General features: G+C 43.0%; 1 protein-coding gene across 1 annotated transcript; it reads right to left on the reverse strand.

The window, feature by feature from the left end:
- Window positions 1-4,578: 4,578 nt before the first annotated feature.
- Window positions 4,579-53,868, reverse strand: runx3 (RUNX family transcription factor 3). The gene is made up of 8 exons (XM_069661258.1): window positions 53,702-53,868; window positions 53,256-53,366; window positions 32,984-33,225; window positions 32,240-32,396; window positions 30,705-30,809; window positions 18,394-18,540; window positions 12,454-12,528; window positions 4,579-7,746 (listed from the first exon to the last, which is right to left on the reverse strand). Exons 2-8 carry the CDS (start codon window positions 53,311-53,313, stop codon window positions 7,265-7,267), a joined length of 1,266 nt encoding a protein of 421 aa, XP_069517359.1. The 5' UTR covers window positions 53,314-53,366; window positions 53,702-53,868; the 3' UTR covers window positions 4,579-7,264.
- Between the last annotated feature and the right edge of the window lie 18,221 nt (window positions 53,869-72,089).

Here is a 72,089-nt window from a genome sequence, read left to right on the forward strand (position 1 = left end):
TTTATTGGATGTCAGTCGAAGCTTGATTTATACAGAATCGTCTTTGATGTCTCGATGGCAATCAAAGTGCCGAAATAGCAACAACAATAAAAGCGACTGTTTGGGAAAGAGTGATGATATAAGAAAGATGACAATAGAGATCTTTGAAGCTCGTTTTAATCTGTGACACTTCAGAGGGGGAGAAAAGCTTCTAATGTTGCTGCTTTATATAACAGTTCATGTAAGTCTGTGGTAGGTCAGAGGTTTATACTGATTTAGCCATATGTGCACTAACACGTGAAAAGTTATTAGTCACCTACATTGGTGATCAGTCCTAGAAAGACATTACTTTTAGATGGACAGAAGCATAACAAAAAACAACTAACTAACATCATTTTTCTGACTTTGCAGCTTCCAAAGTAGATAGTGGGAACAAGAACGGAAGGGACGACAAGCTTTTAATGACCATTCATGTTCCCACATGATCCAAAACAGACTTGAGCAATCTTCCTGATTCTCCCCACAACTTGTGTACATGGATGAAAAAGAAAGGATTAGAGAAAGATAGAAAGTGTGTATGTGAACCGCCAATTTAGCGTTTTCCCCTGCCTGAGCAGGAAGTGAACAGAGACCTGGTCCACAGGGATCCCTGTTTCCCCCCCTCGCCTTCTTGCCCACCCCACTAAGGACCCCACAATGATGGGGGGAGCCTGGCAGAGAGCTATAGTGTGTGGTGTTTGAGCTCTGTGTGTTAGTGTGTGTGTGTATGTTAATTTCCTGTTTTATAGAGGAAGCAGTCTTTGCATGCACAGATCATTATTCAGATTTTCTCTGTGAGAAAAAAAAGGAGAGAAAAAAAAAGATTTTGTCAATTCTCATGAATCTGTATGGGAACGTAGCATTGTTTTTGGGAAGCTGCCCTGCTATCTTAGTAAAAACATGTTTTGCTTCCCTCATAAAATGTACGAACATGTCTTAATCAAACCTTGAAAATGTCATTTCATTTCTCCTGTCAACCAAAATAGCTTAAAAAATTCAAGCTATTGTCCTCTCAGATCAAACACATCCACTTTCTTTCACTGACTAACTAGTCAAATTAAGGCCAGATTGGTTAAAAACAGATCGCTGTGGTCATTACACAATGACAAGAATCTAAATCCAAGCCATTGGGGCGTCTACATGAAAGTTAGCTGCTGTGGTCTAAGCCAGAATAACCTCTAACCAGTGTCGTAGCCACAGGTCTGCCATGCAGTGGTCTGTTGGGTTCCTACTTATAAATGTATCAAGGGCTTCTTGTGACTCACACGTCCTGGTGCAGGATGAGACAGCCTAACATAAGCAGAATATTCTTCATCGCATTACCCTCTTCTCGTCAGGACTATCAGAAAGTTTCTTCACCCTGTGAGTTTTGGTGTGTTCCTATATTCTTGCATCCTCAACTAAACTTGAAATGTAACCTTAATATTCATTTTAGAAACTAATGTGTAATATATTGTTATTTTAATTATTTAGTGTGCAGACATTTTTGTTGATTATTTGATTGTTTTTTTGAGGCGTAAAAAAATGTTACATCTTAAAATTGGTCATCTTTTCCAATCAACAGCCCAAAACTCAGATATACAGAGAATTTACACATTAAACAGCAACGCCTAACAGTTGAAAAGCTGGCACCAGAGAACAAGGTCTTAAAAATTATTAAGAAAACATTTGTTTATTGTCTAATTCAGCGGTTGGACAATGAGACCAATGAGCCTGTTTCTGGCATAGATTTTCACTGTCAGGCGTGAGTGCCGTTTTGTTTGGAATCACTGGACTAATCATTTCATTGAGCAATCCTTTTAGCTTTATTAATCTAGGTCTAGTGTTTACAGATAACCTGACACTTCACAGCAATCCTGTGCACACACAATTTTGAAAATATGTATGGTAGCAGATTTTTTGATCGACCCGATAGTGAGACTGATTCTGCAGAAGCCTCTTGTAAGCTTTCAGTGATCCTCTGGGCCCACTGTGGGAACTGAGATCTGCCTGGTGTATCGCAACACAGAGCAGTCTCTGAAGACCCAACATGGATGAGAAACTACCTTCACTGAGATCCCTCTGTACTGAGAGAGTCCTCTTTCTCTCTCAGAATCCTGCTCCCTGTCAGCAAGGCAGCACTAGTCATCAGTGTGAGAACAGTTGCATCACAGCTCCCGCGGTTTCTTAGCCCCTGGCCCCTGTGTTTCTCGGTCAATCTGTGGGAACCCTGATTTTGGACGGCAGCCTCTGTTCCCACCACCAGTCTGGTTAGAAAATAGACCTCTGGTCATGTACCAGGCACCCAAACTGAGCCGGTTCTAACCCGCTCCTTCTCACGGGTTCGGGGGAGGAGAGGTCAGCGACTGCAGAAGAGGCCCTAATGCGTTTCGTATGCAGGTACCGCAGAGGCGACACGGGATACTGCGCTCATGAGAAATGAGAGGATTTTAACGATTCTGAGCTCTTTCCAAAACACTCCCTCTCTCCACTCTCTCCTTCTGTTTCTCTCTGTCTCCTTCATCTCTCTCTTCGTCTGCCTCTCATTTGAATTTATAAATAGTGCTTTAATCTTAAGATCTTAAGATAAAGCTTTGAGAAGGACAAGGCTTGAGTTTGTTACAGGAAAAGAACAAAAGATTGCTGTTCATCAGAAGAAATGATTTACCAGACAAAAGTATTTTTTCTTCAATGATTTTCATTGTTTTTAGTTTTTCTTTCCCTGTGGCAATCACAGTCGTTCTCACAGTTCTCTTTATATTTCATCCACTTAAAAAGCAATTTTCTATGTTGTCTTATAAACTAATTCATCATGCCTTTGACTACAATTAGATCCAGACAAGCAGCCTCATCCAGGAAAAAGCTTCCCCTCTTTCCTGGAGAGTTACAATTTTCGGAAGAAGAACGGCAAAGCGGGAACAGAGAGAAGATGAAAAAAGCAGCACCGCTCATGTACGCCCATGACAAAGATGGAGCCAGATGAGAGCTCCTCTGCTCCCCACATGTGGCTAAGAGAGTCGGGTCTCACAGAGTGTGTGAAGACAGCTGGAAAATTCCCCTGAGCACAGACTAATTGAAAGCTTATCATCTTTTCTTTGTGCTTCCTGAGCGGTGGGGGATCAATGAGGAGCGACTCAGAGAGCAGCCTTGTGATGAGACCTGGAGGAGATAGTTGGGACTGTTCAAGACGGTGCTGATCTGTCATACGCTCACACTGTGAGGTGGAGCTCAGGGCGTCTGGGTGAAGGGGGTGTGAGATCTGTCAGCAGGGGATTGTGTGTGTGAGAGTTTCTTGTGCGTGTGTGGAAATGCTTTGAGTGTGCCGAGTTAATTGAATACAGTGTGTATCAAGGCTGCGTGTGCGACCTGGGGCTTTGTTGTTCTGCCAAAACTGCCCCCATAGAAGGCCTGACGCAGACACAGCAGCAGCCATGCTGACGGAAAGAAAGGATGGGATTGAAAGACAAGAAAGGATAAAGGAGACAAGGAATGAGTAAAGATGCAGGAGAGTATAAACATGGAAAATAAAGGAGTGAATACTTGAAGTGAAAACAAAGGGTTAGAGAAGTGAAAGCCCTTTCATGGTACATCAGCAGGTGGCATTAGTATAGGAGAGAGGAATTGTGGGTATTGTATTTCAGGTTAACCACATGAGACATCTGAAATCAGACCACCCCACAAGGTAGCATCTCAAGTGTTTAATTTTGTTCTTGGCTTCAAATGAGCCAAACAGATGCCATTAGTGACACATAAATTAACAACCACATAGCTGGTAAAAAGACGGCCGACATTCCAAACTTCTCCTGTATTGTTTCTAACAAGTGACAACTTGCCGACGTGCACTAACATGGAGGCTGCCAGGGCGGTGTTGGATTCCTGAGCTGTGCTTTATTTGCGCTTTGGGTACCACCGTGTTGACAGCTGAGGCATTTTTAAACCCATGAGAAGTGTGGGTAATTGCCAGCAAGAGTCTCGCTAATGGAAGAGAAAAGGATAGTTATTAAAGGAGGTTATTGGGAACAAACTACCAATAAACTGCCTCGAGTATGTGATGGTGATAGTGGCATGTGAGGCATCTACTGAATGAGGCTAAAAAAGAAGGTAGGAGAAGAGAAATTGCTGGATCAGAATGTGATGGCAGAAAATGAGGTCCCATGAACGTTTATGGCTTTTTCCGTCTTTCTCATTTGTCAGCTGATGTGATGGTGTCTGGCTTGCTGGTGGTGAATTTATACCCTTCACTTCCATGTTTAACGTTTTCACTCCCTCCACCTCCCCCCTGTTTAACTATAAAATACCTCACAATCCAGACTTTGGAGTATTGAGTTTCAAAATTAGAGAACTCTCATGTAATGCAATTGTTTTTATAGTAAAGTGAATAATATAGAAAAATGTGTCCCATAAATGTTGAGCCTTAATCTAACGTGGGTGTGATTTTCTCAAGAGGGCAGGTGGTACATTTTAAGCCTAAAGAAAAATGATGTGTTATTATAACTCTCTCCTCGAGTTATTTCATTAAAATGTGTTTAAAAAAGCTGCTATGAAGACAGAAGTGAGACATGTTTTTTTTTAATTAAAATGATTAAAAACTACATCATCTGCAAACTTTACAAGCACTCAATATGGAAGCATTGACGATATCATTACATACATAGATGAGAGTCTTAAATTAACATATCAGTTTCAGGTGTACATGCTTTGAGCATAAGAGAAATAAAAGGAACAAAATGAATTAAAGTTTCTGTATATGAAAAGAAAACAAGGCATCTTGCATGGAGAAAAATGATGGAAAAGTAACATTGTGCTTATTAATCCAACACACAATAAAATACAACCCACTTGTACTTTTTGGCTTTCTAGTTTTGCATAAAGAATGATACTAGAGATCAGTCAAGACAGGATCCATGTGCCACACCTCGTTCCCATCATTGACATCCTGACAGTATTACAGGCAGTGTGAAGATCTTTGGTTTTCTTTGGAAGGAACCACACAAACATAAGTACACATGTGGTTTCTCTAGCTGCATGATTTGCCCATAATAAAGTGAGGTCCTCTCTTATAAAGAGCTACAGAGGAGAGAGCAGGGAAACATGCTTTTCCTCTACGTACATCGAAGGCAAAGAGGAATGAAACGTTGTTTCTGATTTTTTACAAAGTGAGATAAGGCAGAGGATGTGTATGTGAGATCTACAAAACATGTTGTATAACCTATTTACCTGAGCTGCAATGCAGGCCTTTTAGATCACTATTCAAAAATATTAATAACCCGTTTTTCAGGGTCACAAATGCCTCTTGTGGAAGACACTTGATCTCTGCTGTAAATGCCTTCACACAGCTCATACCCAGGTGATCAGTGCAGGTGTGTGAATTATTGGCAGAGCCGTGGCCCCTGGCATGGATGATCAGTATATTAAAGCAGAAAAGACAGAATCAGAGCCATAAAGACTTCAAAGCATTTGCTGATTATCTAGAACAAAGGAACCTGCGCACAACAAGGGCAGTTTTCTTGCATAATTGCCCTTGGTGTTGGTAAGAAGATACCACTCTGATCCCACCTCCTCTTTCTATCCCTTCATCCTCACAGTTTTTCTCCTCCAGGGATAGAGGGCTCACATGTGTAAGTGCAGGCGAAAGGCCCTCCAGACAGGGGGTTTGTACACACACCTCTGATGCAGGAATATGTGTGTGTGTGTGTGCCCCTAATCTCTATAAAAAGATTGTGCATATGGATTCAGACCATAGCCGATGGCTTCGGAGATTGCTGCGTGCCTTATCATGAAATGATTAACTACTTGGATGAGGATTTGTTAAAAGGACACTTTGAGTGTGTTCAGGACATCTATGTGAAGGAATATTTAACATTTGTACGGCAGGGTTTCAGATTATTTTAAATACAAACCAAACAAGAGAAAATGTTCAAACATAGTGCAAAAATTAAGCAAATGGCTTTTTAGCGAAAGAAGACAATTTGGAAACAGTTTAAAAAATGACAGCTCCATCTATTGAACAGAATCTGTTGGGCGTGGTTCATATGGAATAAAAGTTTTTAGTGCATCAAAGCTACATCAGAAGACAAAATAATTACATTAAAGGTTTTTTTTTTATAATTTAGAAGCAATATATTACACAAAAATCCAAATTTATACTTAACAACAAAATATGGTATATATACTGTATATAGAAAAGGAAAGGTAGAGAGAAATGCTAAAGGATTTTGGGTATATGCGCACATTTCCCCACAATTTGGCTCAAATAAATATCAAAAGTAAACTGTGTCATCCAGTTACCAAATACCAGAGCAGGACCTTTTTTCAGAAACGGGCTTAAATAGGAAATTTGAGGAAAAAGTGAAGAGCTGACAGGACTAAAATATTCCTGCAGGAAATAAAACAACAAACACCCCTCTTTGTTAGGCTTCTACATTCCTCCAAACATCAGCCATTGTCCTTTTGAAACTCGATACACTGATGACACAGCAGTGGGGAATTCATTTCTTAAACATGTAAGTCCTGACAGATAAAATGGTTTTCTCTCAAACATGCAACACTGAAACATCCACTGCTAACCATAGCACCAAAGGCTGATGTGTCTCTGCGGATAATAAATTAGGCCCTATGGTATTGCATAAGCACTGTGAGCTCATAAAACTGCCTTCGATGTAACCGACACACTATTTTTTCAATATTTAATTTTTTTAACAGAAATTAAAGCTTAAAACGACAAATCGCCGCAGCAGTGCAGCAATGCTTTCGAGGATTATCGGTGTCACTCAGTGAGCAAACATCCAGCTAAACGGCTCCTCTCCACCGACCACATGAGTTGGATCAGTCTGAAAAGTTTGTTTGATGAATGTCTGCTGTGTTTTTCAGTTCATCTGCCTTCCTGATTGATCATACTGACATTGTCTTTTGTCTTTAATGAGTACCTGTTTACACCCGACGAGTGATCCTGAAACATAACTGTGGCTTCACGTCTATTTACAGTTTCAGCTGAACATCATCGAAACTTCTATGGCTTTTATAGTCATTTAAGAGTACATGTTTGAGCACAGTGCAGGAGCTTACTTAATATTTACAAAATACACGGAAGTCTTGAGAGAGTTGGTAAAACGCAGAAAGTCTTTAAAGCGAGTGCCGGAGAAATAAAAGACAAACATGCAGCCTTTCTTTTTTTTTTTCTTTCAGTGTTCGTGTTTTTTGTTCTGATCCTCTTTACTTTTCCTCCCTCACTTTTCCGGCATCCCCTGATTGTCTAGCTGTCTGTCAGTCAGTAAGGCCTCCAGACGGACTCATCCAAACGGCCCGAGGCGCTCATGGCAGTGGGGGAGTTGCTGTGGCTGCCGTCGGCCTCCACCCCTTCGTTCTGGGTGTTCAGGCCAGGGTTCATCAGGCTGTTGGTCCCCCCGGTGCCCCCGGCCCCTGAGCAGGACAGCAGACGGGTGGGGGAGCGCTCGCCCCCGGTGTTCCCTGGCGCCACCATGGAGAACTGGTAGGATCCCGAGCCTGTGCCGTAATACAGGTAGGAGTTGGATTGGAAGTTTTGACTTTGGTTGTTTGAGTAGGGGGGCGGCAGGTAGGTGTGGTATCTAGAAGAGGCTGACATGCTGAGGCCGCTGATGCCAGTGCTGGAGGTGTTGGCAGAGTAGGGAAAGGCCCCAGGATAGTGCATGCGGGGGTCTGAGAAGCGGGGGTCGGTCAGCGGAGACAGAGATGGGAAGGTGGTCCTCTGTTGAAAGAGATCTGTAGTCCCTGTTGGCAGAATCGAAGAAACAAAGTTGTAAAGAGTTAACAAACTATCAGCTATGAACGAAAGAATTGTGAGCTCAAAGATTTCTCATTTTCTATAATTCTGAAAAATGACTTCCAGGACAGAAAACTTCCCCAAACTCCCAATTCTGAGCTCAGATTTCCTGCGATATGCCTGTGCATGGAAATGTTTGCTCAGAATAATGAACTGAGAGATTTTCTTGCTCATAACAGTCATCAAACACTGACAGCACATCAGCCCACAGCCCCGTGCACAAGACTGAAGTTATGAAGAGGCCCCCTTGCCACGGCCCTCTTACCACTTCTTCAAAAGGAGAGCAACGTACAGTATTCTGTCTTTCGCAGAGCAATGAAAAGAGGCATTGTCAGTGCTGAGGGGTGCTTTGTATAAACACCGACGGCTTGTTGTGCTGTTGTGCAACTGATCATAAATCATACTCATGCGACCAAGGCAGACGGTCACAATCAGAGGCAGACAGAGAAGGAGAATGAAAGGAAAGGGAGGCAGGGGAGGAAAACAAAGAAAATGTGTGAATATACGTTAAACTAATGTGAATCACAGTCCAGGACCTGTCAGAGTGTAATCTCACAGGGAACAGAGCTCTGTGAACGCAGCTGTAAGGACTCCACACTTTCTAATTTCATCAGCTGACAAAGGGGAAGTAGAAGTATTGCTTGAGGGTTTGACTTGGCAGTTTGCTTCTTTAAGATTTGGGGCCACTACTGTCACCAAGCTGATCCCTTAAGTCAAACACCATATTGGCTCTCACACTTAAATGAGGAGTATTATTGGCTGCTCTTATATACTGAGTTTCAGATATCAACTCATTGACATTTCTGCAACCGTGCATGATGTCTGAACACTGCCTGCTGCCACCTACTGAAGTATTTTAGCAAAATTATTTTGTATAATGTTGCTGTATTATGTAAGCTATAAGGTTTATATTTTAGTTTTATTAGTATAATTGTAAAAAGTCAAGTGGGGCAATGCTTATGATTTCGTATGTACCCCTCCTACTGATGTGCAGATCAGTTTTTAGGTTTCTCACCAAAGAGCTGGTAAGTAGGTACGTAGCTGTTTTGACTCCACAAACACTGCGTTATAATTCTCATTTAGAGGTGTGAAAATTTGACTCTTGCCGGGCAGGTTTAGCATGTCAAGTCTTTGCACTCGTGACACATATTTGGAAGACAGTAAGGTGGCCAGCAGCCAGACCCAAACACTCCAGAGCTATAAACGCCCTTAATCTGGTTGTACACCACAATGTCTGGGAAGAGTTCCTCATACCTAATGTCAATATACTGTATGCTCCATGCACACCTGCTGCCTGTACACACATTCATACACTCTCACACCCCTCAGTCCATGGCTATTTGTTTGTCCGCATGTGGCTGTCATGGATCCAACGTGCCCACATGACTGCAAGTGTAAAATGTGGATTTGGATGGCAGAGAAAAGAGAGCTTGTATTTGTGAAAAAGCATGCGTTTGCACGCCACAGCCCTGAGGGGGGAGAATGCCAAACTTGCGTGCCACGGTCTTGTTCAAATGTCTTTTCCCTATGTCTGGAGAAGTGGGTCCATTTTCACTTTCAAAAAAGTCTGTTCCTTTCCTATTTCCATGGCCTCTGCTATACTTTTTTTCTTCAACAACACATTTCTGCAGTTGAATTTCCTCTCTTCTTTTGGGGATGAGGGTGTTTGGTTGTGGTGGGGGGGCGGTTTCTTTTTCCAGAGTCTACCAGGCACCGGAGTCAAGCTGCATATCTGATTTCACGCGAGGAAAATCCAAGCCCTCAGCTGCTGTTGATTCGGGTGAAGTGGAGTCGGCCCACTAATTCCTACCGGACTCCCAAAAAGCCTTTGCTCTCTCTCTCTCTCTCTCTCTCTCTCTCTCTCTCTCTCTCTTTCTCTGTCTGTCCCTTCCCCTCTGTGCTAAATTTAGGCTTCAGGGTGAAGCCAGGGAGGGGATGTGTGGCGTGGGGACTTGATGGCTCTGGCTGCTGTGGCCCACCCCGCACATGATCTCCATTTAATTTGAGTCGGTGGAAATGTGTCGGCTAAACTGCGGTGGGGATCGACTCCTGTGTTCTGTCAAGGGAAACTGGACAGGACACTTATCACAACACCTTAATGGGCTTGTGCAGTATCAGGCTCTTGGCCCTGAGCCAGGAGGAGCCTGCTACCACCTTAAACTCTGTGCAGCACAGTAGCTCCCTCTGGAGGAGAGGGCTGAACAAACTGTTTTGTAATTGAGAAGAAAAGTTTTGCAGTCTGCTTTTTCTCCTTCTTAACCATGTTGCATACCTCACTGCATCCCCACCCTCCCCCACCCAGTATAAGTATAGGCTTCGCTGTTGTGGCTGTGGTAACTGTGGTGTATCTTTGGCAGAGAGGGTCTTCCTAACTGAGCCTTGTAGTAGCTGCCTGTAACCTCTGCGGCCCAAAACCACACATGATCTCCATTAGACTCATCTGAAATGTGTTGACTAAATTGCAGGGACAGGAGAGGGGATGGACCCCAGAGGGCTAGCTGGCAAAGTCTGCTGTCTGTGATGTTCCTAGTCTATGAAGCGGGTAGCTGGGAATCAGGCTTTTATAGAGAACATAGTGTTCCAGCCTTCTCTTTCCTCTTCTAGCTTTGAAGCATAGCACCGCGCACTTCTTTAATTCTGCAACACCAAGGGTGGAGTCCTCCTCCTCCTCCTCTCTGCTTAGCACAAGAAGTCCACTAGTCCACAGTCAAGCGTGTAACCCAGATATGACAGGAGGTTTGCTATATTTGCATATGGGAGAAACTGATTTTGGTTGTTAACATGAGGCCAAGTTTGAGGCGGTCATGTCTGTGTGTGTAATTGTGCGCAGAGTTATGTGTGTGTATGTGCTTTTGTCCGCATGTGGTGGGTGGCGATGGAGAGATGCAAATCCAGGCGCTCACCTGTGAAATGTTTACTCAGGCTTGATGCAAACCGTGACTGCCAGCGCCCGGGGAATGGTGTCTCAGGCAAATAAGTGGAGGGAAGGAAAAGGGAGAGAGAAACCCTCATGCCCCGTCAGCTACGTAAACACATACACTGCTTGGCAGTGAGATGGTTTCTGATCTTTTACCTTATATTGTCCCTAAAGAAAGATTGCAGTCCTTGTAGAGAGCTTGTCTTTGATTTTCTGACTGGTTTTGGTGGTTTGACCACTGGATGCCATGAGGACGAGCAGTCATTGATGATGACAAAGCAACCCATAATGCCAGGGCAGAGCTGCTGCTACGCAGGCCAAAGAACTAGAGACCCAAATGAACACAAATGATCTGCAGGTGTTTTTTTAAGCAGCAAGGCTTTGAGTCCTGAGCATCATGTCAAATGCAAATAATAATCACCTCTGTACTGTGGCATGATGGTCAACAGCCCCAAAGCCTCATCCATGTTAGGCACTTTATCAGTGAGCACAGAGGATTTTGCATGTCTCCAACTTGTGACATGCAATACAAGCAAGGGTAAAAGAAGTTTGTGATTACAAAAAACCTGAGATTTTCCCTAATGCATTAACAAACAAGGTGACATGATTAATATATTTGCTAAGTAAATCCTTTCCTATGAGAGATATGATGCTTTCTTATGTAGCCAGTGATGTGATTTGTGTTTTGCTGACCCTAGACCATGTGTACTGTTGTTATAAGGGTAAATGTATGAATACAAGTAACATCATTATTTATTACACATGCTCTGTCACATGTTCTTCATGCTCTGGGTGTCCATGAATTTCAAGTTTAGACTGTAGAGTCTCCATCATCATCACAGATTTCTAGCTCTGCAATGAATCTCTGCAAAATCAGTATTGAATCAGCTGAATTGTTCAAGATGGAGCAAGATCGTTTAACCAAATTTTAAAGTATTTTATTCTTTCTGTATGTGTGTGTCTGAATGTGCGTCCTCATCACAGAATGAGTGGATGACTCAGCATGTCTGATGTTGTGTGGTGTGGTGTGGTGTGGTGTGGTGTGGTGTGGTGTGGTAGTTTCTGGGTCGAGGATGGATAAGAGACTGAGGGGGCTGTGAGACAGTAGCAAAGATCCAAATCGCCAAGAAAGAAATGAAAGGAAGAGCGAGTGGGAGGGAAGGAAGGAGAAGAAGGCAGGCAGGGTGGTGGCGCTAGGAATGTTCTGGGGTGTAGTGAGGCCCTACGGGCAAAACGAAACAGACTCCAAAATTGTCACAACAAATGGCACACCCTCTGCTTTGCCCACATTTCCCGGCTCTCCTCTTTAGTATTCAGTATTGTTAGTTTCAATTTGTAAGGCTGTCAGAGAGTGTCTAAATAAAATACATTTGTTTGTAAATCTTCAGTTTGTTCTACAATTTTCTGAAAGATAAACCATTTGAGAGGTGTGATCTGTCTTTGGCAGTCCTAAGTGCCTATTATCTCTTCTGTGTTTCCTGAGAATGTTGCTAACACTTAGTAATTAAGGCTAATGCTTACGAATGATCTCACCGGTGCTTGGATTGGACACACATTATAATTATGTCTCTTGACAAAATGTTTCTCATTAATACACTCAAAAGCACAGATATGTACTTTCCTCAAATTCACATGAACTTTAGGGACAACTTGACGTCTACAACCTACATCAAAAAGACCTAAGTATGGAAAGGGTAACCAAAAACATAGTTACACAAAAGTGTAAGCAATGTCTCACCTGGCCATGGTCTCAGGTCCTCCTCCACCTTGCACGTCTTTAGAGCGGGGGTGTCCATTTGCTCCTGCCACAGGGCTGGTGTAACACACAGCACAAACAAAAAGTTAATAGGGCCTGTAGAATGTGGTCACTTGAACTAAGTCAATGGAAGAATTGTTTGTGTAGGAATGCAAAATGTAAGTCTTTCGTCTAGTGCACAGTAATGTGTGGGTTGTATATCAATAGGGAAGTCCCTGTCTGCCATAGAAATCTAAAGTCGGTCCAAAAAATTCTTCATGAACGCCTTGTCAAAACTGTCTTGACATCTGGCAGTTTGAAGATATGTCTTCCTGTCACAGGTTGGCCTCTGCTGACTGAGCAGTGAAGACTGGGAAGAGGAGGGGTGGTTTTCTCACCAGGGTGAGACCAGGATTGGAAAAACATGCTTGATGGGTGCATGGGAGATATTTTTGGATCTTTCAGGCGAGACACTGGAGGGGCAGCAGAGACCTGTGAAGTGCAGGACACTCACCAGCCTGTCCAGCCAAGCTGTCAGAAAGAGAAGGAGGGTCAAGCACCTACTGGCGCAACGCGTGGGACCCTGCTTCACACTCAGCGGCCACACCGCAGGAGGGCCGATACAAACAGGAGCTGTTTGCTCTGGGTCTGAGACAGTGCAGTTGTAACAAGACAACTTGCACAGAGCTCTGTTGACATTAAGTCTCAGCACATTGTGCAACAATCTCTTAAAAATTTAAGTATTTTTATCTCTTTTAAAGACAGAAACATGAATATACAGTACATTATACTACCCAATTCTCATGGTGCTCTGCTCTTAATGACAGCATCAGTCAACCATGTGGTATTACTGCTCCTCGCCATTTGGGTACCGCAATATAGTAAACTCCAAACCTCCTGTAGTGGCAATTAGGACTTAGAAGGATGCCAGAAGCAGAAGGGGAGGTGGGGGCGTGGGCTGTTCACCTATAGCCGCAGTGGGCTCAGCATGTGTAAGATCTGTGCTTCCCCTGGAGCTCCTCCACTTCCTTTGCAAAGGCCCAAATCAGCACTCAGTCACCAAGAGGTCCTGCACTATGCCTCACAATGGCAAATTCTTACACATAAATGGCCTTATTCAGACAGGCTTCCAAGCAGCTGGTGCGATTCGCTCAAGAAAATAAACATTTCCGTCAAATATTTTGATTGGCCTGCAGACAACGTCAATACCAGGGGCACAGATTACCCCTGTTAATAAGAGGACCAGCCCCCTGGGGCGGAGCTAAGGAATAGGGAAGGCAGGGGCTGAAACAAGAAGAAGCGGCGACTGCGTCACTTGTAAGAGCTTTGGGGTGGTGCCAGTGTAGTTTTGGGGACGATGCAAATAAACACATGCACTGCTTTTGAAGTGCATGTGTAGATGAAAGGGGTAGCTAAAGAGATGTTTGAGCCAAAATGGCATCCATCCTCGTGACTCCGGATCCAGCAACGCCTCTGAGACATGTAATGTGCCTGCCGTAATGAAGCGTGTCATTGAGACACAGTGAATGCTGGTCCTTGTGCTGGCTTCCTGTTTCGCTTAGGCCTTAGGCGTCGCAACGGGGAGAGAATGTGAGAGAGCAAGCAAGAGAGAAAGAAAGACGCCAGAGAGGGAAGGAGAGAGAAAGAGAGCGTGTTAGAGTGGGGAGGAACACGGCCTTGGCTCAGCTATGTGGGACATTTGATATGTCTTTTGAGCCCTCACTTATAACATGAGCAAAAACAAACACATGGGTTGAAAAATCCTATGTTCTCTTTTAGAGCTCGTCGTCCCCCCACCCTCGCCCTCTCCCCACATTCAATAGAGACCGTTCATGGCACACATGTAGTTTCTGTAATTGCTGAAATGTAAAACTCCGCCAGACTCTGATGTGAAATTATAACTTACACAAACAGTTGGGTCTGGTAAAAAAAAACGTGCTCTCACTTCTCTTTTTCTTTCTTTTTTTCACTTAGGAGGTGGCTTCAAAAGATTCTTTTTTTTGTTGAAGAACAAAAACATTTTCAGTTTGAATTATTCATCTCAGGGTCACAAGAAGAGAGTAACCACAAGTGAAGCTTTCAGGCACCATAACAAATAAACTCCGTGGCGGCCATTGACATATTATGTAAATAGTGCAGTGCAGAAGTAAAACAGAGTGTCTAAAGAACTGGTCCAGATTCCTGCTCGTTTTGGTTGTATTGGCCTCAGAGGGCCAGCTTCCTGCTTGGGTTTGGCAGAATCAGCATGAAACCCAACTAGCGTGACGGCTATACTTAAAAGTCCACACCACAGCTACCTGACGGTGCTAATTTCCTGTCTCACTCTTGCTTCTAATTGGCTGATCATGTCATTCTGGATGTGTGAATTTGTACGCCGCAGCAGTAGCTATGTGCCGCCTCAAACCTGGGGGGCCGGCTAGCTTGTTTATGTGGAGTAAACAGTGTGGTCACTGTGGACGAGGCGGGAGGGGCACCACTGCATTAGGTTGGTCCTCCATCAAACAGGAATTTCTAAAGCTAAGTCCAGTCCAGCGGCCACAGCCTAAACATACTGAGCTAAAAGGCCAAAGCACCGCTGTAGCAGATGTGTGCCAGTTGTGCAGGAGGAAGCCTGAGGTACCAACATATGTAAAAGTGTCATTAATAGAAAATGTTTGCTTTCCTTAAATAGAATTTGCCGGACGAATGCCGAGTATATTTATTAAATTAAGTGTGTAGGATATTATTTCTGCAAAATCCTCCTGACATTTTTAATAGCATCACCACATTGGTAAAACATTCACACAGGCTCACTCACATTTACAAAAACTCTCTACACACACACACACACACACACACACACACACACACACACTTTTGGGCCCTCATCAAAGCGTTGAACACTTGACTTGATGGCGGAACGTTATGCTACTATCTGATATTCATCTTCAGAGAGGAACACACAGGTGCTGGAACAAATAACATGTTAAACGATACCACCTCAAAAGTGCCTGGACCTTTTTTCGGATGATTGAATTGCTCCTGTATTTCTTTTTTCCCCCATCTCTTGCTGTTTAAACACATTTAAGTTAAAAGAGCCGCTTTCGTCTGGGCTGTCTGTTAGAGGCTGTGCCAGGGGCTTGTTGAGTTTTGTCTACATATAAAATGGAACAAAGGTAGAACGTGAATCTGTTTCCACGAAGCACTTTGAGGAAATCAAATTTTCTTTCACCTCTTTTCTTTCCTTAAAATTGGTAAGAACTGCACATATATTATTAATGCAATGTCACGATTACATTTTAGAGTATTAACTACATTCTGTATCAGAAGAAGAAAAAAAATGCCACCCAGAGACACATATTGAATACACATGTACCTCACTTGAGGTTTTGAAAACCAGAATAACAATTTAGTACTTGATTGTCTGAGTGTCAAATTCGCTTGACTGCACTAGTTGAACAACGCGTTTTCAACCACACACACACACACATATACACACAAACTCCCTCCGCCCTTGCTGAGAATCATTCCACATGTCTAGCAGGCTTACCTGTGGCCACAGAAGAACAAAAACAAGCAGTGAATGCAGCGTCTGCCAGCGTGCAGGAATCCTGTCACTGCATGCACTGTAATGAGCTCTTAATTACCCTGTCTGTCTGGGCCACTAGCGGAGAACTTGCAACACTAGCACTGAATTGTGTATGTGTGTCTGTGTGTGTTTTGTATTTTCAGTGTGCCTATGGTGCAATCGTCTGCGTGTGTTTGTGTGTGTGTGAATTAAGAATCGAGAGGAGCATTGAGCAGATGTCTGGAGACGTGTCCTGTTGACAGGAAAACTGAGACAGTATTTCATAGCTCAGACAACAAAATGAAGCAAGGAGGCTTTAGGAGGAGATGACACTGTATTTTCTTATTTAGTCGTCATCAAGGGGGAAAATGCAAGGTTCCAGGCGCGGATAATGGAAAACATCTTTTGTAACAGCGAGACGGGAATCCATTTAATTATAACGTGTTGATGGGCAATCCATCACCCCGTAATTCTCAAACAAACAGGCCCTGGGATTTAAAGTATCTACAAAATACAACAGCGTCTGGCATGGCTGCCAAAGCAGAGCGAGTGTGCTGTTGATATGTAAACACCTCTCTGTGTCTCTGAATGGGATTTATTACAACAAGTCTATTTTTGTTTGAGCTTTACTTGTAAATCTGTAGTGTTGCTGTCTGTGTTTGATTTCTACACATACGGGAGCGCTGTGTGTGATGTCTGCCGCCACGTACATTTCCAGTCTGCTGCTCAGACGCTCTAACAGATAGACGAGGTGGGAGGGAGAAAGGCCTTCTGCTCTGTTATTTAATTATTTTACCACTCTTGCCCTGCGGTATGCCGTCATGATGGTAATACCACAGATTAAGGTGTGTGGTTTTTACAGCCCTTCCCCTCGTCTGCCTCACTCACACACACTTCTTATAGACGGCCTCCAGACACTGGCGGCTGTAACGTGAAGCTCCAGGCCTTCATCGTCTCTGACAGTTCAAACTGATGTTAATGTGTTGTGTCTGCTCACACTGCACGTACTGTACATGTGTGTGCGTTGCAACATCACAGCTCTTTGAAGCCTGACAAGTCTATGACGTTCTAATTCCTGCCCTAATCCCATGCAAGGCAGACAAGGGCAGAGCAAAGAGCTGCTCCTCTGCTGTCTGGACGAAGTCTCTCCCTGCCGACAGGAGCACTTCCCTCGTAGTCAGTCCGCCTGCAGAAACTTCAAGAAGAAACTTAGCCTCAGGGGGCTTTTTTATCCGCAGACAACCTACAAAACGCACATTAACCTCCAAACAATCAGACACTTATTATCACAGTGACTGTATTGTTTTGAAGCTCGACAGTGTTTATTTTCAGTGGACCCGGTCTGTGGTGTTTCTAAAATGGCTGACTTGTTCTCTCCTCGGTACAAGATGTGCAAGGGAAAATCAATATCAACAGTAATTAAGGACATGGGGAATCAGGGTAGAAGACCCTGTGTTCTCCACAGTCAGCTGTTAGATAGGCCCATACTGGTGACTCAGTGCTGGCTAAGCTAAGCACAAGGCCAAACACCAGAGACTGGCTGTGATACACAGATAGTGTTCCACCCACACACAGCCCAGAGCTCGAAACAAGCTCTCCTGTACACAGCAACATGCTGATACAAAGGTAATGAGATTCATTAGCCAGCATGAGAACTAGAGAGTGGGTGGGAGAAGAGGGCAAACAATGTGTGTGTACGTGTGTGTATTTAGTCTGCGTGCTTCCAGACATGGCATCCTGTTAAAGAGGCTCTGACATATGACAGAGAGTGAACACTCATCCTCACTCCAGTCATCACCCACGCAGCTGTCCACAGCACACACACACATGCACATCTCAGTCTGGGTCTCAGCCCCCTCCCCACACATTCGACCAGCCTGAGAGTGACGTGATTGCCAAGGTAACAGGCGGCTGTTACATTCCTGAGGCTGTAGTGTGCGGTGTGCAGAGGCCGGCTTCAGCACCCAGGCCAAGCCTGGTTGGCAGCACCCGCTATGTCACCTGGCCACAAACTCAACCCTGCACACTGTGGGGCCCGGACCCACCAACGCAGGGCATACAGGGACAGAACCAACGTGAGCCTTCCATCGGATTTCCAAACACACATAACAGCTCCCAGATTAGTGGAAGAGAACTCACAAGCACCCTTAGGTCTGGAAATCCACATGAAGAGCTCTCGGCTAAGTTTTATGTTGGATGAAATGTATTTTAATGTGTAACAGATTTGTCTCACACATCACTTACCCTCTGGCTAATGACACTAGATATGGTATTAAATTTAAAGAGTTATTTACTTCAGAGTAATGGTGGTTAATGTGATCTGATTTTACAGTGTTGTGAAGAACCGTTTTTAGGGATGTTGGTTGCTTGTGGTTGGATGTGTCAGTGGTCCTCACCTTGTGTTGTGCTGAGGTGGGATTGGTGAATGGGGCGGGGTGGATTGTTTACGGGGCCTATTCGCATACTCCGCTGGTAGCGCTCGATCTCTGACAGCCTGTCCGAGAACTGCATCTTCTGGGGGTCTTCTATCTTCACTCTGTGCCCTGAACAGAAACATAAGGAAGACGGGTAAGAGAGAAATCAAGGACTTGCCATTTTACCACCTATATAACCAGGAAAATTATGGCATTATGTCACTTTGTATTTCCAGAGGTGGACAAATATAGCAAAAAGAATAACAACAGCCTAACTGGAAAACTTTCCTTCTCCCAAATTTCTTAATGGAGGCCGGGCAGCTTGACATGCCCTGGCAAGAAACTTCTCTCTGCCAGTCATCAGTAATTAGTGTAAAACTGACTTCTTGGACTGTGAAGACCATAAATATCCTCCATTGTTATTCATAACAACTCACTCAGGACGGAACTATTCATGGAGTAGAGAGACGCTGTCACCGTGTTTTCAGCTACTAAATACAAAAATATTATTTGAATGTTAGCAGACCTTGAAATACATTGGCTAGACACTAAGTGTTACCCAAACTGCACCTGCTGTCGCGTCATCAGCAGATAAAGACAGCATACATAGTTGTAAACGAATGCTTGAGGAATGCTGTTTTCCCTGAACCTAAAGACTGAGAAATAATAAACTATGATTTGCAACATCGAGCATTTCTATGACCTGACAAAGGGATCTTTATCTCGCCATCTTGCTTAAAAAAACAAGAAATATTGGGTAGATCTACACCCACAATCCACCCCTCTCTCTCTCATACACACACACACACACACACACACACACATTCAGGACTTTCTTACTGACACAGCACTTAGTCAGAAGGAAACACCCAGACAAGGCTACCAGACAATATAGTCATCACTTTTAAACATAACGGATAAAAAAAGAAAGACAGAAAAAGAGCTTTTGTAGGTGTGTGTGTGTGTCTGTGTGTGTGTGTGTGTGTGTGTGTGTGTGTGTGTGTGTGTGTGTGTGTGTGTGTGTGTGTGAGAGAGAGAGAGAGAGAGGGAGTGAGGTGAGAATTAACTGTGAGTAACTGAATGTTATCTTCTGCATCTCTTTTATCCAGACCCAGAAAACTAACCAACACACTTAGCGCCCTCATCACTTTGATGTCCCGCTCAGGGAGATGGTAAGAGAAAAAAAAACTCTGATCATGCCTTTTATGTAGACACAGAAATGTACTCAGACATGTATAAATACACATGTTCTCACACACACACATACACATACAGTATGTGCACATGCTCTACATGCGAACACACCTTAAATGTCAGATGTGAGTCCGGATGAGGGCTATGCCTCTAATGGGAGGAAGAGATTTTAATGTAACTATCAATGCACCAAAACTGTGTGTGAACCAGCATGTATACATTCTGTGGTTTTCTCCCTGGCATCTCTACAGAGTAGCCTAATGTGAAGTAATGGCTGGATTTGAATATTTTATCACTATATAAAGGGGGCAAGGCAGACGGACCAATATGGATTTTGCCCGTCCTTTCTCTCCACTGACCCATGGGCAATATATCTTCCCTCTGAGGCTGACCCATGGGTAAAGTTTCCTCTCGTTTACCGCTCTGTCCATTTGTTTGTGCCCACCACCTCCCCTCCATCCTCTCTTTGCGAACTATAAAGAAATATCTAGCATTGACGGATCCCAACATATGCATACAGACACTCAAAGGTTACGCAGGCGCCCAATAAAGCACACACAGTCTGAGCGCACACAGGCCATGGAATGAAGATCTGTGGTGTCCGAAGTGGAACTGCAACACATAATGCTTGTACTGATCAACAGTTACATTGCACTTTATGTGAGAAAGACTCAGTCATGACTTATCATGAGAGGAGAGGAGACGGCAGTTCTGTTGCTGCTCTCAAGCTGTTTGTTTTGCCGGGCATTAGGACGTTGGACGCGAAAGGATTCAACCCACCGGCAACGGTTTGCTCCGTGCCGCTACTCAGGAACATATCTTTGGCAGAAGCAAGCCGGCACACACTCTCTGTAATATCTTTTTTATTCACACTCATATGTGACCAGTCTGCCTCCTCTTTAAACTGTGATGGAAGGAATGAAGGCGCACACACAATCACACAAACACACACAGCGCCAGGTCTAGGCTTCATCGCCCACATAGACTATGTGGCTACTGTCTGTTCCAGGCCAGGGCAGGGGCGGCCAGGGGAAGCAGCCCTCCAAATATAGCCCCTATATGTGTCCTTGTGTAGTTATTAAGAGATTTACACCACCTCAAATGTCTGAGGTCAGGGAAATGATACATCCCACTGCTCTCTGGTTGGAAAAAAGAGAGACGGCAGGAAAAAAAATGATAATTGGTCGGTTTTTATGTGGCCAATGGTGGTCCAACATGAATTGGCTGGCTCTTTAGAGATGAAAGTGATCATTCAGCTGCCCACAAACTCACACACACACACACACACACACACACACACACACACACACTTGAGCATGGCTGTGGATCCGGTGGCCCAGTTCCAGTTGGCAGAGACACACTGCGTTTGGCGACACACTGTTCGGAGCCTCCAGTAGGGGGTTTAGTGGGCTGTGAGAGGGCGATTTTTGGAGGAGTCTTTATAAAAAAGGGCCTTTTTGTCTGCCTTTGTGTCTCACACTTTTACTTTGTTTACACTTTGTTTGGATTTTTAACTGCAGCAACTTAAAAAAGTAAATTTAATCTATTAATCTATTTGCACAACTTTATAGTTCCTTCTTCGTCCATATCATGATTAATAAGTTAAGTTGTTTGCTTTGTGAAACTACACAAAATTAAAAAGGAACTTTTAATTACAGTTTAGTTAATAAAATTGTGATTTTTGTGTGATTCCAAAAAATGTGAGAGCCCTCCTTAAAGCTTCTTGCTTCTACACCCCCTCTTTGAATTGACCCTGTCAGTTACAAGAGAAAGATTTCTATATAATTTCTGTCACTGTAAAATTAGCACCAGTCAGACTCAGCCTGTATCTCCCAGTTAAACCTTGTGTTAACGCTCTCTTTGGCCGGTTGACCCTGCCTGAAGCCACAGTGTGTGTGCTCTGACCGCCAACATTTGACTTCTAGTCAGCATTGCCGGGGGCCAGAGGGGTGCTGGTGCTGCACACTATCCCCATTTCAGAGGGGTTTCTGTGGTTGGATGAATATTTAATGTGTCAGGGTGCACTTAGTAGAGAATGCCCCTGTTTTTCTCTCTATGATATCATAACCACAAGATAGAGCTGGGAGATGGGGGCCAATGCACACATGAGGCCTAAACAGCAGCGCTCAATATGCACCAAGAGCTGAAATGGATGCTAAAGGTTGTAGATTTACTAGCCTCCTTTCAGAGTAGCGGTTGCTTCATCTGAAAGCATTATGGAAGTCTATGAAGAACAAATAAAATGCTGGATATAAAATGTCTGGTATTATTGATGTACTGAGAGGCTGTGGCTCTTATTCGAAGGAATGGGTGTGCCGCTTTCTGCTTCGCTTTGTTTTGTGTGCATGTGTGTACGTGTGTGTTTTTATTTCCTGAGAGTGTTTTATCTTCACTGCAGAAGAGATGCTGTTTTGTTCATTTGCCCTTTGAAGCACATGGAGAAGTGATGTGAAAAGTCTGAAGTTATTTTACATGATATTGCACCTGATGCTCTAAGACCAGACCTCATGAACAGCAAACTCTGCCAAATCTTGCTGAGCTTTACCCCTCACAAAGTTTATATCAAGTCAACACAGAGACAGTGTTTGCTCTGTGAGGTGACAGCAAGGCCTTAAACACACAGACACAGCTGAATGATCTCCCAATATGACATGTTTCCTTTCTTCATTCCTTATTCTCTGCTCTTTTTCTCTCTCTGTTGAGCTCTGTCTCCACTGAAAGAAAGAACATATGTTCCCTCCAAAGGGAGACACATTAAACACAAGCTCTTTTTAGTAAAGGGCTGAGCGCTTTTTCAGGGGCAAACTGAAACTCTATCTGGACAGCAAAGGGCAATACGTGCTTTGGAACCAGCCCAAGTCTGCTCTGAATATATTTGAAGTGTAAATATTTGTATTGAACGTATAAATGGACTTGATAGGCCACTGATAACAGACCTGCATTGACTGCAGGTATCACACTCAAGGCTGAAAACTATGTCTGGACTGCAAAGTCTGTGTAAGTATGCTATAGAATTACATGCAAAAAATGTCTGGGCAGTGCAAGAAGCATTTGTGATCATCATAAAGCCACTTTGATAGCAGTAGACTTTCTGAAGGTTATAACATGTTTAAATTAACTTTGTGTCCATGAATCTACAACTTAAAATGCATCTTCTGAGGTAAACAAATTCTGTGTTTTATGTTTCATGTATTAAACGTTAAGTGTTGACATGTGAACACAAGAGCAGCATCCTTATCTAACTTTTGAAACCCCACAGAGAGATGTGGGCCGACAGTTAAATTTATGTTGCAGCAAGGCCTGCATGCCTGCGAGCACACTTCCGTTTGCCCTCAACAGACACTGGGGACGTTTCAACATCTGTTGAGCAAAGTTTGTACACCTGTCTTCCTCTTCCTGCTCTCTAGCAGACCTGAACACTCTGCATTTTTGTTCTCACCCTGCCTCTTTCCGTCGCTCTTTCTTAAACGTCTCTTTTTGTTACTGGCACCATAAAACAGCTTAGAAAGCATTGCTGCAGAAGTGTACTTGGCATGGTGTTTCCCAGGGCCACCAATCACACTGTTGGGTATTTACAGTGGGACGAATCAAAGTTCTTGTTTTGAGGCTGACCCTGAAGGATGTGGGTTTTACCCTTGGCTGGTGATTGTGGCTGTCTCGTCTGGGCCTAAATGACTCGATGCTTGCCACACACAGACATTATTCTGCTTTATGCTCATTTACACAACACATTCAGTATGAGTGCCTCGGGTTTTACAACTACATTATTACTGTGGATTGAACAATCAGACCTATTTCTTGTAACATAAACTACTTGTGTGTTCAAGTGTCTGACATAAACATAGCAGCTCTGATAACAGTGGCATGAAGCGGTTTGTGAAAACAGATGAAAACATGTAAGCTCTCAGGAGGAGGTCAGCAAAAGTTATGCATGCTTTTATCTGTGGCTCAACCTCTCTGACCACAGCTGGGGGATCATCTGGTCCTTCAGGCAGACGCATCAGTCTGTCTCTGGGGACATCAGCAGTGTGAAAATCCCCCTTGCAGGCCTGAAAACAAGCTGCTTGCAGCGGAAGTTGCTACATGAGACTGTTTGAGCAAAGAGTGCAGCCTTCCTTTTCTGATAAGGGGATAAAGCTCTTTGTGTGTGTCCGTTAGTGTGTGTGTGTGTGGGTGCGTGGAACAGAAGCAGTGCCACACAAGGACAGCCTTACAGCAAGGCAGGTTGAGGCAGGCAAAGAGAGTGAAGGGGTGCCAAAATAAGGCCCAATGCACCCTGATTCTCTAACAAACAACACGTCCCATAGCACGTTGAGAGCAATCATCCCTCTTTTGTCCCACCATTCCATGTGTATGTGTGTGTGTGTGTGTGTGTGTGTGTGTGTGTGTGTGTGTGTGAATGTGTGAATGTGTTCTAGTAGGGAGAGGCGTTTTGGAGTTGATATGAGCGGGGATATTTTTCAGGCCTTCTTTTTGGCTGCTTGCCTGCAGACTTTGAAGATTTCCCCGTGCTGCTGCTGCTGCTGCCTTGTCGAGCACAGAAGGCCTATTTGGCCTTGGTGACAGATCATATTAAAGCAATAAGCTGCTCTGAGTGTTATTTTAGCTTCAATGGTGTATGGGCTTGTTGTGCGGATTTGTTTGTGTGTGCATGTTAGCGTGTATGTGGTAGTCAGGTTGTTCTAAGCAGGGGAAAGGTGGGGGCCTCGCAAGGCTGTGGGAAAGGAAAGCAAGTTGCCGCTGACACATACATCAATGCAACAGCAACAGATGTGTCAAACGGCTTCGCGTTCACACCTCTGTGCATACTAGCTCACACACAATGATGTGCAACAAGTGTGCATTTGCCCCTAGACACGCACACACGCACTCACACTCACACAGAATGACAATTGATATTCCAGGTGGGTCCAAAAAATGTGTCAAATGATAAATGTGTGAATTTTCCACTGCGTGGGCATGCACATGTTTGATTTGCAGTACTTTCTCTGAAGTGATCATGTAGGTGGACTGCTGCAGTAGTGTTGAGGTTACAAAAATTGACCTCTTCTTTTCTGTGATTTTTCCAGCCTATTTTGAAAAGCCCCAGCTTCCCTCTGTGTTTACCCAGAGGATTACAACCTTCTCCGCTCCTGGAAGCGAAAGAAAGATCTCACTACACCTATTATTTGCTCACTGCTCCTAACCATTAAGGCCTGAAGAAATAAACATCCAAAACCACAGGTTGGTGGTACACAGCGTCTTTTCCAGTAACCAGCAGGTGCCTTCTTCCCACAACCACCCCCCTCCCCACTGCCCCAATACAGCAAACGGTTTATTGTCATAATGCAGCAGGGGTGAAAATATTCCTCCACTCATGGGCCATTTAGTTTTCTAAATGCAGAACGGAACTTTTATTGAATTATGGCTGAAAGGTCGTAATGGCTCCCTCCTGTATGGGTCATTGTAAATAAGGAAGAGTGGGCACACATAGAGTGGGCATTTGACTTCCCTTCATAGGTAAGTAAACAGGAAAGACGCTTGGCTGCTGAGTTTGTGGGGAGTGTGTAGGGAGTAGGAAGAGAGACGGGGGGTGAGAAGTGATGTTGGTTGAGTTTGTCAGTGATTCTGAGAAAACATCTTCAGTAATTCCTTGAAAGTCCTGCTGTTCTATGTGATGTGTCTCAGTGGAAAAATTAAGTTAAAGTTATTGCGTGTGTCTCTCAGGTTCATCAACTTGCCTGCGCAGGGGACGTTGCGCTGTTTGTTAGACACTGCTCTTCTATTTTCCTGCTTTTAAAAGATAAGTGTGCATTGATGCAGCAGCTAAATGCAAAAGAGCCGAGAGGTGCCTGTAGCTAATGGGTATATATTCTTTGTTTGATTCTCAGTTTTGTTGAAGAATTTAGACTAAATAGCTCAGCTTTCACAGGAAAGTCTAAGTATGACAAAGCCTAAGTAGGATTTGTGTGTGTATGTGTGTGTACATGTGCGCGCGTGTTTGTAGCCCTCAAAGGGAGTTGGTCTCAAAGATGTGGGTAGGGTGGCAAAAGTGGTCAAAGTTGTTCCATCTCAGTCCTTTATTCACTGTCCACCAACATTTGATTAAATTACAGACGCTGTCTCGTCTGTCCCATTTCCCTTTAATGACAGCAACAGACATGCATTCAATAATATCTAATTTAAAAATGTCTTATAATAATCAACAATGTAGTGTGACTACCAGTCTCTCATACTCAGGCATCTTGTGTGACTACCCGGAAACTCTCCATCACAAGCCTCAGACCTCAGAATGTAACGACTGTTTTTCCCCAACACACAAGGTCCTCTCTGAAATCAGTCCAGCCCTATTCAATCTGCATTTCTGCATTCCAGTGGATTTATCAGTTGGCCAATATTTGCTCTACGTCTAATCACCGAGGCTAAGTATGATGCGTCTGGAGTGACCCCAGGGAAGGGGAACGCCACAGTTGATGGTCTCCATTCAGTGGAGACGCCAAAGACTGTCATTTCTCTGAAAAAGTCGTAAAATGCTCCCTTTATCTGTTCCAATCTTACAGTCGGTGGTATTAAGCCAGACTATTTTCCGTACTGAAACATAAATTAGGTGGTCACAAGTTTGATTGCATGGGCTTGCCACAATTTGTGTATGTGTGTGCATGCGCAGGCCACTGTGTCTCCAGGTTATAGACCTTGGAGTCATGGTGAGGCAGGAAAGCACCCAGCATGAGACATGCCACTGTTTTCCCCTCCCCTGGCACTGATACACCTGTAGGCCTTTCTTTCAAAGACACCCATCTCCATTTTCAAACATCAAAGTTGCCTTTGAGAGAGCAATTCGCACTGAGGGTGAACCTTTCATGTGATTTGTGGAGCATGGGCGTGGCCCGCGGGGCTGACTTAAAGAGATGGACGCACCTGGCAGGTGTATGAACTGAGTACCCGCACGCACACGCAAATACATACGCAACAACACACATGCTATCTTTTTGTTGACTTTGAAGAGTGACTGCAATATCACAGGAAAAATAACACAGCAAATGTCATTGTTTGTCTATTTGCATACTTTGTACAGTCTGTGTGCCAAATGCAAATAGAATCAACCCGCCAACTCCAACGTGCACCCCCGCCGCCCCGACTCCCCCCCCCACGCCCGCCATTCTCCTGCTGAAGCAGTATGAACACACCCAGCTGAGTAAATAGAGGCAACAAAACACGACAGCACTTGTGATTTCGTTGGGTGTGTGGGCCCATGGGTGGGAAGGTGTGTAAGGCCTATCTGAGGCAGGTATTGCATGTACACTGTATAATTGTGTTAGCGGTTAGGGTGTATTCATGTGTATCATTTTCAGCTCTCATCATACAAATTGCCACTTTGCCCTCACTGAGGCACCGTACCTCGTCTCTGTTCCTCTAACATCAACCCTGCAGAGCTCAAGCTTCCAACTAAAAGTTCAAATTGATTTAGATCTTTTAAAAAAAAAAGAATATGTAATACATACACGAATCATTTCATCATTTGGCGAGACTGTGAGACTCAATTTTAACTTGGTGCAAAAACTTGGCTTAGAGATTACCCAGTCAGATATAGGGGTTCAATTGTTATTTGCAACATAGACATTGACTTGATCTTCATACAGATAGCATGTGAAAATGAACTCAAATATTCACAAAGGTACTCAACCTGGAAATAGCTTATGTGCAAATGTCACTCACATATTCTCTTTTTATAAATATTCTGATGGTCTTTTCTCTACATTTCTTATTATTAGTTATTCAAATGTTTTCATGTTGATTATTTTTATTAAGCTCCAAAAAGGAGACACACCCCCAACTATTCCTGAACTATTCCTGAACATCATTTCACAAGCTTCAAATGATCAGCTCCATTTTTGATCTCTGACCATGCTGGCCTGCGGTGAGTTCATCTTTTCTTCCTGGGGACTGATTCATTTCTGTTGAAGAGATACAGAAATACAAACTGCCCCTCCCCCGTTGGTAAATAGGCCGCGACTGATGTCATATATACTGTAAGTGAGAGAGTGAGAAGGGCACCCAAAATATAGTTGTGGGATTCATTGGTGAGAATAACCCTGCGGGTTCCACTAAGTGTGTGTGTATAGGCATCTGATGTCAGTGATAAACAGGGAGGGTCTTGACACTTCACCTGCTTTCTTTTTTAGTGATTCTGTCATTTTAGCTCAGTGTGCTCTCTCGTGGTGTTTGGATGTGGCATTTTGTTAAAGCTGCAGCTCATACTGAAGTGAGGGAGAGTTTGGACTCAGCAGAAGTTTGATAAAAAAGTTTGACAGACAGATCGTGGGAGTGCTTGTGTGTGTGTGTGTGTGTGTGTGTGTGTGTAGGGGGTGGGGGGTGATGACGAATGCCGGATGTGTAATGAGGAAATCAGCAGCAGGGGAGACAGAAATACTTAGCTGAACATTTAGCCTACTTTCTGTTCAGGAACAGAACAGTGTCAGTGTTTGTTTGTTTATCTACATTCGCATGTGTGTGTGGGCATGTAAGAATACATAGTGTACGCATCTGAGTACACTGATGTATGTGTGTGCCTACAATACGGCGTGTGTTTTCAGGTAGTAATCGTGTTCTTTGTTATGTTGCCGCAGGCGAAGCACTGCTGCCGTCCTGTCCATCAGGTTCTCCCGACTAGATCAGTAAACATTAATAAAACCTCCTCCCTCTCTGTGCTAAGTTCTGCCGCGGCTGGCAGCCATGCAAATGCAGGCCCTGCACAAACAGCCTGTAAAGCTCTGCGCAGGCAGGCTCTGCTGCCTGCCAGCCTGTGGACAGGTGAGCACAGTGTGGCCAAGTCAGCTTCAGGCTGTCTGCACTCAATGAATGACAGAGCTGAGATGTGTGGGCAGCGTTGTGTGGCACTGATAAAAACGGGAATGAGATTTTGTAATGAAGAAACACTGTTAGTTTTATATGTTGGCAAAAGTGTTTTTCTGCTTTGGCTCTAAATGATGTGACACAGCCGATGTGGTGCCTTGTTGTTAAAAAGAATCAGATTATTTTTATGACCCTAATAATTTCTGAATGATGGTGTGTGTTCCCGTGCTTTGACTGTGCTGGAATATGACTGATAATTTACTCTCAAAATGTGCTTCTTGTTTAAATATGAGAGGCTCTTTACTGCATCATGCAAGTGACTTCTATTTTAGAGTACAAGTCCTTCAATACAAACACTGCACTGAAAACTCATCTCAGCCTTGGAACTGACAACTCATTTAAAGCAACAGAATGAACAATATATAAATGTGATGGGTTGCAAAATGCTTACTCTATTAACTGTGATCAGCTGTTTGAATATCTTGGTCGATGCTGAATCTGTTTTCAGTACAGAGTAACTGGATGTATTATTCATATTTCAGATAAGCTGGGACTCAGTGTTTCAGCCATCTTAACATTAGCACAGTTCAGATCTCTGGCCTCAGGGGGTGAGGCTGAAGGAGGTTCCAGTTGGTACATAATTAAATCATATTCGGATGTTTTTTGGTTTTTTTTATCTAAGCCTTTGCAGAAGTTTATTTTCTGTCATTCTATGAATTCCCTCTCAGCACTGTGAAACAAGGTTTAATGGAGCCCTAAATTCCTCCTGCCCTATATTAAACAGTGTCACTTTATAGCACACAGCGGCAGTGTAAAAGTAGCACGGCCACTCTGACGCCTCAGCTGGAGCCGCGACGTGTTGACAGACAGACAGGAGACAACCTTAATGTACAGTTATTTCAAGCGGAGACTCTCACAGATGCACATGAGAATGCATTTATGCACCAACACACGTTTTCTTTTAACCTAAGACAAATCAAATTGAAACCATCCGCACAGGCACACACATGCAGTGTGTATTATTATCTAGTCACTCCCTCCCTCGAAGTCACGGCTCTCTTTAATGCCTCTGCAAATAGCATCCAGCCTGGCACGGGGGTGGTGATGCCCCCGCTCTATGTGCCCTTTAGCACTCTCTCTGCAAGCCGTATCCTCCCTCATGTGGCACTAGCAGCAGCTCCCTCTTCCTTTAGCTGTGGTCTGTTATGACTGGGCTAAATCCACCCTCTCCTCAATATCCCCTTCCACAGACATGAGCACGAGCCACAGATAACCGCCTGTTCAGAGGCCTCCAAACTCCTGCACTCTCGCATTATAAACATTATACCTCCATCATGAAATCCTACCCACCTGTTCTATCCCACCTTGAGCTCGAGAATAGTCATACATGTATGCACATAAGCCACAAGCCCTCAGCCCCTGACTCATCTACGTAATTCTACCTCTATTATCCCTCAGACTAGCAGCTTTAAACCTCATGAGGACGTATCTGTGGCTGAGCTGTGGCGCTAACAGCTTTAGCATGCAGAGCCTCCCTGCCAGGGCTAACAGTGGCCGGAGTCTGCCCAGTGTTAAATCAACGAGCCACTTATGTGGTCGGTCAGGTGTGGCCCCTCTGACCAGCACTGAGGAAGGTAGGGGTGAAACTAGGAGGAAAGAGGGGGGTCGACTGAGCTTAGCCACCTGCGGCTTGGAGACTCACTCAGCTCCTCTTAGTGGTCTTGGGTTATGCCTTAATATGCTTTACAGTTTCCTCTGACTGGGCCCTTCCCTGTGCCCCTGCTACACACACACACAAAACACACAAAACTGCATTACTATGCATGTGAGGACAATGTACTGCTCTACATTCATTCTCTAGAGGCTTACCATAACCGCTACATGCTAACCCCAACTTTAACATGGCCTTAATTCAAATCTTAACCCCAAACCCCCGAGTGAATCTAGTAGAAACCAAATTCTCACACATGTGATAGAGTGAACAGATTTTAAGTAGCAAAATATGATGAATGCATGACACACACACGCATACACACCTACACAAACACCTAATGTGTTTCATTTTCATATATCTCTGATATGACTCATATGGTTCTTAAAGCATGCAGAGATACTTACACCCACTACAGGCTACTTTCAGAACAGGGAGTTGCTGTTTCTAACAAGGTGTCTCATCATAATTCACATGCATTCACCACAATGCACTTACTAGTTTTCGTGAGTGCGTGAGCGCGTGTGCGTGTCTGTGTGCGCGTGCGTGTACTCACTGCGCGGTTCCCGGGGGCCGTCCACTGTGACTTTGATGGCGCGGTGGTAGGTGGCCACTTGTGGTGGTCCGGTGAACACAGTGATGGTCAGGGTGAAGCTCTTTCCTGTAGTGCAGCAGCATGTCGTTAGATTTATGAAGGATGTGTTGTTTCACGTCACAAATGACATTTGTAAATTGTCTGTAACCTTTTTTTTCTTGTTTGCAACAAAACCTCGCTTGTTCAACTTTAAATCATCGCCGGCATTTGTCCCGCTCCAGTCTTTGAATTAAGTAAAGGGAAAAAGACACAGACCACCTCTTTTGATGGCCTGACTGCGGGTATGATTTAGATTATTGAGAGAATGTGTTCCAGATTGTCCGAAAGAGCTTACAGCGATAGTTTATTGTTCAACAAGGAAGGATCTTGCTTCCATCTGCATCAAAGCCTGCGCAGAGGGAGGCAGACTGTCTCATGCAGCGGCTCCGGTGCTCGCGCACGACTCTGAGAAAAGCATCTGATGTGAAAAAAGGGAAAAATATAAAAAAAAGAAAAAAAGAAAAAGGGAGGACAGAGGAAAAACAATCCTAATTTTTTTTTAAAAACATTGTTTTATTTGGAGACCAAGCCCATGTCCCATTTATCAAATCACCCTTCATTACCATTAATGGGAAATAAAAAAGGCCGGCAGAGAGTAAGAAAAACTCTGACAGTAATGAAAAAAATCCCCTGTTGTCAGATTTCTTTGACAGCCTTTTAAAACTATTTTTTCATTATGTATCATTGAAAATACAAAGGTTTTGTTTTGCTCAATACGGCACAAAAATGTCGCTGAACACATACACGCATTAACCACAACACCCCATCCTGCTCAGGACTATGCGTGTATGATTGTTTAAATTGTTATTACAGCAATTAAACAAATACCCGGGATGTAAACTATGTATTAGACTGTAAGCCTTTTTTGTGGCCGGGATTGTTTGACAAGTATCGCGAGGTGCTTTTTTCATCCATCCCTCGGATTAAGAAAATTACAGTCTCATCGCAACCGTTCACCGTGACGCAGGCCAGATGTTTCGGATGACACCCATGGACGTCAGTTGGCAAAGCGTGGGCACTCGCGGTACCCGTACCTAAATGATTCCACATTTGCAATTTTTTTCTCTTAGTAATAGGCAACAGAGCTCAGGCCAAAATTGACAGAAAAATATTTTAAAAGCTGTATTTGAAGGGATCAGCGTTTCCTACGTGTGCGTCTGTGCAACATATTTGGTGACCTAGACGTCTAATTCTTTTTCACATTCACTAAAAAATAATAACATGCTGTCAGCTGTCAGTCGTTGCTCCACTTAGACTCAGAAATATGATCCGTGATATTATTATAAGCGCGTTTCCAAATGTTGCTGCAAATGGCATTACAAGCAGTCATAGCCAATCTATCCATTGCATGTGTTCAGGCCTGTGTGTGTGTGTGTGTGTGTGTTTATGTGTGTGTGTGAGGGGGAGAGAGAGAGAGAGAGAGAGAGAGAGAGGGTGAAGAAACAGTTTCAGCACACCTCGTCCGCTCCTGCCCACGAAGCGCAGGTCGTTGAAGCGGGCCACTTGGTTCTTCATCACGGCGGAGGCGTTCCTCAGCTCGGCCGAGTAGTTCTCGTCGTTCCCGGCCATCACGGTGACCAGAGTCCCGTCGGGAACATCACCGAGAGCCACGACCTGCACAGGAGAGAGCGGGCGGTCAGTCCTGGTCACCAAACCAACCGCATCCGGCTCCATAATATTAAGCGCCAATATTTCACCAGCATGTCAACAAAAAGCCTTTAAATTAATCGTAATGCTGGGAGATGTTATCAAATAGACAGCCCCTCTGCAGCCTGTCTTGAAAATGCTAATTATATTAATTTAAATGTAAAAAAAAAAAATCCTTGTATTTTTCCGGATCAAAGTATGAGCCTAAACAATGCAAGATAAATATTTACCTATAAAGCATCAAAATCATAACACTGAGAAATGCAATAATAAAAATATAATTCAGATCCCTTTACTAAGACTTATTCTATTTTAAGGTCTCTTATTTTTATAATTTCATTTAAGAATATTATGATTCTGGATGCTATTTTGCGCAAAATAATGTATAAATGGTAAAACTGCCAGAGCCAGCTGTTATTTATTTTTATAAATGCAATCTGTCTTTTATCACTTTTTAAAGCCCTTTGTCATGCATGTCCCGCACGTAGAACACAATAGTATGCATCACTAAAATAAAGATAAAACAAATGAATATAAGAAGCCATGTGTCTTGCCTTAAAAGCCACGGGGAGCGTCTTGTTGCACCTCCAGTGAGAGGGGAGAACGGAGCAGAGGAAGTTGGGGCTGTCGGTCCGGACCAGTTCGCCGGCGTGGTCCGCCAGGACGTCCACCACGTTCCTGGTGTCCGGTCTTGTCCTGAGGGGCCCCGGGGTGGCCATGGACCCGTTGCCGTCTCCAATCTTACTGCAGGGGAAGGACGTTGAGGGCGGCGTGAACCGTCTGGTGGTTGGCGGCTCTACGGGAATATGCATCACAACAGCTTAGGTCAGTGCCACCTGACTGGGTCGTATCAGAACAGCTGCACTTTAGGGAAGAAAAACAGTTTTTCTTTTCTTTTTCCTCCGGACGCTGCTGGTCTCGGGAGTCCAATGTTTGAGCGCGAGGGATGAGGGCGCGAGCGCACAAGGTGTGAGTGAAGAGAGAACCTCGCTAACAGAAACAATAAAGTCTGATGACTGTGTGCTAAATCATCTGCACAGGATGTGTCAGCCGGGGGAACATCAGACTCTCTTTGTTTTCTCTAACTTCAGCAAAAATGTACAAAGTCTCTCACAGTGCCGAACTTTCCTTATATCAGCGCTCTTATCTAACGCGCACTTGGACGTTTGTACGAAAAATGTTAACGCCAAAAAGGACTTGAGCTCTCACTATGATATCTAAAATCAGTCAATGAATAATTTGTTTCTGGTCAGCGACAATATGTTGGCAGTATTCAGGTAATCCAGCCCTGACGCAAAAAGTTCGACGATCCTGCTGGCTTGCTTTCTCAAATAATTTAAATACGATCCCGAATGATCAGCCAAACTTTGCCAGACGCCTCTCTGGATCTCATCAGACTCCGCTGACAAAAACAGTAAATCTTAATCTCTCAAAACCCGATTATCTAGAGTCAAACAAAAGCTGAAGTACATCAGTGTCCTTCACTTGCGTAAAAGTTCTTGCAACTTTATCCTCGTTGTATCTCCCCCCCACCACAAAAACCAACGTCTCTCTGGTTGAAGCGGATCTGTGCTCTCGCTCCGGTGGAGTTTCCTTTAAAGTTATCCTTTAGCGCAGGAAGGAGCCGTGAGGCTGAACGCAGTGTAGAGTGCCGCGATATTATTTTACCCGACTCATTTTAGTGTTTAGTGGTTGGGAGTGTGGAGATGATTTCCACCAATGAATCTGCTGGGTTGGGCTTTCACCAGACCAATCAAACTCTCCGGTGCTCCTTCTTCAGCCCTGTACTGTTGTAACACAGCAGCTGAATTATTGATACATATCTGTGCTTTGCTCTCTGCTTGTGTTTTTTATACAGCGTATAGACAGACGTTAACATGATGCAGAAATTAGAAGAAAATGTGGCTTGTAAGCATTTCAAAAAAAATTCTGTTGTTTTTCCTGAAAGGCTAAAAAAAGTTTTTTTTTTGGACAGGAATCGATTTCAAATATGTCCTGTAACCAAACAAGCACCATTAACATTACATGAAGGAACGCTGTGAATGCGCTGTTTAATGGTAGCACGTTGGTTTTGTGCGAAGAACCCTCTGTATTGTTATAGAATATTAATGTGGAAGGGAGACAGTATAATTGATTTAATTATACAACAGTGAAAGATGTGAACCTCCTCTGTACTATACTGGAGCTGTTTATATTTCATCTAAAGAAGGATTAAGTCTGCAGAGGCCTGTGGTTTCACTCTTATTTATTCATGTTGAAAAGCTATTATACCTGGCGGCTTCACACCATCTCTCCAGGTAAATAATATTTTCATAAAGTTAAATTATGGGTGTAAAACAGATCCATATCACTTTAATTGACTCCACTCAATTAACAAGATAATTAAAGCAGAAAGGCCAATGCATTCTCTCCACATCAAACGAAGCAGCAGATTAAGATGTGTGTGTGTTTTAATGTGCGTGTGTGTGTGTGTGTGTGTGTGTGTGTGTGTGTGTTTGCCAGAGGCTGAATTAATCAGAAACCTGAAATGTTTGAGGGAAACATCAAATGATGGCACTCCCTGCAAACCCTCCGCCATGCTGCTTTCTGACACTAGTTGGCGCGTTTGCCTTTTCAATCGGCGTCAGATGAGACAGTCTGAGGCAGACATTTCACATCTGCAGAGAAAAGGAAACTTTTATCTGTGCACTGAGATAGACGGAAATATAAATGATTTAGACCGAAGCCTAATCATCTCAACGAATTTTTATTTTAGGCGTTAAAATCGCAGGAAGAAGCACCGGCGACATTTTTTAATCACATTTACATTTGATTTGTTGCATTTAATCACAATCATCTTTATTATTGTTCAGAAATTGATTTACTTTAAAAGTAGCGAAGTTTATTCGTTTAATAGATGCACAACGATACCATATGTTAACATTTTTATCATTTAATACAAAATATAGATTGAATTTGTGTATTTTACTGTGAAAGCAAACGCGTCCCACACATCGCTTAGACAGTTTATAATTTTACCGTCGGGTCCAAAGAGAGTTTTTTTTAATGATCATGAACATTTTTATGAAAGATTTTGCGACCTGTCTGGTGGAAAAAATAATTACAATTGATTTGACGGAAATAAAGGTCCAATAAACAACAAAGATTTATATTTATTTATTCAAACAGGAAATTGACAATTATAGAAATACTCAACTAGTCATCTGGCTTTTACGATTTTGGAATGCCTTTAATCAACCGATTTGTCATTTTAATAACAGGCCTAAACATTTTATATACGTGCGCGCGCGCCTCTGCGCGTGCGTGTGTGTGAATGTGTGTGGCGGTTTTTAAGTTGTTTACTTGCAAGAGAATAAATTAAATGCAGTTAAGTGGCGCGAGGAGTCATCGGAGTGGCTTCAGATTTTCCCTTAATTTCCCACTATCACGCTACATCACAGCCACAGTCAGAGAGAGAGAGAGAGAGAGAGAGGGAGAGAGAGAGAGAGAGAGAGAGATGCGAAGACAGATTGAAAAAGTTTAGAACAAAAAACTTCCTAATTACCTTAATGTCTAAATAAGGCTCAGATATTGGAGCTTATTTTCACATTTGTTTTTATGTGGGATCAAACGTTGCCACAGAGCTCACACTGTCAGTGCTGATGTGTCAATACAGCACTCTGTAACACTTTTGAAAAGTAGAAAAAACGCTTATACAGACTACATTATGACATACTGCATACTTGTATCTGAATGATGTGCTTTAAGAGAGTCTTTCTCAACATCAGTTCTACAAAGTTAACCTGCATCAGCTTCTCTCTGTCTCTGATCAGGTTATTTATTTCAATGTGTATTTATTTTCTAAAGCCTCTTTTGGTGTCACAGAAATATTAACCTTTCTGGTTAATATCAGCAGATTTCTGGATTGTGGTTGCTTGTTATTTTGATGATCTGAAAGGATGGCTCAGTGAGGTTTTGGTGAGTCAGAGCAATTACCAACAAATTGGAAAAAAAATCTCATCTTAATTGAGGAATTATACTGACCACACAGAGAGAAATACTTTAGCCATTATCCTCAAACTTTCAAGAAATCTTAATATAAGTTCTTAACCCAGGTTGAGGCCCAATGTGTTTGATTGTTGCTGTTTTTGACATAAAAAATGAAGGAAAACCACGACTGAACTCAAATCAGTCCATAACAGCAGCAGCTCCAATCCTAAGTGCAAAAAAAAATCACCTCTGATCAGATCGCCTGTCAGGCAGCCTCTATTTTGAGTGCAGCCCGACTGGGACAATGACAATGCCAGTGATATTTTAGTCGTCCTCCCGCCTTAGTTCATTATTAATATGTGACCACACTCCCCAGCTATACCCTGCTCAGCCGTAATGTGCGCTCCGGGCGCCTGTCACATTTAGACCTCTGCTTTTCAACATGCAGTTTCTACAGTTTCAGCCGCACAAGCATTGAGGACAGAGCCCGCCGTGCCCCTGAACGATTTTTAATGATCCGGGTGGGTTGAGCTTGAAATCAAGACAGAAAATATGGAGGACACGTGAAACCCCGGACCTACCTCAGCATATATGATTCTAAGCATGCAAGGATGAAAAGAAAATGGATCCTTAAGATATAAATCAAGAAATAAATTACATGTTTTCCTGATGGCTGCTCTGAGACAACTTGTGACTGAGAGGCTGCCTGCATCCCTGTGTTCCTCACCTGATCATTTAATGTATGCTGATAACAAAGTAGGTTCTGTGCTGTCAGAAAATGGGTTGTTGACTATAAAGACACCAAGAAGAAGTCTTTCTGCACCACCACAGTCAAATGATTGTAAATTGGACCTGAAAAAAAAAAATATAAGTTCAACTAATGCTAATGTTACTTGGAGTCAGTTCATAGAAGCACGTCTGCTTATGTGAGTAAAACCAAAGACTTCTGGTTTCACGTGTAATGAGTCAGATTGTGAAGACTAATATGAGCATGATCCCCATTAGCAGAGAAACGAGTGGAAGCCTTTGGGGCCTGTAAACGTATACCTGCCTCTTCATGCCACCTACACGGCTTTCAGTGCCACTTAAAAGTCACTTTGAAGACGGGGATAGTCTCAGAGATGTGGAGATCCCTTTAAAGCTTTTTTCTTTTTTCACTGAATATGATCTATTAGCCCATGTAAACTCTGAGGCTATTTTCAGACATGCACACATAAGCCTCTGGATGGGTAGCTATTCATTTGGAAAAGAGGGCTATGGGGGCAATTAGAAATAGTTTGAGGTTGGGCGATGACATAAGACAAAGATTTCTATCTTTAGAGGAGCTGTGGCGGTCACACATTTCTGTACATTCACAAATTACAGGGCAAGCTTTGGCCCTCAACCCACCGAATGCATTCCTTCCGAAAAGTGTCTGCTCGAATTTCAGCCGGGGGTTTCTGCTCAGTGGAAATATGAGTGTTCTGAATGGACGACTTCTATGAAATGGAGTTTTATTCCTCTTGGATTAAATTAGCTCTACTTCAGGGCTCGGGGTATTTTTTTGTATGAATGATGAATTCTGCGGTGGCTGTGGAACGCCAGGCTTGTTTACCCTTCCCTCCCTTTTTTTCTGAGACGTAGCTTGCTATGAAATGGACTTTTTCTGCTTGATATGACAAGAGTGTCTGTGATTAGACTTCCAAGCATGATGTAAGTCACCAAAGCCATTTGTGCCAGTCCCCTCAAAGCCAAATCATATTCTAGCGTTGGAGTGTTTATATACACAAGTATATGGAGAAACTTTTAAACAACAGTGAGTGGGTACAGACTGTTTGGGTTTTGGGCTCTCGCTTCTCTGATGGCTGATTCTCTCTCAAATTTTGATTATACAATGTGTCAGCACATCACAATTGGTGGTCATTTTTGTCCATTTTGATGTTCAGACAAGAAAATAGGAAACACATTGCACAGTTTTGATCATATAAATTTGTATGTTATTTTTTCTTCACTAGGGTTGTCTGTGTTAGTTTTATTGATGACTGGAATGCATATGTATATTCAAACTTTGCTTCAGCTCTTAATGACCCCAAAAAACTTTATTTCAAGTTGAATTTCTTTAGTTTTCCTCTTTAATTTACTCGTATTGTATTTTATGCATCCAGTAACTCATGAGACTGTCAGGCCTCAATTCCAGATCCTTGAAGGCGTCAGAGTATATATTATCCTAAAAATGATGAAGAGGATTGTGACGTTTCCAAACCCAGCAGCTAATTACTATGTAAGCATGATGAGTTGAGATGCGGCCGTCACCAGAGCAGACAATGAGCACATTCATCTCATGCATCTTTAATATTCTGCTTTCATTCTATAGAAGGTGCAGAACGGAGCCAGGGGCTTATAAAAGCCCTCTGAATCAATTGAGCAACATAATGGCTGTTGGGGGACAACTCCAACGTTGTTTTTATTTCTGTCTGCTGAATGTAAGTGGACTTCTTAAAGAGTGTATTCATTTCAAACACAACAAGCATGAATTTGTCTTCATTTCATATTGAACGCATTAGGGGAGTTTTTCAGCAGTACCACTTTGTTGTCTCTAGTCCTCTGGGGCAGTTACCGTACATCTACTAGAATACTGTACTTAAGTACTTGTGCGTTAATTGAGTATATCCCTTTTTGTTTAACTTAACAATTGTACATTTTAGGAAATATTTTACTTTTTACTGCACTACTTTCATTTGACAGCTTGCTTGAAACCTCTTACAGAAAGCAATGTCTAAATATTTCCAGACAGCCAAAGAAAGTCAAACTTTTCAGATGGGTTTATTTAAATAAACCGTTTGATTTCCAAAGAGGTCGTATATCCCATATTTAATACAGTCAAAAAAGCCAAAAGTGTAGATTTGTCTTTCTTTCTTGCCCCATTAATCATCTCATGAGCCCTCAGATTGATCTTGTGACCCTTTAGATAAAGAATCGCAAGACTAGACTACTTCAGTCTGAGCATAATCTCTGTCCACTGGCTAGTGTAAAAAATCAATCTTCTCAGAAGAGACATTTTCTTGCAGAAAAGTAGTGACACATATTAAAAGAATAAATAAAACAGTCTTTGTCTTAAAAGTCAAAAGTTTATCTTACTATCTATAAAAAGTAACCTCTGCCCTCGATACAGCAGCCCCGGGTTCGACAACCACCCTTGGCCCTCTGCCGTGCGTTATCCCCCATTCTCTCCTGCCCTGCCTCGGACGCTACACTGTCCTCTCTGTCAATAAGGCATAAAAGGCCAAACAAAAAAAATCTTTAAAAGGAAAAAAATGTACACTTTTTACACTGTGGTTCCGCCTCAGCGCTGTAACAAAGCTCCGTCCTCATGCCACCTTTGTCATTTTACATTGGAATAAGCAACACCGGCATAAAGCTGCCCCAGTGTTTGTTTTTAAATAGCGTTCCGGCATTGCAGAAGCAAAACGTGCGTGAGGTGTAAACAAACAGCACGTGCTTCAAATACACACACACTGCGCTGTTCCGCCCTGCCGGCTCTGCAGTTTACACAGACGCCGTTTTACCTCTGTTACGCCTCTGTTACTACCTCCAATGCCGGCTCAGAGGCCCACCATTCCGCCTCTGTGCGTTCTACATAGAAGACGGAACGTAACAGAGACTTAATAATCCCGCCTTGAACTGGCAGTTTAGAAAGGGCTTGAGTCTGATGTAATCAGCAGCATGTTGCAGCTAATGTTAGCTTACTTTAGATAGATTTTGATGGGTAACTGACATTACTGAGCCAGTTTGCTGACTTTAGGACTATTTTCTACTTGTGCTACTGTTGCACTACATTTTACCATTAACTATTATCTTGTTGTGCCAACAATGGCTGCATTTAGCTGATATATTTGCATTTTTACTTAAATGGAATAAACTCCTCAGTGTTTGCTGTACTGTCTGACAAAGCCTCCTCAGGATTACTCCTACACGCCTACATATACCAGGATGCTTTGCCCATTACCAACCGTAGCCTCAGCCTCGCTCTGCTGTATTTCTTCAGCCGTATACTCCGAGTTAGCCTAAACATTGTCCACAACATCCTGCTCACATATATTTTGAGATACCATTTGTGCTGTTTGTCATGAGTATTACAAGTGAAGGCAAAAACTACAAGCTAAAACTTCCTGTAGTTTGCGAGAGAAACATAAAAATTGCAGGCATTTTGATACTATATGCTATACAGTATACTCAGATGTAGTTTTGTTACCGTTGCTCAGGTCAAGGATCTGAGTCTTCTTGCACCATTGCTCTGGAGGGGATGGTTGTGTGTTCACGTCTGTTTGCACAATCAAATAAACCCCTGTTTTTAACACCTCCAGATCACAACAGCCAAGAAAACTCTTAGAAGACACTTGATCAGAATTCGGGGGTTGAGTTTGGTCAGGCCCCTCCCTGCCCTTTCAGTTGAAGTTTAATGGCACACACCACACCAGAGGCAAGCAGGGGGGAACTCTCCGTAAACCCCGGTGTCACGGTCGCTCCGCCCTCACATCATCTGTCGGGTACACTCACCCTACGATGACAGTCAGCAGCCTGTGATGTGGTTCCTGGGCCTGTTTATTCTTTGGAAACCCACTAAAAGAAGCATTGGATGGTAAGCTCACCAAATGGCCCCAGTGCTATTATAGGAGCACTTTGGGTTGAGTTTTGATCTGGTGGGTTTGTAAATAGGGCCCTGCCTTGCTGTGGGGCACCACTTTTGGGATATATTGTTTAGTGTGACCTGAAGGAGGATTTTGATATTCATGCAGATTTGTAACCGAGAACAAAATGTAGAAGTCCAAAATGTATATGACTTGTGGCATTTAGGGTTGTACGTCTTGGGGACGTCAGTGTATGTTTCTCATAACGTTGATGATGATGGACAAAGACCTACAAAATGTGCTGCTGTGTTTTCTTCATTTCACTAAAGCACAGACTATATTCTTTTCCAGGGTCTTTATTTATCCTGAAAGTCATCATAACTTCTAAATCTAAATGAGTCCCATAAATACGTCAACTGTGAGATTTTTTCAGTTGTGGTTTTAAGTGTGACCTATAATCATTTCTCATCTTTCTTTGTCTCTGTGTCTGTCTGTCTATTTGTGTGTAACGGCACACACACAAATCCACATACACACAAATGCACTGTGTTTCTCCTTTTCGAGCAAGAGCTTCTGATGCAAGGACAGCAATCTGTAATCTGTAGTAATTGCATGTTGCAGAAAAACATTTTTCCGCTGTGGTAATCGCTGCAATATGTGCAGTTGCGTTGCCAAAGTGACAGCACCCCCACCCCCTACAGACACACATGCACAAAAGCACACAAACACACACCAGCACACACATCCACAAGAGTATCTTGACTCACTCTAACTTTGCCTAATGTGTCCAGCGCAAGTTTGGAGACTGCTTTTCAAGATGGCTGCATGACAAAAACTTACACAAAGGCAACTATGGTGCTATGACAAACTTGCAGCTTATAAGCACACATAGACACACACACACACACACACACACACACCTGTGGCACTGTCATGCTGCATTCACCTTCTGCGAAAGATTTACAGTTCCTGCCAGTGACGGTTTAACTGCCGTGCAGCCTGCCAGGGCCCCGCTGCCACACACAGATCAGGACAACAATCTATCACAAGAGCCACATCAATTCACTCGTCCCGCCCCTTTCGAAAAAGCTATCACTATCATCGCAAGCAGGTGATGAAATTAACCCTTTAATACAATACCCCTTATATTACTTGTAAATACGTCTTGGAGAATTGAGTCATTTGTCAGAGTTCCTCCTGATTAGTGGAAGTTGTAGCCACATTAAATGTAGGGAATGTAGTGATGGTCTGTGGCTGAACCATTGATGCATATTTATCCAACCATTGTCTACCATTTCACTGCTCTGACACCAGTGTCTACTGCACTCTGTTGGACTGCGGCGCAGGTTTATGACGTCATCACCACTATGAGACTGAGGGAAAACTATGGTGTGATTTGAAGAAGGCAGCACAATACTGCTCTTCTCACCACCTCTGCAGATAATCTCTCTCTCTCTCTCTCTCTCCCTCGCTCTCTTTTTCTCTCTGTCATCGGAGCAGCACCCACATTTATAATATCACTATCCTCTGTGTTGTCACCCTGTTGCCTAACAGAGCCCCAAACTATGTCAGGGCTTTTTGTACATTGTGCTCCTAAATGTGTAACCACACACACCTAGTACGCGGAAAAGCAATACTCAGAGACCTTTATAGATACACAGCACAGGCACCAAGATTGCAACCAGACTGTGTGCGCAAACCTTTTCCTCTCTGGGCTGCTACTCTGACTGCTGAAGCCATCCAACCTCCCAGCAGTTGAACTTCCCTGTGTCTCTAATGGAGTCTCTCTGTCAGATCAAAAAGCTCCTACTGACGAGGAGAGGAGACAGATCGCAGTGCTGGAAGCCGTTCAGTCTGACAGCCCGAACACGTTTGACTGGCAACGCAGCCTGCGTCTACTCTTCCATCGCAAGAGAGCCCACACAAATATAGTAGCGCCACCAGAGAGGGGAAGAGGGGGTGAAAAGCGGGGCGGGGGTAAGGGAGCCGAGACTGTAAATAAGTTGTGAGGCGTCCCGCTCATACAAAGGCAAAGCCCCATAGCTCAGTTTTTTCACAAAATGAAATCGCATGTGAGTCGAATATTAGGAAGTGCGCATGGCTTCCAGCAACCACCAAGCCATTTCAGCAGAGCCTGTAAACCACATTTTCACCAGCAGACAATGCCCCTTTGTGCTTGTTGTGTGGCTGTCCCCTCTTGCTGGCACCCGAAGAGAAGAGCCTTCTAAAAACTGTGGAGATTAGAGTGAAGACTTGAGGAAAAGTGATGATGATGTGTCACTTTTAAAACTCTGGTTAATTAGTGGCAGTCATGTCAGGAGGGGCAAGCAGGACAGTCTGCCCTTATTTAGCCCCATTGGAAGGGAGATCTTTGATGTGGTTGCACATGGAATGCTGTTGTTCATTCCTCACTGCAACAAAAGCCACATGTTTTTATTTTTTGAGACTAGGTCCCTGTTACTTTGAACTATGAAGGAACACGGTGAGGTATGTGACGTATGAAATGAATGGCATGAACACTTACCAGCAAAACACAAGTCAGAGGGCTCTGCCAACATGGCACTGGGCCAAATGTATTGTTCCCTTGCTGCACTGTGTATACGAAATGAAATGGTTTTAAGGAGACAAGCTGTCTTAGTCATCTCTGCTGTCTGTTCATGTCTGAAACTTCTGCACACACACACAAACATTCAAACATAGCCCTGTGTGAACACACACCATTTACACGTTTCCAACCTTTCAACTATTGTCGTCAGTGTTTATCCCTTTCAACCCCTTTCATCACTATTAAGGGATTCTTTCAACAGAGGTCATTCCAGGTTCTGTCGCACTCATTCAAGTGCAAATTGACTTCAAAGAGCCCCCAAATATTGAATTTGCATTTATTTCCCTCTTCAGAGGGGTTCAGCCTCCCGAGCACCATCTGACTCACCACAGAATCCAACCAGATTTGAGCAGAAAACCCGGCGCTGGTTTCCTGACAAGTGTCCATGCCACTTTCCTCTGCAGACATGAGACAACTCTTGGAAAGAACTCGGCTGGCCCTTACAACTTTTGATCGTAAGGAAACAAGGGTGTGGCATGACTTCAGGCCAAGGGGCTCAGGAGAGCACTAAGACACATAATATTGTCATCCCTCATAAATCTTATCCGCTAAACAGTAAGTGATTTTTGTCAATCACTCCTAATGATTTCAAATTCAGTCGAAGAAAATGAATTAGCATTATGTAGAGACAGCAGAGAGTCACTGTGTTGCATGCAACTCTCTTTCTGTGATGTGTTTGGGCTTGAATCCCAGGTCTAGATTAAGCTAACCTAATTGGAGGCTAAAGCGTATTTTCAATGGAGTCCCTCCATTAAAATCATTGCTTGAGTCAAGGGTTTGACTTAATTGGAGTCCGGGAAACCAACCACTGGGGAAACCCGCGTGTCCGAAGTGACTGAATGTTTCCTCTCATCATCTCCACTGCTAATCAGTGGTGGCATTGCCCAAGTACAGTTAGCACCCTGGCGTCTTGGAGCTAGCGTTGTAAGGCAGGACTTTTCTCTCTTTGACTCAGAGCCTGAGGCGTCCATTGGGGCTTTGCTGTAACTGCACACTAATCCCCTGATTGCTGTGTTTAGGCCCGGCACGTCGCTGCTCCACGTCAAGGCGGCCGCGGCTAACGACAAGCTAATGACACCACGATGACAAGGAGCGTTTGTAAACCCAATCAGTAGCCTGGAGTCTGGCTGCCTGGTGATTAGGTTAATCAAACTCTCTACTGGCTGAATGACTGGCTCGCTGTCTGCCTCTTATGTCATCACACAGATTAAAGGGGAAAAGTTGTGTTCAAGTCCGTCAGGCCTGTCAAGCACTTCTAACATGAGCGTCTTTCTGCCAGGTTGGCAGTGTTAGAACAGCTAGCTGTCAGGCTAAAACATGGAGAGCTAAGAGAAAACTTCTTGCTTAATAGAGGACTAACATTATTTACAATTTATGTTACTCTTTTTAACATGACAGAATGCGTAAGGATGCTGTTAAATCGACGTTGCCCAACCATAACTACAGACAGCTATTTAATTTTAATTTTAATTATTTTTTATATTTTTATTTTACTAGGACGTGCAAGTGATGCTTTTTGACATGCAAAAGTTTAGAAGTCTCTCACTATGACACACCTGGATTTTGTGGATAGTGAATTTAAAAAGGTCATAACTGTCCTCCTGGGTCCTAACTGTCATCCTGTCAGTAACCACAGTTCACAGTTAAATATTCTTTTAGGCACGGGACACAAATTGGCACTTTTTAAAATCATGAAAACGGTCACTGATATTTTCAGATAAATCCTCCACTGTTTAGTAACCATGTGGGTAATTCTGCTGGACTAAGGCATCAGGAGACCATATGTTAGTCCTGACCAGCTATTACAGTGAGGTCAGACAGCATTTAGAGGGGGAGAACGTCACGCTCGTCATGTTGACATGCACTGCTCCTCTCTGACTCAGCATGGAGAAAAAACTCTGTGTGGACTTTGGTGTGTGTGTGTGTGTGTGTGTATGCGTGTGTATGTACACGGGACAGTTGCTGTTCTTCCTATTGTACGCAGTAAAGTTTCCTGTACGTTTGTGCTCGTGATCGCTGCGTCTGCGACCGTGAGAAGAGTATGTGCCGCAGACAAAGTGACCTCACGGCAGACAGTCTATGGAGAAGAGATGGACGGGCCACTTCTGCTGCACAGCTGAGGGGGAATCCCTGGCATGGTGTTTCCTACTGAGCCAATACAGAAGTGAGCAGCTGTAGAAAGAGTAGAAGCTCTCTAAAGTTTACTTCAGGGCAAAACCTGCTGCAATACAGGGAAAACGTAACTTTGAATATGGACATATTGGCAACATTTAAAGAGCAAATAATCAAGGAAAAGTATTCTTTATTTTTTATATCAGTTTCTAACATGATGTTCCTATATGTAATTTTCAGAAAATCCTCATTCCTAGTGACACGGTCGGCCATTGAGGGAACTGCAGTCAACCTTCTTGTATGGCCGGGCATCATGTTGACCGGCATCATGTTGTCCAAAATCAACAGTTTATCATAATACCTAAGTTAATATCATGTTAGCTGGCGAAGTTATTTGTCTGGCTACTCTGACAACACTGACATACACACTCAGATGGTATTTTGGTTGACATAATGTTAGCGAGGATGCTAAGGTTAGCCATCTAGCTCTAACATAACTACACTGCATGGATCTGGCTTTGTGCTTCGTAACCAAACGGCAAATTACTCAATTACCAGCCAGATCAGCCCCGGGAGTCTGCGCGAGTTAGCTAATGTTATCCACTCCACGGTGTTTTGCTATGTTACCTAACTGGCACAACGTCTGCGATAGCAGACAAGCTAACAGTAGCTTGTTGCCAGCTTACAGCTGGCTGGCTAACCTGAGCCTAGGCAGATAATGCAACAATATTGGCTAATAGAAAACAATCGGTAGTTATACACATGCTACATCATTTATTCATAATCAACACCGTTGATCACGTTAGTTGGCGAAGTTATTTGTCAAGCTAGATAACTGACATACACACTCAGATAGTATTTTGATATTCATAACGTTAGCGAGCATGCTAAGATTAGCCAACTAGCTCTAACATAAATACACTGCATGACTCTGGCATTGTGCTTCATAACCAAATGGCAAATTACGCCGGCAAACCGGCAAATCATCATAAGCAACAGCTAACATTAGCCAGGCAGGGCAGGTCGGCTGGAGAGAGCTGGAATGAAGCACTTGTGCTTTGAGAGAAAAAACGCTGCACGTGGGCTTTGTTTCTGTGACAAGTCGTGGGTCTGTTTTGATCCCCAAAAGCAATCGAAGGTCTCCATGATTCGCATGCCCTGTTGATGTTTTCTCTAGTTTTCCCCCTGGCGTCAGTCACATTCCTGTTTGGCCAGACAGGCTTCACTAGATACATTTTTTTTTCGTTTTTTATTCTTGTGTGTTCTTTGTGTTGGTGTTGTTGTGGTTGCCGGTCATTTGTTGGCATTATCCGTCTCCATTTCACAGCTTGCATTGTCTCGTGTTGTACACTGTTGACTGTAGTGGAGGAGAATGAGCTCTTGGCAGAGGTAGGCTACTTGTGAGTGCGCAGATACGTCACATCCTCTTGTTTCGCAGAAAAAACGTCCCAAGTGCTTTACATAAAAATCAGCCACAAGTTGGGGAAGGTCTCAATTTATCAGTTCCTCTACTATCCTTTCACATATTGGCAATAAAACATAACATGTACAATCTTACATTTAGCCCCTTTGAAGGGTTTGTTCATTTTGGAAAATGTGCCTACTGAGGTTGAAAACTTTTGGTTTTGGTTGCAGTTATCAGACTCTTTTACGTCCACATTGTTTTTATCTTCTTCTGTGGACCAAGACTAAATCTGTAAACTTGAAATTATTGCTTTCTGTCTTTCTTCCTTCTTTAACTTCATTTTCAAAATGAGGCTCTTCTGGTTCTATGACTCACTCCTTTTCGGTTTATTTCCTTCGCTTACTAACTTTGCAGTGAGCACAGTCAGTTACTTGTCCCCCCAAATGAATAGGCCGAAAGAAAACTGAAATCCCATTTTTAAAATGCTGTCCCCGCAAAAATCTGTTTCCTGTGGTGAAAGTTATGTTTGAGGGGAGGGAAGAAGCAATCCCTAAACATGTTTTATTGAAGCAAAGACAATTAACTGTATGTAAACAAGTTAAGAGAAAAAAATTCTGGGAAAATGGAGAATCTGAAAACATTTCATAGCCTGCAGCGTCTCACATCCTATCATTATCTGCATTTTTCCTCCACCGTAATTAAATTTTTTCTTTATTGCTTATGGGAAGAAGGGTAGGCTATAAGGATGTTTTGAGCATGATTAAAGTAGCTCATAATTACGTGAAGATCCAGTCTGGAGGATGGATTTTTTTGTCTGAAAAAACATTCCTTTTCATCTTTTCATGGTGACAGACTGAGTTCCTGTAGGCCTTAGATCTTTGCTAAACTTTCACACATGATATATATAAACCCTCTGTTCCTCCTGTGTTCCATCTTATGTACAAAAAAGTCACTGTCTGCTGATATATCTCTGAACATGTGGGATCTCCATAACTTTGAGTCATTTTATGTGCTGCCGACCAGACTCATGCCCGCCCATTAAAGTAATTTGTGGGTTAGAATGCAACTGTAATGTTAAAAACAAAAGTGCACAGCAATCGACGTTGTGCGAAGTCACCGGCACTTTTTTCTCCTCTTAGTGCAACAAAAAGGATGTTGTTGACAACATCTGTTTAACGATACAGGGAGGGGTCTAAACAACAAGACCTCTTCATCTGCAGTCAAACTCAGGTCACAGCTCTCTAATTCTAACCAGAGGTACTGAAAACAAACTCGACCTCTGATGACACCAATCTTTTATTTCAGGTTCTACTTTGAATATTTATCTTTTTCAGAGCTTTGTCAAAATTACAAGCTAGCTACATATACGAACGTAATTACAGCATAAATTTAGGTTAATAATACATAAATTGGCTTAGTAATACTTGTGTTTTTTCTACCATCCCGGTCTTACCATGTAATAAGCTGTGGGGTTGGCCTGTGGTTAAGGGCGTAGGTTTAAAACAAATGAAGACAAAAAATAATTGCGAGAAAGGCTTTTCCTTAATTTAGTCGTCCACCATGCAGGATGAATGAGATCATGCAGTCTAATAACAGTGATGTGGATTTAATCTTTTTAACTTAAGGCTTTATATGAAATATCATCAGCTCGTAAGTGAAGCAGATTAACCATAAAAGAAACGAGTCATAGAAACAGAAGAGCCTCTTCCGGTATGGGCATTACTTACAAAAAATCACGCTGAAGTATTTCATATATTGTGATCATTTCCACCTTGTTATGCCATTACGCAAGCATTTTCAAAGTCTGCATATTTTCCTGTCTGCATGCGCTTTGTTCCTGTTTCGATCGCTCCAGTTAAAGAAGCTGGTCTAGACATTATGAATTCATCTTGCATCACTTGCATCCTACTTTTATTTATTGTCTCTATCCATCTCTCTCTATCTGCATCTCCAGTCTTACATGATCATCTCTTTAATGAGCATGTTCTTCCCTTTTTGTCTTTAATCTCAGGGTGACTTCAATAAATATGTTAAGCATAAAACAGCCGAGTTCACTCTTCTCATAGCTGCAATGCAGATCACAGAGTTTAACATGGAGGATAACTCTGGATGATAAACAGGGATAAATCGCAGAGCCAAGTATTCTTCCCGGCTGCCAGGCCCGACACCAGCCACAGCCTCGCAAACACACCTAACGTTTACTTCTCAGTAGAATCGCAGAACTCCCCCCCCCAGGATTGTTTGTTGAAAGAAGTTGCTGAACCTTTTAGAGCACCTTTATTTCTCCTGTTCGAGAAACCTTTACAGCATAAATCCATATTATCAGATATGCTGAAGAGAATCTGGCCCCTGCGGTTGGTTTCCCACCACCAGAAAATTATATTTACTTCTACACTTAGCACGACTTTGACCTTCACCAACGCAACACCGAGTATGGCAGTTTGAGCCAAAAGTGTACAGGGGCGGAAGCAGGTTTGGGATTAGTTGACCACATAATCAGCACACCTCTGTGACTACTCTACCTGGAAGCCGTCTTACTGGCAACCCCTGAAAGTGTTCCCCATAAAGTCGTGTTGACAGACGATGAAAACTGCGAGACGGACCAAAAAGTAAATAAGTACCTCCAAAAACGTTTACAGCCCTAATCAAGTCCAGAGCGTTCCTTCTCTCCAATACGCTGCAGAGCAGAGTTTTATAAATAGATATTATGCCTGGCTAAATTGGAGACAGGATTCCGCCGCGCTGTGGCTGTCATGAGTTTTCTATTATTTGCTTTCACTTTATAATATTGAAACTTTAATATCTGGTTACAGATTTCAACCCAGTCTTCATGTTTTGGCGTCACTCGGGGGGCCTCATTCTCTGCAGGACTTTGAATGGGCTTCAATCGAGCATGTTAATTTAAGAGATGAAAAAAGAATCTTCACCATATGACTTTCTTATTAATAAAATCACCAGAGGCCAGCCATCTGTTCTGTTGAATTTATAGTCCTTTTCTTTTTTGGGCTACTGTATAGCGCCTTTTTATTTGTCAGTGGTTCTCAGCTTGGAAATTGTCTTGAGTTTTATCCCTTGCGAATGACTCGTTGCGATGCTGTTAAAGTGTTTTTTTTCTCACACTGTGCATGCGTCTCTCAGACTTTTCCCTCCCAAAAACCTTTTAGAAAGACCGAGACCACCTCCCACAATCCTCCAAAATAACCTCGGCACAACTTTTGTGAGGCATGGCGCTTTTCTCCCACACAAGCACTCACTTCCATTCATGCAGCGCTATAAGCCAAACATATAAAACCATTCCCACCCTAATAAATCCGAGCCTTTTTCTGTGCCACAAAGGGAGCTGGCACCCAACAGCGTAGCTATCTGAAAAAACGGACCCCTGTATAAAACAGCCTGCAGGGAACAAGGCGGCCCTTCCAAGTTGAGGGAAATGCAGTGACAGAAACTGAGCCAACAGTATGACCCACCAGGCAGAGCCAATCACAGCTGCCATAAACCAGGTACTCCACCTGATCCAAACACAGCCAACAGTTCAGGATCGGAAACTCAGTAAACTTTATGCAATTCTGCTTCACAGGGGAAAGACCAGTACTTTTTTTGGAGCATGCTGCCTTTTTAAAAAAGTGTCTCAGAAAACAGATTAAATAGTGGTGCTGTGTGAGGGTTAGCAGGTGTAGCCTCATTGTGGTTATTATCAGTGAACTGCAGCAGCTCTGTGAGTCTGCATCAGATTAATGCCTCGTTGACACAAAGCTCTCCAATCCTCTTCCTTTCTCTCACAACATACTAACTGTCCGACTATAACCCTATTCTTGCAATTGATACCGAGTTGGACACCATGAGAATGATGGCTGTCTGTCTGTGCATGTGTCATATGTTCTACGTGTCTCTCTGAGCTTGAGCGGAGGACTGAGGTTTCTGAGGTGAAGCGTCCTCTTGCTTCTCACGCGAAGTGCATCTGATGTTGCACATCACATGATAACATGTGTTCTCTGTCTGCACTGAGATGTAGAGAGTTACTTTATATAACACCTACAGTACAGACTGATAGTGTTTGTGTTGTGTGTGCTGATAATCTCTTTTAGAAATAAATTAAATGACATGTACGACTACAGCAAACTTCTTTTTTTGGTAGTTTCAATTTTTTGGAAATTTCTTGAGCACATTTTCTTTTTGTGTCATTTTTTCCAACGATTTAAATGAATGAAAAATGATCAAATGAAGAAGGCTTTGGTATGAGAGGTGAAACGTCTTCAAGAACTTTAACCAGTTGCCTTTTGGATTAAGCTTAGAATTACATTAGAATGACCCTGGATGACTGAGAACCTTAACAGACAAATGATTAAAATGTTGTTTACAGCAGTATTTCCTGACTTCTGACTGGACGGATACTTTATTTTAATTAGCCTCATGTCACACAGTATTAAAGCTGGAGCCTTTGAAGCAAAATATTTAGCATTGTCTTTGATTTTCTGTAACCGTTCTTCTTCATTTCAGTTTGATTTGAGTCTTAAAAAGAGATGTTGCCAAATTGCATTGCCTGTGTAATGCAAGCTGTTAGATTAACCGCCGGGGTATTTTGCTTACATGAGGTAGCCCCGCTTTGAAACGCTTTCAGATTGAACTGGAGGGTTTAATGACTCTTGGCCTTTGTTCTCTCGCAGTTCGGTTTCAGGCTCCTCACTGAATTGTAAAAGGATATTGCATATTCACTAATGATTTCCAATGGATGATTACAGCTTTACATGCTTGTCTCTTTCCCTCCTCTTGACTTACTGTCTCACTGCTCTGCTAGGGTTCAAAATCAAAATCAGGCACCCGAAAGCACATTACATTAGAGGTTAAAACAGCTCAGGAGCCTGATGGATGGCATGCACGCAACCTGAAGTGGGTGACACTCCATTCTGTAAACAGTGAGGAGATAAAGAGATGCAGATCCGGCGGTTATAGAGAAGAAAAAAGAGGAAACGGCCTGAGCCTTGTCAGGAGGAAACTATAAATGCCAGAAGTGTCTGAAGGAGCTGTGAGAACACTGGAACATCAACCCCTGTCACTGCGGCTTTACTGAGGATATCAGAGGATTGTTCTCATGTGAGACACAGATGTACTAAGTGTGTGTCTTTGACTGTGTCTAACCGTGTGTGTGTGTGTGTGTGTGTGTATGAGGCCCCAGAGATTATAAGATAAACTCTGCAAACAGTTAGGACCTGGTATGGCTTCTCCTGTGGCTGTCTCTAATTAACACGGCAACAAGGCCTTAATTAGAAAAGGAGATTTTGTTTTTTTCCGGCTGCCTTTTCGTGGCTGTCGCAGCGCTTGTGTGACAAACAGTGGGAACAATCAATGACTTCTGTGTCAAGACTACTTAATGTGTGTGTTCAATGTTTTATTATGGCTTACAGGAATAAACTCAAAATGTATTCTTGTTAAAATTAAAGAAAGGTTTCAAACTTTGTACACTCCGCTACACTTGAGAGCCTCACTGTTTGCGAGTAAATGCTGTCTGATTGGAATTACCATGGCAACAAATGGCTTCTTTGTTGAGGCGGGCGTTTAGCGTCGCCAAGTATAGTGCACTCACCTCACCACACAGACCAGAAGTACCTCCTGGAAGTAAAGCAGAGTGAGAGAGACTAATATGTTTTTTTCTTTGCTCTTTTATTGTATTGCAGTGTTCCAGTAAAGGGCCCAGTCACATGGAGCCTGTGAGCTCGTATTCTCACAGTGAGAGAGCTCGGTCTCACTTGATAATGAATGTCTGTGGTGAGAATCCCATTATGGAGCTACTCCATCAACCCTACAGAAAACACAGCAGCGGCAAGGCAAAGGCATTTAAGGGCCATATCAGTCAAGTAGAAGAGGGCTACCGTGCAAATCAGATCCTTTTTTGTGAACCTCCCTCAGCACGCATCTGAGCGTGTGAAGACAGAGATGAATGCATTCACATGCTGCAAGAAGCAACCGGCTCTCACCGTTGAATGGGTTCATGTCAATGCTTTTTGTCAAAAAGTTGTCAAAGTGACACAGCTCTACGTTCAAAACAACTGCACAGAGAGTTGGATGGTGGTGGAAGGGTGTGGGATGAGTGGAGTGCAGGGGTGGGGGCAGAGGGGAGGATCAGCACTCACCTCTGAGTAGACTGCTGCTGTAGCTGGAGAAGGAGTCAAAGATGCTGTTGGATGCCATGACAGGGAAGCCAGAATGGTATGAAGCCCTTGATGCAGTCGATGTCCTACAACCTTGGGAAGGATAAAAGGAGAATTGAAATGCAGATATGAAGCATGAGAGAGAGGAGGAGAGAGAGAGGAGAGAAGGAAGGAGAGCAGAGAGGACAAAACTCCTGGAGCTCAGAGCCCGTTCGCAACCAAGAATCTTGGGTTTGTGACCACCGCAGGAATCCCAAGCCACAAGCCTGCAGAGAGACCGGCAGCATGTGTTAGCAGCAGCACCAGAAGACGTTTGAGAGAGAAGTAGAGAGAAAAGAAGAAACAGAAAGAGGAGGCAGTTGAGAGAGAAGCAATTTAAAGACAGGCGACAGCAGCGCTTGTGTATCCAGGTGTCAGGGGGTACTCACCAGGGCTGAAGATGAGAGGGGGCCCACCTAACGGAGCCCGGGTGGTGGAAGTGGAGCCGGCGTGGAGGGCTGGGTTTGTGGTCCTCTGTCACGTAGTGGGCTTAGGGTCTGAGGTTAGCTTGATAGCGTGGTCTGTCTTTCTCTTTCTCTCCCACAATGGTGGCGGCCCGACTGGAGCGTCAGTGCTAGTAAAAGGCTAAAAGCCACAGTCTATCTGCATCCTCCTCGCCATCCTCCACACAGAGACACACACTCCTCTCAGTGAGTGGTGGAGCACACGTCACATGTCACGTGAGGTCACCGGGCCTCTCCCTCCTACCATCTCAACCTTCTTCCCCTCCCTCACTGCTTCTCTTATCCTCTTTTCTTCTTCTCTGGTTTCTCCGCTTCAGTTGTTACTTTCCATACATCTCTTTCTCTGACTTGCCGTCTTTACTCTTCGTTGGTTTTCCAAGTTTTAAAAAAAATCTATTTCCTGTTGAGTTCAAACCAGGCAGCGGCCTGCACCACTGTGGCTCACTGAGGTTTGCAGAGAGCACTGAAACCAATGTACCAGAGCTGGAGAGGATTTGAAATGTATTAAGCCAAAGATGACAAAATAGAAAGAAAAAGACAGGAGCGAATCAGATGAAGAGAAAAAGCGAGGTAACTGTGGCTTTTGCCGCTGCTGGGTGACAGGAAAGTGTCAGTCTCTAACTGCTGAACAGCACTGAGCGTCCCTTTTCTTGACTGTGTATGTATGTCCTGTGCTAGTTTTATGTTTGTCTGACTCACAGCACATCTGTGTTTGTAAGAACCGGTGGTTTTGGGCCTGCAAAACCTCCACCCTCACTTACCACTTGATAGTATCATAATCTTAGTCTCATTAGAAGCTGCGCTGCCAGTTGCTCGGCTCTGCCTTGGGTCTTCTTCTCCCCCATTCTCCTGGTTCAGAACCTTCAGGCTATATGCTCTTACCCTTATTTACACCTTTTCCTGTAACCCTCTCCCAATCTTTGATATCTCTAATTTTAACTCCTTATTTTAACCCCCCCCACACACACACACACACAAACACACACACCCACACATTTATTTCAGTTCAAGTTACTTAAAGTATTTATGTGTACTCTTTTTTGAAACCCCCGTTTACCAAAAAACATCAGGGTGCATGCAATCATGCCAGATATTTAACCTGATTGTGGTTTTCACAAACTTTTTCATTTTCTAGGTTCATTTACTACTTGTAGAGAACAAGCCTGAGCTGAACCAGCTCTCTGTAGTTTTTCTTGGTATTTCTTTAAAGTTTCTCCTGAAGTTGTCTGAAAAACAGGAAGTGATTCATATTGCTTCCGATTCTCACAGACATTTACTGACAAGCAGAGTGATGAATGTGCAGTCAGGGAGAAAACTTAATGTTTGCTGTGGTTGTGTTTACCTGACAATCTTCACTACAACATGAGATTGTGTGTTGTTCTGTCTGTTGTTGTGCGTGTGAGTGCTCAAATCACTGGCATTTGCAAACCTGTGGTATCCATACTTCCTCTCTCCTTTCTCCTGTCTCTCAGTGACACACTGACCATGTCTGGCCATGGGACAGCAGACCCAAACCACCGTCTGGTCACTCATGTGACCCAACTTTCCCTGGAAACATGTATGTGTGTGTTGCTGTTCTGTTTCTGTTTCACACTGCTTTGTGTATAGATGTCAGCCCACCTTGTCCTCTGCTAATTGCTGGACAAAAGTGCTGCATGGACCACAACATGTGTTTGTATGAGTGTATACAGTACCATGTTCTGAGTATGTGTGTGTGTGTGTGTGTGTGTGTGTGTGTGTGTGTGTGTGTGTGAGAGAGAGAGAGAGAGAGAGAGAGAGCTTGCCGCTCTTCCTGGTAGCCCGCACTGCCCTGTAAATGAGCAGTTGCTGTTGGGTTAGGCGGCAGCCGGGCCTAAATGACACGGCGTGTCGGCAAGTGTGGCCGAACGCTGAGGCCACAGCGGCGGCCCCAGGCTTTTATCAGTCCGTCCACGCGGCCACTACGGGCCTCTGACTTAACCTCACACACAGAAAGGCTTCCTCTTCTAACACCTCTGCTGCCTCCCAACATGGCCTCGGCCCTGGTCTGCCAGCCCAGGGACAGATTACAGCTCTGTGTCTTGCTGTTGAACGGTATTGCCTTCACACTGGCCCACAGGGAAACCCTGCTACCTGCAAGCCCAGGGACACGAGGGCTGAGCCTTTGACTGATTTATATTTAGAATTCTTTAGCTTAAGAAAATAATAAGGCATTTGTCAGTTTGTTTTTTGTGCTTTCCTCAGATCTACTACATTTGGAGTGTGTGGTCTGATCTCATCTGTGTTTGCTTAGAAACAGTGACCCTCCTGAGTACAGAGTACTGCTTTCACAGTACTGGGGCTTGCGGTTGTTTAAGCTTATAATAATTCCACGTGCTTGTATTTGTCCAAGTGAGGTATATATCTGGTTATAATTCATGTTTTGTTTTTCATATTTCATTTAAGTGTGTAATATATTTTTCTGCAAGCAGTTTTCACAAGGGAAGACTGTTTCAGATTATTGTCAATTTCCTTATTTGTGTTCATTTGTGGTAAGTGATGTTGCATCTGGATGTTCAATGAGGAATAGAGAAAAGCAAAACAAATATTGGACCATCCCACAGCATTGTGCAAGAACGGGAATTGGCTCCATTGTAGTGTAGTCCAAACTTGACATTTGAAGAAAGCGTTGGAGTCGAGGCCTTTTTCTCCGTCCTGTGTTTTTTTCTTCTTTGTCTAGGTAAACATCTGCTTCATGTTTTGAAATGTATCTCATGGCTTTGCACTGCCCATGACCGTGAGGGGAAAATAGTCTGAAGATCATTGTGGCCATCTTTCACTCAATTCTTTTTTTCCCCTGCCCAGGCCTTGTTTATCAAGCCCCTGTATTTAAGCTTAATATAACTCCTGTTTTGCTGAGAAAACTGTGGTGGTTTAATCACTGTCAGTGGTCCTACGCCTCTCGGGTGTGGCTCGCGAGGCAAAAAGGACCCAGTGCGGTCGTGCGTCCAGCTGCAAAGGGGCTTATTTTGTGGTCTAAAAATTGCAGGCTTCCCCATATGTTCCCTATAAACGTGGAATGCAGCGTGGGACTTGAGGAGGCTTTTATAATGAAGTGGCCGTCATTGCATCAAACACCACGGCCCTGCCTGCCTCAAGGATAGGCCATGGGAGCCTGTTTTTTTGAGCTGCATACACAGGTCCAACGTCCTACCAGCTCACTCACACCTCATACTGGCCATTTTATTCTAATTATATTACACTGCTCATTCCTTTGACTGATGATCCTGTCCACTCTAAGTACAGCAAACCCATAGTCTATTCAAAGATATAATGTAAAATCAGATTGAGACAGATCCTTCTTTGAACTGACATGACATTTTTTCATACTATATAACTGACATTGATTCACAAGCTTAAACACAGAGACTACTTCCTAAACTCTCAATCTTATTCTCATTTTAAAAGCAACCCCTACTTGTAAATTTATACAAGACTGTGTAAGAAACATAACAGATATTCGTAAAATCGGATGTTAAAAAACATCAGGTTTTTACAGTTTATTATTATATCAAAAGTTTCAGCTGTATGAGAAATTAATTCACCGTTAACCACTCAGAATTAAGCGGTGTGTGTCAACATGTGTGTTTCTATGTTGTTGTTGTCATTATAAGAGAGGCACTGTAGGCTGCTGTGAACGCCAGGTTTCATACAGTTTTTTCTACACGCTGCACTTTGTGGTTTCAGAGAGCCGGCCAGTCAGAAGAAAGTGGGCTTGTAGGGGCGGAGTTCCTTAAAAGGACAGAGCTGACTGAGTCGTTTCAGGCAGAGGTTGTATGAGGGCCCGATCAGAGCACCAGTGAAATGATGAGTTTTTAAAATTGTAAATTATGCTAAGCTACTCCACAGGTATCACAGAGTGAAATATGAAGCTTGAAATTAGCATAATCCCCCCCCCACCCCATTAATGGAAAGGAGTCGATGTGGCAGGGATCAATGGGAGGAACGTCGCGTAACGATAAGCTGTGTGGGAACAGAAAAGAATGAAGATCGTGGATAAGCCCACAACATCATGAAAGCACCTGGGGGAGGGATGTGGCTTTACTTCTTCATTCTATGCTGTACTGTTTCAACCTGCTGCAGCTCTTTAAACAGTGTTCACCCTGTATAAAGGTAATAAACACTCCATCCTACCCCCTTCACAGAAGGTCTTCCTGTTATTCGGAAGCTGTGCCAACTCAAAGGCTGCACATCCAGCATTAGGTGGATTCGAAACCTCCACAACCACTGGAGATAAGCTGTGTAGGGTTACGCAAACACTTCAAGATTGATGTATTTTGTGTCCGAAGTTAAATGAAGTCAGTCTTTAATCATAATCATTTAAATTTAAATAAGGGAATTATTACTTGTTCAAAGAGGAGAAGCTTCATATAAATGCATTTGTTCATGTCAAATCATGTAGAAGCTGTGTTAACTTAATTTATTTGTAACATTTCTGCTTTAAAAACTTGAGTCAGGCTATTTAAGGCTCTACAGTTCCTTTTATATCGGATTTCTGGTTCTTAAAATTGTATCTCAGGATGACATTGCTGGAGCTGAGAAAACAGTTGCAGAATTTCAAAACAAAAGTTGTATGAGCTGATTTTTTAAGGTGGCAGTTGACTTTTTTAAGAAGATACTTACTTACTACAAGATTTTTAACAATAAGTAAGCAACAAACCTGCGCTTTTGTTACTTTAGACAGAATGATTTATGTTTGTTTGAACTGTATCAAACTGTCTCCTGTAACCATTGAGTAGTTTAGAGTATTTTCTCTGCTTCCTTTTTAAGGTTTTTAAATACAAATGATGCTTTAAGTGTGATCAATGATTATAGTCAACATATGTGACATTTTCCTCAGAATTCACTATTTCAGAATTCTATCATTTTGAAATGGCAATCAGGAAGATGAGTTTGTTTTGGTTCACAATGCTTATCACATTGTGCCTGTGTGTTTAGTGAATGACTTGTCTTCACCAGAGTGGTAAATTTACAGTCTGCTTTGAGGTACACAGAAGCACCACATCACGGCAGCGGAGCAGCTGGAGGGTGAAGTGCTGCAGCCTCACATAAAAGCACACGTAAACCCGAGACCTCAGTTACCCCAAATGCCCCAGCGTTTAACATACAGGCAGCTCAGCCCAGCCGCACCAGAATAGAGTAGACTTGGTCTGCCACAAACCCGACTGATCCCATTGACCTCAGTGCATCATCAGGAACTTTTGAGTTAATACAGGTGGAATGTTGCAACGTTGCAATGTTTTTCTTTTCCTTTCGAGTCTTCGATTATAACGACCAAAAGTTTCTCATGAGAAAAGTGTATATTCTTCGTCGATGAAGGTTTCGCTTTGCAGAGTTGCAGTTAGTATCTAAATCTGCTGCTCTCACTGTCTTTTATTACCTGTGCACTCGTGCTTGCATGTGTTTGTCTCGATGTGTATGCGCATACGTATTTCCTGTGGTTCAGACATGGGTTTTGGATGTGACAGACGAGCCTGCAAGCATGCTAGTCTACGTCAGGCAGGATGTTCCTCTACAGCAAATGCACAGTGGTTTACTTAGACACAGTGAGCGTGTGAGTTTGTGTCACAGCAACAAACAGTCATATGTCCAGTGAGAATTCTTCACACTGAATAAAATGGTATTGAGGTTTAACTAATTAGACTAATTATGTGGCAATGTAAGTTATAAATGAAGTGCTAGTCTAGCTCCCCAGATGGATAAGACGTATTTTATCCTATACTAGGAACAAAAGCACATAAAAGTATTATTTTACCAGTTAAAGTCTGATATTTTCAATAAACAAAAATACTAAGTAGTATTTGCAAAATTAACTCCAATTATCTGAATAAAAACGTGCAATTGCCCCTTCCATTTTGATGTTATCATATACAATAAAATGTAAATGTTATTACAAATACATACATGGTAAGCAGCATTTTAATGTTGTAGCTGCTCAGTGTGGCCATAAAACTGTTATAGTCTACAACAACATGTTGGGTTTTATAATCAGATTTTATGTTTTCTTTTATTTATTTGTAAAGTCACAAGTAGCTGAAGCTGCCTTAAAATGACACTGGACTAAAAGTGCAATACTTCCCTCACATATGCATTAGGAAGCATTTAATACTTAAGTTCAGTATTAGCCCCTCAAGCTTAAACTTCATGCGTGTGTTATCTTTCAAATCTCAGTTTTATCTGGAAACTTGTTAGACAAAGCTACGAGAGCATGTGAGAGATAAAGTGAGCAGCATCACAACACATGACTGGATGTGTTTCAGACGTACAGCTGGTTTAACCACATTAGTTGTGAGGTTTGTTCCCATCAGTAACTAAAATAATATTAGTGTTTCAATGTAAAAAATGTTTGCAATGCCAGCTTATTCAAACAAAGGTTATATTGTTAGAGTAGCTGTTGAACACACTGAACTTGTAATGTTGTTCTCCAAGTAAAAAAAACCCCATCAAATGTGACCACATAAATGCAAAACATGAAGTCATCAAGTGTATAAATATAAAATATCTGCATTATTGTCAGCACGTAATAACTCAAATAAAAATATAAACAGGTATGAGTCGGGTTTTATGACTCTGAATAATGGGCAGAATCTTAACCAAACTTTATGCCACCGATTTGTGTGTGTGTGTGTGTGGGCACCTGTGTTTGTGTCTATGTGCTTTAGTGAGTCGTTGCATGCAGCAGTGACCTGCTTTCATGCTGCAGCCCACACATTTCAGTACCTTGGTGGGTTTTACTGATCTAGAACAAGGGAAGGGGTCTCAGGAAATCCACAGCAATGTTGCGAGAGAGTGTGTGTGTGTGTGCCTGTGTGTCTGTGTCACTGTAAATGTAGGCACATGCGCCTAAGCTTTTACCGTCTTTGAAAGCCAGTAACATAATAGCACACTCCATTTTTCTCCAAAATGTCGTTCTCACTTTCTCTTTCACCCCTCCCTCGCACTGCCTCTCTTTCATTTGTCTCTCTCTTTGACAAATAGGTGCAACGTCCATTAGGATACTTTATGAGGTGATGGTGACACAGGGCACCCTTGACGGCCTCTAACACTGTCTGAACTCCCCAAACACACACACACTCTCTCTCTCTATCTCTCTCTCTCAAGCTTCCCTGTCTCTCTCTGCCTCCCCGTTCATCCTCCTTGCTCTTTAATATCAGAGGTCATTGCTCTTTGTCATCTACATTAATGCATGCCTGCGCTGTCTCTGTGTGTGTGTGTGTGTGTGTGTGTGTGTGTGTGTGTGTGTGTAGCAGCTCTGGCGGGCCCTCCTCACTTAGTCGAGAACCAGACTCAGCAGACGCTACACACGTCTGATCTATGATCCAGGGCTGGCTTTTATTCTTACGGAGACATACAATGTTTCCTTTGTGTGTATGTGTGTGTGCGGGGGGTGCTACTCCTAATGAAGGCCACTCTGGGCGGCCTCTCCCCCGGCCTCTAATGCATCCCAGACCCCCAGGACTGGCTGGCAGGCTGGTTGACTGTTGGGGCTTAAAGGGTGCTCACCACCAGCAGCAGAGTAGGTACACTGCACGAACCTGCTTCACTCAGCCACTCACACTGCTTTGCTGCAGTCTGAAGACATGTATGCTACATAGAGCCTGCAGTGTCAAAGAGCACCTTGAGACCGCCTTTAATAAATCACTGGCTGAGAATGACGTTTCATGAAAGTCACTGCACAGGTATTTGCAAAGAGGAGTGCTGTTATTTACAGAAGGAAATGCAGATCAAACTGATAACTACTAAGTCATGGTTCAATTAACTTCTATTACAACATTTTAAAATGCTTGTCACTCAAGAAAGCAGTTATTTCTAAATGCTCAATTAGCTGCCTCATAGACACCATACATGTTAAACGCTGCTGCACACGCTCCTGTTGTGGTTGAAATGAGGAAGTGTCCTAACCTGAGGATTAGAAAAAATCAGTCTGCAAATATGTGCAGACACATGGAGACTCACCCGTCTCCAAGGCAACAGTTTGCAATACTCTTTCTTTTACGTGACCAATGCGCATGAAAATGACCAAAACCAACAGTGAGGTAAACTTACTAACAAACTTGTTTTTGTAGCTAAAGGCTACATGGGTGCCCAAAAACACATAACCCCCTTGTACTGCCATGTTATTCATTACCAGAACACCCACACTTTATATATTGCTTATAACTCATACTTAAGAAAATATTGCTGGCTGTTTTTTGTTTTTTTTTTACAAATTACAGAGCCATTTTAAAAAATGGAATATTTATAACTGAACTGAGAAATGCATACTTAGAAGATAGTTGGAATGTGTAAAGCTTCGGAATACATTACAGACCAGCTCCAGTCCTGTTTTAAGACATATAAAATGCTCTGCTTGAAATAATAAATTATTTTTTATTTTTTTCAAAATACATTTAACTAGTAGAAATCCTCCCAACGCATCTCCTCCTTCTCCTCATTAAAAGTTCCCAAATCTGCACAGTCTCTGTCATCGTGTCAGCAACTTATTTGAAGCCAGCTATCCTGATATTTAGTAACTAGTAGTAACGTTACGTTAGTAGTGAGTTTGCAAAAATTAAGATGACGATTACAGCTGGCGCATTAAATGGTAAATGGACTGTACATGTAGCCTGGGGGAGCTGGGGATCAAACCTCCGACCCTCCGATTGAAAGACGACCGACTCTTCCGCAAGGTGGTTGCTATAGGGTTGCACATAATGGCGCGACGCCTGCGAGCTAGGTCAGGCAGACAACTCGAGCTGCACTGATTTAATAATTGATATACATCACTTGAACATCACCTGACAAACACTTCCTCCCAATTGGTGGTCTATAAGCCGCAATATTTCCTGTCTCTCCCCCTGCTCTGTCATTGCCATCGCTGCCCTGCACCAGTACTGCGCTGTAACTGTGTTACTGTGTGTTTTATATTTAATTAACAGCTAAACATCATATCTCCCAGTTGCTTAAAAAGGCATGCAATGTTAGACTTTGTTTTTTATCACTTATTTTTTCGATTCACTAAATACACAATTACTTTCCACTGTCTCCCCAATCTCCGCTCAGTCTCATGTTTGACCTTATATTGATGAATTCCATGTGCATGAACATTTCTCTTCATATGTAGCAACAATAGATGAGGAGCTGGACTGTTAAACGGCTGTTGACAGGAACAAAATAGTACAGATGAATCCACTCATCAAATGATGCTAGCTGATTTTCACATCAATGCCTAACTGGCGCACAGCAACATGGAAATGAGAAGTGGTCATGTGGTTTTTACACCTTGAGCTCTCATTCCAACCTGCTGACAGTGATAAGAGAAATACAATGATGCAGTAAATTCAGAAAGTGACCTTTTTATAAAACTTTTTTTTAAAAGTGTGGCAATTTTGCTCTCTGCAAAATATAAAATATTATCAGCATGGGGGTGCATAATACTCTGACATTATAGTGATCCAACAGTTATATAGGAATGATAAATATTGGATTTTTAAATATATATATTGAATTGTACCTCATATATGTGTAAAGGATATTTACAGATCAGGTAGATGTGCAGCAGTATTTATATTACATACATGTAACTTGGCAGTGCTTTAGTACGATCTCTCAGTTTTGAAGACGACACTTGTTATGTTCATTCCCACGCTCAATGCTGTAAATAGGTCTGGTGGGTTTATCTGTAACAGATCAACACACACACATATACAGACACTGACACAGAAACTGTGAGACTCCCGCTGTGATCTATGCACTGCTCTATCTGTGAACGTTATATGACAAGGCTTTAAACTATATAGATTCTTTTAGTTCATCGTCTTCTTTGGAAGACTTAAGAGAGCCAAATTATGCATCTTTTGGTGTGTGTGTGTGTGTGTGTGTGTGTGTGTGTGTGTGTGTGTGTGTGTGTGTGTGCGTGTGCGTGTTGTCTGTCTGGGAGCGGGTATATAGCCAGGTGCTTGCTGACATACTGGGGCTTTGTGGTTGTGGTTGGTGGCTTGCTTGCTGTGCAGACAACCGAGAAGGAACTGTCTCTTTTTTCTGTACTCTATCTGCTAGGTGTATGTACGTGTGTGTGCAAATATAACATAAATATAAATTCTGTTCTATATCGCTCACAGACTGCAAGCGCTTCGTGACAAGACTAAGGGGTTTGGTTTCCGCTATAGTGCATGTGAGAGTATATGCGTTTGGTGTAGTCTGCCTGTTTGTGCTTGCAGTTTTGTAAACGTGAGCGTTTATTCTTAATTTTTTTCCCTAATACATTTCTAACTGCCAATGTGTGCAATGCAACAGCACATGCTGCAGACACAACATAGCATTATCTGTCCTTTGTGCTGTCTGCAGTATGAACAGTGTTTTGTCATTTCTATTTCCAAATGTAACTATACCATGTAAACATGTCAGCAGGCAGCAGGAAATAGATCATAGGATAAAGTCACATTTGCTTTACAATAAAGCCCTGTTCCAGCCCACATGAGGAGCGTAATGCGGGCTCACTACAAAGGGAAACAATGGTAGGAGTGGGAGTACATAGCTTTGTGCCTTTCCGCAACCTTGGCTCAAGACCCGTGATAGCACAGTGCCACATGATGCCCAAGGTGAGTATAATTGTTGCCTATAGGCCTAAAAGCATCAGCACAGGTCTGTGGGCACATGACATGGTGCGGTATGGTAAACCTTTGCTAACCATGAGTCAAACACTGTGCAAATAGCTACTTTTATCATGTGGTTAAATAGCAGACAGTGTATTGATTGTGACTATTCTAACTCATCATGATGCATTAACCACTTCAGTCACATGTTTGGCTGGGACTGGATCTGCTTTTGGTTTTTTTTGTCTTCTGGTAAATTTAGGCTAAACTACTAATGAGTGATGCACTAACACACCCAGGATACCATTTGATTACATCTCACCCTAATACAAGGCAGATTTCATATATCACACAAACAACTTTGATCTTTGCATTTTCATTTTCAACACTTTCTAAGGCAGTCTAACACCTTTGTTGCACCGAATACAGAGGGAGACGAGAAACAAGGCTGATGTTGCCACAGAACAGGACATATTGTTGCCACATTCACACGGTGTTGGTTAGCCAAACCTCTTTACCCAGAACTCTTGGCTGGCTTCTGCTAAGTTGAGTCATATCAACACAGCGTAAGGCTTCAGCTACATTATATGAGTCACAGTGATGAAGTACTTAAAGTTGCACACATACAATTTTAATACACAGATTAAGCCATTGTGAAGGTCCTGGTTTGACCTTTTGCAGTTATTGATGCTTGCATCTGAACAACAAATATTCATTTCAGTTGGAGCTATAAAGAGATACAAGTAAACAACTGAAATAGATATTTAAATGTGTAACAACATCCTATATCTGTTCAGTTAGAATTTAGCAAAAAGCTAAAGAATGGTTTCTGCAAACCAACACACCCCCACATACTTTTCCACTGCAACGTCAACCTATTACACATCAAGTGATATATTTCAGTGAGCTGTCACTGATTCATGTGCGTATGGGAATGACTTGTCCTGTTACATCACAGTGTATGAGCCATTATTTTACAGAGGATATCATTAGATTAAGCTTACAATAGCACGTATTTAAAACAGATTAAGGGGTTCAATACATTAGCTACATGTTTCTATGTGTCAATAATGAGGATAAGGAGACATCACAGCTGGATAACATTTTCTGTAGTTCACAGTTCATGGCTCTTTTGCAAATGCAATTTTAAAACAATAATACAAATAGCTATGAAAACAAAGTTAAATATGTAATAGTAGTTTTAATAATAGTTTTACTATGATATTCATCATTTGAAACAAACAAAAAAAAAAGCCATGAAATAAAATTGAAGAAAAAAAGAAAGAAAGATGCGGTTTCTTTTCTGAATTCTGATTCTAAGTTTTGCTAAAAGATTTCAGTGAGTGTGAATGTGTTTTAGGTTTGTTTGTTACATGCAGGGTGCAGACCTTCCTGCTGCAGTTGAGAGAAATCAGAGACAGGTTGGCATGGGGAAGACTTGCCTTGGCACAGCTCAGGCCGCAGACAGGTTCCGGTATGAGTTTACAGTATAGTTTGCCTCTCTGTGGCTTGACGAGTCTGAGCCCTGAGAAAGAACTTAACCATGCGACAGACATGCTATGCACTTTCCCACAGCCACTGAGCAGCTCAGACTACTCTTACGGTTGCTTAACACTTATACTTGGCTACCTACTTGGCATTCAGATATTTCGGCAGCTTCATTTCCTTCGTCCTCCTAAAAGAAGAACAAACCTTATCATGAGAAAGCTGTGGTTGTGTCTCATCTTTATGGCTGCCAGTTTTGACACTTTGAGTGACTACGGGTTGAAGTTGATCATCGGGCACATTTATGATTGTTCTCATCTAATTCAAAATTTAAGCATGTCATTCCCTCCACCGAGAACCTATGATCTTACTCTACATTTTTTTCATTTTTATTTGTTTGCACATCTTAAGTGGGTTGATTTTCCGTTTGCATAAGCCAAACGGTCAAAAGCCTGGAGATGAGAGGCAGATATGAGTCACCTCATCCAAGACTTGTGGTTGTGAGAACGTCTCACTCGTTAGCTTGATGTCTCCATTATGCTAATGAAGATACTTGTAATGATGCACAGTGACAGACAGCAATTTCAGTGATATCCCAAACGCAGGTTATACTTCCTTATATAGTCAGGAGCAATGCATTTTACATACATGCATGATGTTCAAAAACTGATGTTACAGTTTCTGTGTGAATCTTACACACCCTTTTTTTCTCCTTCATTTTAACTGAGAGTTGTTGCTTTCAATTTGGTCAGAAATGCTGAGGACAATGAATCACCATCACTATTACACATCAGACTGTCACACTGTATCATATTTTTGTGTGCACAACCTGTGTTGGGGGGGGGTAACTTCCGACAGACGCTGTGTGTTGTGTCTGCACGTCTCCCCAGCCTTCCCTAAATCAAGAAGGCAGAAGTGAGAAACGGTTGAGAAGTACGACCAGCGTCTTCCTGTTATGTGTGCGTGAAACCCCAGACGGCTGTCTAAGTTGCTCGCACGCAAACGCCAGCCCGGGAACCATGGCAACGGCAGGTCCCACATGCAGAAGGCGGAAGTGAGTCGGCGTGCTGAGGAAGTTATTGGTTTTTTGATGGCCATCGCCATGGTTTCATGAGAAAGACCGTGACTCGGCCCTTGTGTTGTGCGGACCGGCCAGCCGGCGTGGGAATATCGTCTTCATATGATGACAGTTGAGACACTTATGACTAGAGGCCACTTCTGTCTGGCTGATATACTCAAACACATGTATATAAACAGGAATTAGCCTCAAAGATGTCTGAGTGTATCAGATTATGTGATGCAGATTTAGTAATAAAGTAGCAAAGAGATGCTACTGGATACATGAGATTTAAGTGCTACTCATGGTGGGTTCATGTTGGGTCTCTCTCTAAATAACATTAAAATAATAATAAAATGTAATTGATTGATTGATTGATTGACTGATTAAATGTTGTGTTGCCTGTTACCTTCCTGCACACCATTATCAGAAACGCATTACCGCTGCTACGTGCAAAGCAGCCCTGCATCCTCTGACATTTCCCCAGAACTCAGGCTCTGCAGCAGCTTTCCCTGACGCGACGAGAGCCATCCACCAGCTCTGTCGTCACTGTGTCCGTCTGCTGTCATGGAAACAGTGGCGTAGGTCTCACCTGGTCTTAACAAACCACAGCAACCTCACCCTGTCTTTAACGCTGAAGTTCTCTCTCTGTAGTTTTGTATGTGGTGAGGTTGAAAGCGTGGGGGGGTATTTACAAGTTATCAACCTCAGACATTTAGTAGAAGAAGGATTTTTTTGATAAATTCACCAGAACTCTCTTCAGACAGTAAGAGGCTCCATAACCACTAAGGTTTAACACCACCTGCGGGTGGTTTAAGTGGAGTCACGGTTAATGCCTCCTGACCTCATGTTACTTAGCCCCTCATTTCAGTTTAATGGTCAGCTATCATTTTCTCTGTGGCAAGTTGCCTAATTACAAATGATCATATTAAATATGGGTTTAATATGTACAAAGTCCTCGTGGTCGATGTGCCATTTTGATGCCTTAGGTGAGTTTAGGATTTGGCGCCCCACACCGCAAATGGATCAGTTTTTCTGCAACACAGTATCATTTGTGTGCAATTTTTATAACACAGTTATCCAAAAGAGACCAAGCTTACTACGTGTTTGGATATTAGCACATTGTGGTGATTATCCTCCAGGAATTGTAAAATTAAAAATCTTTATTTTGATGCAATGTTATGCACTCTTTATTTACATTCAAAATATTTATTGAAAACTGTGAAAAAGTGAAATTCATTTGTTACCATTTGTTCATTGTAATAATACTTTTTTTTTTCCGATCACAGACACTATACCTCTCATCACCATACTCTCTGTTTCCTCATGCTGTCTGTCTGTATGTCTATCTGTGTGTGTGTGTGTGTGTGTGTGTGTGTGTGTGTATGTGTGTGTATGTGTCTGTCTGTGTGTGTGTGTGTGTGTGTGTGTGTGTGTGTGTGTGTGTGTGTGTGTGTGTGTGTGTGTGTGTATGTCTGTATGTCTGTCTGTCTGTCTGTGTGTGAGTGTCTGTCTATCTGTGTGTGTGTGTGTGTGTGTGTGTGTGTGTGTGTGTGTGTGTGTGTGTCTGTCAGTCTGTGTGTGTGTGTGTGTGTGTGTGTGTGTCTGTCTGTCTGTCTGCGTGTGTGTGTGTGTGTGTGTATGTGTGTGTCTGTCAGTCTGTGTGTGTGTGTGTGTGTGTGTGTCTGTCTGTCTGTCTGTCTGCATCACATAAAACGCTCTGGGATTAGATCTAATGCAAACAACAGAACGTACAATATATGTACATCAAAAACACAAAATCTTGTACCGTTCGCTCTATTGAAAGATCGACTTCGAGTTTTTCAACTTGGACCTGAACACTCTGACACCTCTCCTCATATCTCGTTGTAACGTCTGACAGTGCTCATTTTTTTTTAATCTCCTGCAGATATGTGGCTTAAATTTGCTTTGTATTTCCTGTATTTTGTCAATGTCTGCAAGGTATAAATAAATTGGGTAATACATTCCACAGACTGCATGTCCTTCACTGATGAACGTACAACAACAGTATAGGCAAGCAAGTCCATGCTGTACATTTTATTCTATAGTTTTCGTCCTGCAGGGATTCCCTAACAATTACAATTAATCTTAGCCCTTAGCTTATTTAATGTGACATGAAGTCAAAATGCTGTTCTTTGCTTAGACAATATGTTACTGACATACACACCCTCCTGCCATTTTGACATGCATATGCACTATAGAAATGTGTAACGTTGTTAACTGCTGCAGAGCAGGAGACATTGCATCTTGCAGCAGCAGCAGCAGTGTGTGGCTATGCATGTGGCTGTTTCCTCCCATATCCCATAGCCACACCTGCCACAGATTTGCTTCTGCTTGGCCTCAAGCCTCCTGTGAGCTGCGCCTAGGTTGACCAAGCATGCCACCAAACACACTTGGGGGCAGAGCTTCCCTCAGTCAGAACCCCACATCCCCAAGGCCTCAGCTCGCCCCAGAGCCTAAGGGGGAGTCAGTCTGAGGCAACTGGGGGAGAAACCACTGCCTCTAACTCATTTCTTTAGTGCTCAGACATCATCAAGACAGACTGGAAACAGATCACATGGAAATAAGCACCTGACACTAACTGCAGTGTGAGAGCGCAAAAGAGTGGCAAGGGAGAAAAAGTTTATGGGCTGCTAAATGCCAGACTCACCACAGGTGGGAGCTCCTCTGTCAACCCCATTAAAACCAAACAAAATAGGGGCTGTGTTCAACTATTCTGTGACTTAACATCCAGTGATCCCGAGCAAGGCAGCAATGAGAACATGCACCTGCTCAACATTCTGCTGCGAGCTGACACAGTTGTAAATGTCATGCGGTTTAGTTGGAGAGGGGGACAGGCTGCGAGGGTCTTCTGGGAAATCCCCCCGCTGTCAAAGATGTGACTATACTCAGAAAGGACGTTTCTAGCAGCAACATCTTCCAAATGCAAGCATACCACAGATGACTCACGGTTTCACTGAAAAAAGGAAAAGCAACGGTAGCTGACCTAAATGTAAACATTTGTTTGTTGGACTTCTGGAGTTTGAAAATCCCCCTCAGAGAGTACATCTATTCGAACCATGCCTGCTCATTTTAGCTGATCATTCAATGAAAGCATGCAAATCGTCAAGTTAAGTAAGAAAGATAATAAGCAAGTAAAATTCACCAAATGAACGCGTTTATTTAAAGGAAATGTTATTTTTTTGCCCAATAATTTCTTCCATCCACATTGTGGCTGAATATTAAAAAAATCCTTTAATTTTGTGGTAAGTTATGTAGGCTCTATTGAGGTCCATTACATTGTCCAGTAAAAGGCCACTCCTGTGCGGCCTGGTTTTAGGGCCCTGGTTAAAAACACAAAACCAAGCCAGGCTTTTAGTGTTGGTGCAGAGGAAAACCACCACTCCGCGACAATGAATATTTTACCTTGCTACCGGCAGTCCAGTAGCATTTAGTGACCACAGGCAGTGTTAAGTGTTCCTGACCAGAGGCATAGGGGGCACTTAACAAATGATAATGCCCACTATCTGTCAGTGCTCTGGGCTGCCACTGCTGCCTGAGAGCTCCGTGGTAGCAGGAGCCAGACCACTCTAGGCCCACCACTGACCTGCCAACTAACCACACTCTCCAAAGCCTACAGCAACACACACCTCGACTTCCTGGTGGGAAAAGGGACTCTGTTCATAAGTCAAATGACATTCTTGTGGCTAGCTGACCCTCTGACCCCAGCCATCAGTAACAAATGACACCAGCCTGACCTCCTAAAGAGGCTTTTTACAATAACAACAGAGAACCACGATTGCATTAAAGGAAATCGAGGTGGAATCGAGGTTTGCAAAGGATTACCTAAATCTGCTAATGCTTAAATTGAAAAATGTACAGATGTAGAAGATTAACTTTGACCTAAAACTAAAAACATTCCAACTTCTGGTCAGGTAATGAGAATATTTAAATGTTTAAATAACTCCAACCTCAACCCTATTGAAAAGTCAGCTTTCAAGGCCATCATGATTAGACTGGAAGAAACCACGCCTGCTTGCAGTGTGCTTCAGAGGTGTTTGGGACTTCTAGTATTAGCCTGTGTGGTGCTGGGCAGAGACTGGACAGCCAGTGATAACTCTTGCCTGATTGGATTTGCAACCAATAGGGACCTCCAATGTGAGCTAATTGCTGACTGGTAGTGTGCTTGATGCCCTCGGCCCACCCTGATGGTTTCGCATGACATGATTACAGTCAGAGGTCTCTGGGGTTGTGGGAGCAAGGTGCAGCCTGCGGAGTGGACATGTGGAATGATGCTTATCATGCATACATTGGTTCAGGAGGAGCTGGAAACACAGGGCTCTGAGTGAACGAGCAGTGTATGTATTTTGGGGGTTTATTTTTTTGTAATTATTGTAGTTTAGTCTAAGAAATGCAATGAATAAACAGTTTTCAGTAAAAAACAACAACACACGAACATGGGAAAAGGAAGGAAGACAGCAACTGCATATCTCACTTTCCTTTAACTTTGGTCTGAAAAACAGTAAAGAAACAGTGACAGTAGTGAGAGGGGTGAAAAGGAAAAGGGAGAGAGTAGCTTGTGTGGTCCTCAATGAGAGCGTGTTCTGTTTAACTCTTGCCAAAGTGTTTTTAAGTGTTACAAGTGCATTCGTGCCGTGGGTCATGTCTTTGCTTGGCTAACCTCTGACCCCCAGCCTCTGTAGCAACTCCGGGCGGTAGAATGAGCTCATGTTAAGGGGTTAGGCCCCACTCTTTTGTGAGGGAGTCGCCTGAGGGAAGTGGAGGGGTGGCTCGGAGGAGAAGGCTGGCCAGTGGCTTGTAATGTTCTCCTCATGGATCTTTAATGGCTCCCCTCAGTAAGTGTCAGTGTTCGCACAGGCGGGACACTGAATTATTCAACAGGCTAAAACTGTGATCACACACTGACATACTCACAGATCCACCATACACACAGTAGCATCCTGGCACAAGCACGCAAACACATAAGCACACTTGAACGCACACATACATGCACATATACACACATAAAAACAGATCATAAACATCTCAAACTGCTTTATCGTTATCATTAATCTCTCCTGCAAGCAAACAACAAAACAACATCTGCACAGTTTTTTCTGAGAATTGCTGACAGTGACTTTGCTGATTGTGCAAGTTACAATCACACACTGAGCAATGT

The sequence above is a fragment of the Semicossyphus pulcher genome, unplaced genomic scaffold, assembly GCF_022749685.1.
Source record: "Semicossyphus pulcher isolate SPU_LCO1_2020_fin unplaced genomic scaffold, fSemPul1.0.p SCAF_14, whole genome shotgun sequence".
In the NCBI taxonomy this organism is placed as follows: Eukaryota; Metazoa; Chordata; class Actinopteri; order Labriformes; family Labridae; genus Semicossyphus; species Semicossyphus pulcher.

Bases quoted from the DNA above. Each gene is read 5' to 3' on its own strand.
- runx3 (XM_069661258.1), bottom strand. From the start codon at position 53,313: ATGGCATCCAACAGCATCTTTGACTCCTTCTCCAGCTACAGCAGCAGT. The intron at 18,541-30,704 runs GTGAGTACACGC...GTTTCTGTTCAG, and splicing joins CGGCCCCCGGGAACCGCGCA to GGCACAGAGTGAAGATAGAA. The intron at 7,747-12,453 runs GTGAGACATTGC...TTCTGCCAACAG, and splicing joins GGACCTGAGACCATGGCCAG to GGACTACAGATCTCTTTCAA.